The sequence below is a fragment of the Dicentrarchus labrax genome, unplaced genomic scaffold (assembly GCF_905237075.1).
Source record: "Dicentrarchus labrax unplaced genomic scaffold, dlabrax2021, whole genome shotgun sequence".
In the NCBI taxonomy this organism is placed as follows: domain Eukaryota; kingdom Metazoa; phylum Chordata; class Actinopteri; family Moronidae; genus Dicentrarchus; species Dicentrarchus labrax.
In genome coordinates this window covers 5,436,845-5,508,933 of record NW_026136719.1, presented here as the reverse complement: position 1 = coordinate 5,508,933, position 72,089 = coordinate 5,436,845, and the positions used below count along the sequence as shown (strand labels likewise).

General features: G+C 38.9%; 3 protein-coding genes, 1 long non-coding RNA gene and 1 pseudogene across 4 annotated transcripts; 2 read left to right on the top strand and 3 right to left on the bottom strand.

The window, feature by feature from the left end:
- The first annotated feature begins 12,174 nt into the window (after positions 1 to 12,174).
- LOC127352185 (myoblast determination protein 1 homolog) lies at positions 12,175 to 15,028 on the top strand. Its single transcript, XM_051380371.1, has 3 exons — positions 12,175 to 12,989; positions 13,834 to 13,906; positions 14,510 to 15,028. The coding sequence occupies exons 1-3, from the start codon at positions 12,441 to 12,443 to the stop codon at positions 14,701 to 14,703; spliced, it is 816 nt and encodes a 271-aa protein (XP_051236331.1). The 5' UTR covers positions 12,175 to 12,440; the 3' UTR covers positions 14,704 to 15,028.
- Positions 15,029 to 16,131: 1,103 nt separating this feature from the next.
- Positions 16,132 to 26,558, bottom strand: LOC127351434 (troponin T, fast skeletal muscle isoforms-like). The gene is made up of 12 exons (XM_051378964.1): positions 26,354 to 26,558; positions 21,612 to 21,629; positions 21,302 to 21,322; positions 20,658 to 20,676; positions 20,517 to 20,562; positions 19,538 to 19,654; positions 19,281 to 19,358; positions 18,949 to 19,062; positions 18,715 to 18,821; positions 17,488 to 17,578; positions 17,057 to 17,097; positions 16,132 to 16,384 (listed from the first exon to the last, which is right to left on the bottom strand). The coding sequence occupies exons 1-12, from the start codon at positions 26,556 to 26,558 to the stop codon at positions 16,348 to 16,350; spliced, it is 894 nt and encodes a 297-aa protein (XP_051234924.1). The 3' UTR covers positions 16,132 to 16,347.
- Positions 26,559 to 28,406: 1,848 nt separating this feature from the next.
- On the bottom strand, positions 28,407 to 33,775 carry LOC127352189 (uncharacterized). Its single transcript, XR_007881055.1, has 3 exons — positions 33,570 to 33,775; positions 28,538 to 28,577; positions 28,407 to 28,440 (listed from the first exon to the last, which is right to left on the bottom strand). It is a non-coding gene; the product is annotated as an uncharacterized LOC127352189 (long non-coding RNA).
- Positions 33,776 to 41,787: 8,012 nt separating this feature from the next.
- On the bottom strand, positions 41,788 to 71,739 carry LOC127352188 (non-muscle caldesmon-like; annotated as a pseudogene).
- On the top strand, positions 44,495 to 50,383 carry LOC127352180 (proline-rich protein 33-like). Its single transcript, XM_051380363.1, has 2 exons — positions 44,495 to 44,602; positions 47,635 to 50,383. Exons 1-2 carry the CDS (start codon positions 44,546 to 44,548, stop codon positions 48,406 to 48,408), a joined length of 831 nt encoding a protein of 276 aa, XP_051236323.1. The 5' UTR covers positions 44,495 to 44,545; the 3' UTR covers positions 48,409 to 50,383.
- Positions 71,740 to 72,089: the final 350 nt, after the last annotated feature.

Below are 72,089 nucleotides of genomic sequence, written 5' to 3'. Positions count from 1 at the left end.
TACAGTAATGTGATATACGGTCTACAGTGACTGAAATTCATCTGAATGAGGATTCCTGCAAAGGTGCTGATCACAGGGTTGCACGTGTCCTGTATCCAAGCTCCCGGGATTCTGACATGTGAAAGAAAACTCCACTGAATGTGACAGAGACAGAGCTGCTCTGAGTTCCTGGTAATATTATTGATTTACCATAGTGAATGTTTTATTATTGTTGCAGTGAGATTCTGCATTCATATACAAATATCTGTTTATGGAACAGGAGAAGCCACACAGCACACACCATGATTTGAAATCTCCCACAAACTAAAAATCCTGATAGACAGAGAGCTAGAGATTTATTTAATCAATCTGATTCAGTTGTTTCTTTCTGATTATTATTATTATTATTATTATTAACTGAATTAAAGGGTCCTGGTGAAGGTACCATGCCATAATAACTGATACAATTCAATTTATACAAATACATTTTAATTACAAAAGAATAAAGGAATAATCTTAATAATAATCTTTTTAATTTGTCTTTAACTTTGAAGTAATGTTAGTTTTTAGATTTTAATAATTGTTTTTTCATTATTTGTTTCCCCCGTGTTTGTTTTTACATTTATTGTTTTTATTGTATCGCTGCATGCCTGTATAATAGGTGCTATATAAATAAAGCTGAGCTGAAATGAAACCTGTGGTTTGAGATTTATTAAAGAGTCTCAATTTGGTTGATTTTCAGCTGACTTTGAAAAAAAATCCCATACTGAGATATTTCTGGCAGATGTAATCATAAAATAGTGTTTTGATGATTGATTCAGATAGAATCCAAGAGATGTGTATTAATGTGCCAAGTGGATCTGGTCTTATTTGAAAATATCGCCAACCAGAACCCTTTAGGGAATAAAGCATGAAGTACATCTGCTTCTGCTTGATCACATTTCTAGGAAGGTTTTATGTGGCGTTCAAGGAACAGGTGTTTATTCACTGTTTAAGTATTTTTTAAGCAATCGTTCTCTCAAACTCATTTTCCCTGTAACCCAGATTTTGACTTTGACATGATGATGAGTCCTTCCTGTTCAGGCCAGAATCTCATAAAACACGTCAACACCGCCACCACTTCAATCACGGGCCCTTTTGTCACTGTGTCTTTGAACCAGAGGGTAGCCTCGCTCTGATTTACATCCATGAGGAGGAGTGAGAAAACATCCCGATGTCAGAGGCAGCTGATGACAAGGCCAGACCCCGACCATTGGGTGATGTCCTGGGACACAGAGGGGAGAGAGAGAGAGAGAGAGAGAGAGAGAGCTGGACATTTGTCCCCTCTACAGGAAGTGACCTGATGGCTTTGTCACAGCAGGAGCAGATAGAGAGAGCAGGTTGAATTGATTTAACCTTTGGCCCCTGAGAAGAGTGAAGACAGTGGTGGACCTGATCTGTTCTCAAGACTGAAACACAGCGGAGGAACGTGGGGTCAGAATGATAGACGGTGCTGCTTTCTTAAACTGTAAATCAGTGTTTTCAAAAATGATTGTGATTGAGCATCGAGATCTTCTATTTTAAACCCATTCATTTTAGTAAAAGTACAGAAATATCAGCAACAAAATGTACTGAAAGTGTCAGCAGAATGGCATTGATGCTGTTTGATGTAAGGAGCATGTCAATGCTGTAGCTCATACGAACATGTTTCACAGTACATACAGCATTTACAGGGTCTTACATACATCAAATGAAATGTGTCCTCTGCATTTGACCCATCCTATATACATTACTATATACATTAGGAGCAGTGAGCAGCCGCAGGTACCCGGGGAGCAGTTAGTGGTTAGGTGCCTTGCTCAAGGACACCTCGGCACAAGAGGTGAAACTGGCACCACTTCAGCTGCCAGTCCACGCTCTTTACTGTGGTCCATGCTGGACTTGAACCGGTGACCCTCCGGTTCCCAAGCCAAGTCCCTAGATTCGTCCCCTGCACGTCCTTTAAAATGCATTTTGAAAACTAAACTAAAACTAAAACTAAAACTGACTGAAATCTGTGTTACTGCGTGAAGAAATACATTTCTGTGGTTTTCTCTCAGACGTGGTGATTCATGCCTGCTGTGTTATTTCATAACGGAGGGGAAAACCAAGACAGTTTTTGGGAACAATGACTGAAATTCAGTTTTCGTGAATTTCTTTTTTTCAGTGAGGAGTCACACGAGTAGTAAGAGAGTTCAGATCAGAGCGGGAAGCAGCTGCAGGAGTTCAAGTACTGTCACATACTGCATATATAGTACTTATAATGTGGTGACTATACAGCTACACCACCTATATTACTGTTACTGTAATGTTAATGTTATAATTAAAATATTAATACACTAAAATGCACTTAGAGATCACATGAACAACTTACTAACGTTGCATTTTTCACTGATGACACACACACATATATATACATACATAATATAGAATATTATAGACTACTTAACTGGCCAAACACACTAATGACATTCCCATCAGCCTCAGCTGTTCTTCATGTTTAGTGCTGATTAGCTAATTAGCCACTGTGCATAAGTAAAGCCAGAGAGACGCTAACATAGCTGCAGAATGTCTCCTTACTGTTTATTACAGACTCATTTATCCATATCTTACATATTGTAATGTAGTTTGGGTGAGTACATTTCATAAAACTCTACACAAACTTTGAGTCCTGCAGAAATGTTTGGTTAGGAAACAGATTCTTAATATTTCTAAGAAAAATGAATGTAAAGGGAATATAATGGGACAGTTAAAGACCTACACATAAAAAGAGATTTCTTTATATAAAATGATCAAAATGAGGGCTGCAGGGAGTGAAAGGCAGAGAGAACAGCATGATTACCAATCTGTGTGAGTGTGTGTGTGTGTGTGTGAGTGTCCCAGCAGGCCACTTACATCCTATTAGAGCAGTTAGTCATGGCCATCACACCGTATCCAGAGGTCAACCACCTCGCCGCGCAACAGGAAGTAGTAATTCACAGTCAGCCAGTGGCAGCGTCACTCCACAGAGTTGTACACCTGTCGAACTCCACCTCCACCTCCACCTCCGCTCTCTCCTCACTACGACACACAGTTGGATTTCTCCTTTAGTTTGGATTATTTCAGTGGCTCTGTTGTGCACGTGGATGCTTCAGAATGACTAAATTTTAATGTCTTTCTGTTTATGTTCAACCATTTCCCTGTGCTGAGAAAGAACTGTTTTGCATGCTTTAGGGTTGACTTACACTACAGAGTTCACTCATATCCTGTCTAAAACCTATGTGGGAACCAGTGATGGCATATTATAAGCAATTCTGAGTGAAAATGTGGGACATATTTGGGGTTTTGCAGTGAATACACCTTACAGTATCACCACAGTTTACAGTAAATGAGAACCTCTTGTTCCACTGAGAAGCTCAGAAGTCTAATTATGCGCCACAGCAAACCAAATGTTCAACCTGTTTTAGGCCAGATCTGAATGTTTGGACATCTTTTCACCTGCAAATCACCAGAGCTTCATTCCATATATTCAAAGATTCATTCAATATATTCAACGATTCATTCCATATATTCAACGATTCATTCAATATATTCAACGATTCATTCCATATATTCAAAGATTCATTCCATATATTCAAAGATTAATTTAATATATTCGGCATGCCATAAAAAATATATATATATATATATATATATATATATATATATATATAACTGAAAATGCATTCATTGTTGACATAACGTTCAATCAAACATGGAATTTAGTTAATTGTAGCTTTTAGAAACTCTGGTTGTGGTTCCATCTGCTGTGAAGACCAGAGGCCTGTATTTACTCTGCATTCACTGATAATGATTGGCGAGCAGTGGAGGCAGTAACTTATTACTAGTAATAATATTATAGTAATAATATTACTTTCTCCAGTAACTAATTACTGATATTACAGTTACCAGTTACAATTTTACTTTTGTTTGGTACCTCCCTACTGATATGAAATCCAACTTTATTTATATTGGAGGAAACCAGTTTGGAAAATGAAAACGCTGCTGCTGGACATATTCTCATTACTTTGATTTTAACTAAAGAAATTTTAATTTTAATGGTCGTAAGTCTGAATTTTAGGGCACAATTACCAATTCTGCGGAGAGTAGCAGAAAAGTAATATAATCAGTAGTGTAACTAATTACTGTTGGCAGTGAGTACAAATTTAAGTAATATTACTTCTACACTGAAAACAATGGGAGACGGAGTACAGCACTAAAAAGAGTGCTAAGAATCAGGAGGAGTGAAACAACTCATTAGCCAGACGACGGTCAGTTTGCTTTGACTGTTAACAGGAGTCATAAAACTGAGGAGGGGGTACAGTGTGTGTGTGTGTGTGTGTGTGTGTGTGTGTGTGTGTGTGTTTGGGGAGTCCTTCTGAGCTCTGATCCATCTGGAATCCACATCCAGGCTGGCACCCCATCCTGTTCTGCGTGTCCCAACTTGTCCGTTCACTGCACATCAGATCAGATTGAGGCTTCATGGTTTCCTCGTTTGAGCTTTGATGGTGACGTCGATGACAGCTGACGGGACCGAAGATTTACTGTTTGTTTGTCTTTGTTTGGAAGAGAAACAACAGCAGCACTTGACAAGGGCAGACTTTAACAAAACAGCTGAAACGATCAGTTAGTTAGTAGTTAGTCAGTTATCAACAGTTAGAGCTTCAACAATATAAAGATTTGGGTGCTTTATTCTGTTTCTGTCATTGTGTACTTTTTTTATTTTCTTTTGTTTTTGTTTGTTCAGTTCCTTTAACGTGGCTGCTGATTAAAAAAAGTTTGACTCTGGACAACTGCTAGGCACCAAAACTTAATGCTCTCAATGATTGATGGGTTTATCTAGAAACTGAGTAGAATAATCAATTGTGAAAATCAAAATCATCAGTTGCAGCTGTCATAATAATCAAGGACTCTAAGGATTCATATTCAAAGATTTAGGAATCCAAGCTTCAGTTTTATGAACAATAGGAACTTACAGATGACAATTTATCCCATAAAATCTATAACACACAGATCGAGTCCAACACGAGAAGAAGATGCTGCCTCCTTGAACAACACTCTCTCTCACACACACACACACACACACACACACACACACACACACACACACACACACACACACACACACACACCCTTTAACAGCCTAATAAAAATATTCTCGCCTGGTACCCAATATAAACTGATCTGGAATCAGCCCCTGGTGGGGTATTGAGGGTCCTTATGAAAGGTGAGACGTTCGCTGTAACACTAAACAGACGGAAGTGGGATTAAGAGCTTCAGTCGAACTCAGAAACAGAGAAAATCTGGATTGAGGACAGACAGTTGATAACGCAGCCAGCTGGGAAAACACTGTTGTTTCTGCAGAGCTACAGAATAAAGTATCCAGTTTCTCTCCGGTACTTTATAGTAAAATGTGATTTCCACTGTTTGAGAAAGTGATACGGGTAATAAATCTTTGGTTGACAATACTGTAGTGATATTTAATAGTAAATTTTCATCATTTTTGCTATTGACATTAGAATGAAAATACTGTCAAACCTCAGTTAAAAGCAGAGTCCGAATTAGATGCAGGACCCCTTTAAAAAAAATCTCTTAAAACCAAACGATCGCCAAATGTTTCAACTTTTGTCAATATGGATAAATTCTTCAGTTCATTTTACATAAACCATGAGCACCAACGTACCAAATATAAATCAATGATTCGTAATTGATATGTTATTCAATAGCCTCATTTTTATACAAGTTATATTCATTCTGGGTTAAATAAACAATCTGAGAATATTTCCTGTGTTTGCTGAGAGTTTTGTGCAAAAGGAATTAAAGGCCTGTACCATGTAGAGGTCTAATCCAAAAGTTTTACAGTAGTATTTGATTAAGGAAAGGTAATTAATAAATCATTTCTAAACATTTACCATAAGGCAGGTTTCCATCCAAATGTAGAACTAATTTTAATCAAACATTCAGAAAATCTGCAAATAAAAACTAGGGGGTATTTCCAGAATCCCCAAAGATTCTTATAACCATCTGGATGAAAAAGTGCCTCTGTTTCTGAATCAAAACAAAAGAGGCAAAATAGAGTCAGAAAAGCGTCATGTGTTTTTGCTACATGAAAGGTATAAAATATACAACAGTGGTGTGTCCAGAGAGGGCTGGGCTGGCATCAGACCCTGTTCACCGACCATCATGGGCAGCACAGTGCTGCGTGTGCTCCGGTTTCCTCCTTCAGTCCAAATGCAGATGAAAGGGTGAGCTGGAATAACCCATAGGTGTGAATGTGAGTGTGAATGTGGCTGTCAATGTGCTAGCTCTGCTTTTGGTTCTTGTACCGAGTCAACAATATGAGTATCTTAAACCAGAGATGGTTAAAGGTTGAATGGGAAATCCCCCTGTTATTCCTTCTTGGGATATTGGATATTGATATCAACACTTCAGCAGATGTTAGATCAGTGGTAGTTTAGCCCTAATATTACATTAACCAGGGTTGGGAGGGTTACTTTAAAAATGTTATCCAATACAGTTACTAGTTACTGTTAAAAAATCAGTAAAAGTCAGTAATCTAATCAAAGTATCACAATATTAAAGTAACGTAACTGTATTTTTAAAGAAAAACTGATGTATTTTAAAGTTGTAATTCTGCTAAATAATCCCCATTTTTACTAAATGTAACTATGATGGATTGCAGTTACCTTTTTTTTGGTATCCTTATAACATCAGATGTAATCCGTTACTTCCCGAGCAAGCCCTTTACTTAAAGTCTCGTTATATTATCATGTTTCACCAGTAGCTCCGGTGAAGTAATGTTAGCCAAGAATGGGAACAACTCACACTGCGAACACACCTGAGCTATCTGGAATATGACTGATATATTATACTTTATATATAATGTCACATTAGCTGCACAGTACGTGGTTCAGAAGGTTTCACCGTTAGACTTGACTCTCATAATAGAGCTTTGATTCTTTACCTGAACCCGATTGGACCCAACAGGACTTGCAAAACTGCTTCTGTGGTTGGGGCTCTTATATAAACTTTTTGGGACTTGGGTCGAGTCAGGCCTGAAACAAAACAAACATACACAAAAATCACATTTATACTGTAGATCGTCTCTCCAGCAATTTCTTATAGCTGTCATCATAATCTCACATTTTTGAGATTTTTGTAACATTTGTGCCTCCAGTGAAACTGTTTTAAAGTCTAAAGATAAACACGGTTGACTCTGAGTACGCTGGCTTGCATGCAGTCACTGAACCTCCCACAGATCTAACATGACAAAAAGTGTGTAATGGCTGAGGGAGAACAATGGCGTAAGAGGGGAAGGAGTGTGGAGGAGTGTTGTTTCCAGGCATCACACTCATATGTATAAGACTTTTGAAGAGTCGGGGAGGGTTGGTGAAGCTGTCAGCAAGACTGAAAAACAAAGAAATTCTCAACAGATCAGCAAAAGAACTGGATGAAGAGCGACTCACTCAGTATTTCTGTGTCACGACTTTTAAGTGATATAAACACTGGGACAGACTATAAGATTGAATTTACTCAATTGCCTTCTGCAAATTATGGCATTACCTGTCAAAACAGCTCACTAACGATGAAAACCATTAATAATTAGTTGATTAACAAAGTGTTATCCAATTAATTTTTTGTGAATCATCTAATCTGACACAGTTTTTTTTATGTGACAAACATCAAATCTTTACACCAAGCACAGAAAAAACTGTTCATTGTTAGTTTAGGTTTATTTAATGAGAATGCATCTATCAGTCTATACACAAGGTAAACTGACCATTTATTACTGTGACTGTTCACAAGTTTAATGGCTTCTGAATAAAACCAAACATCCTTCTATTTGTTTTAAACACAGGCAATATAAACCACATTCCTGATGGCAACAGCAAATGTGGACAATCTTTTTTTGGTTTTGACTCTAAAATGAACTGCTGCATCCAGGGACAATACAAAAGTTACTGTCTTTGTCCTTATTTTCCACATGCTACACTAGGACAAGATGCCACTAACCTTTTTTATCCAGTTTCACTGACAGTTTAACCTTTAAAAATGATTAAAGTGGGAATCCATTTAGTACATTATGCTGACTACATTTGGTTGTGTGTGTGTGTGTGTGTGTGGTCGTTAAAGAGAAAAACGAAGTAAAGCCTCAAATGAAGTTGGAATCATAAAGCCGGTGTGAATGCGCTCTGATATACATCTGTGTGTATGAAATTATATTACACATCTGACAGCTGCCAAACATTCAGAATATCTTCACTTCAACCTGTTTGGTTGCGGGACTAGAACTGGTCTCTGCTTGGTTCGTATCTGGCCTCTGATTGGCTACTTCTGCTTAGATGTCTTTACCACACTGAGTCCAAAGCCTTCGGGCAGTGTTCCAGCTGCAAAGAGTCGGGTCCAGCAACGGATCTTATGGTCGCCTCTGAGGTTTAATATCTCTGTAATGCAGGATTAGTACTGAGCAGAGTCTGCGGTCACACTGACGGAAGAAACTAAACTCTGCTTTCCACATTTTAAACTGAAACAAACCACTTTTAACTTTTACTTAAATTAAAGGATAGGTGATATTCTATTTTTCTCTCATAGTAAACAAAAATCTGAGGTGGCAAAGCATCCACATTCTTTACTTATGTAGAAGATATTTGTGTAAAAAAAGACTAAAAAGTACTGATTCTTCTTCTTCTTCAAGCTCTGAAAGTATAAAAGTACTCTGTAGTGACATTTTTCCTAGCTTGAAACTGAAACTTCGAATAGTATCTCCCTCTCTTGTCCCTTTTGTCTTATGTTATTATGTCTTTTATGTTTTTGGTGTTTTTGTTGCATTACATCTTTCATGCCTGATATGCACCAGCCTTGATGTTGGGAAGATGTGCAATAATGTAAAAAAAGAAACAAAAAGAATATGATAATAACAATCGATAATCATTCATTCCCCTGAAATGCATTAAAACTAAAGTAACAAGCCTGTTTTTAAAAATATATAGAGTAGAAAGTACAGATATTTGTGTAGAAACGTAGGATTTAAAAGTTAAAAGTTGTCAGAAAAAATAAATACTCAAGTAAAGTACAGATACCTGAAAAAACTATTTAAATAAATTAACGAAGTATTCCTACCTCTGAACAAATCCCATGAAAACACCAAAAGCAACAATTAACTGAAGTATTATCTGTGTGTCAAAGCCTTCTTCCTCCTTGTGACAATACTCACAAAAAGAACCAAATGTGGATTCATCCGCTGCTAAAAATAGTCCGCCACAAATGTATGTTTTCATTCTGTTTGAGTAACGTTTGCTAAAGCTGTGATATAAGCTTTAAAATGAAATGAAACGATATATTTAAGACTGACGTCTTCAGTAGGAACCAGTGGGCTTTCTATGTACTGCATATTTTGTTGCATAAAATACACCTGTGTCATTTCATGCCACATGTTGCAGAAAAAATGAGATTGGATTAATTATGACATAATTTAACAATTTTATATAAATGTGTAACACTATTAAAAATGTTTTTAAGTTTAAAATTGCCCCTGCCAGGATTATTAAACACAACATTTAATTTATCTGCTTTTTGGCACAAAATACACTTTACTTGTTGTTTTGTACATCTATGTATATAACAGAGCTGGAAAGACTCAAAATTATGCCAAGACTGACACGTTTAGTGCAGCATTTGATTCTGCTGCTATCAGGTTCGTGTTCCTTTGGTTGATTTGAATGTGTCCCAAGAAGAGGAGTGGCTGTGAGAGTCGTGGGGATATCCAGCCTCAGTTAAAAGGGCACTTGTCTTAGATTTCACGAGCGGCTATATTTAACGTACTGCCTTCCCATTAAGCTGTGAGGAGTCTGGGATGTGAGCTGCTCTGTGCCACCACCACTTTATATCTCTGAAGCTGTGAAGAATCTCCGAATTTTCAAGACAACAAATACATAAACGCTGTGAAACGTACCCTCTATTTGCAGGTGTTCCTTGGCTTTTGCTGTTCAACAAATAATACAAAGTCTTAATTTCATAATGTATGCAAAACAGTCTTTTGGAACAACTCTACAAATTTAGATTTTCATGTAATAATTCTTTTTTCTTTCAGTTTTTGGGGTTAAGGTTAGATTCACAGAAGAAATAAGTGACTTTAAGTTATTTGTAGTGTCACATAAGAAACCTTCAATTCTTCTTATTTATGTTCACCAAAATATGCCATTTTTCTCCCCAAGATCAGGTTTGGTAAAAGACACTTATAATAAAGGCTACAGTCCATTGATATGGGTCCATTGTGAGTTTACTGTATTGACTTAAAAAAAGATAAAAACAACTGACTACTTAAATAAAGAAACAAAAATTTACTGATGGCTGAAATTTCTTTTTGGTCAAGCAAAGTTGGCAGTTTATTAAGTAGTAAAGACAAAATGGATATAACCATTATATATCCACTACAGTGGACAGAGGTGTGATGTTTATTAGTTTTTAAGAACCTTGTAAAGAATATTAATAATAATATTAAAATGGCGAATTTGGATGCTTTTGTGAATGTGTGGGATTATGAAGAAAAGCTGGGGAAATCACTTCTGCAGACGGGTTGCTTTAATCTAATTTAATTTAATGATTATTTATTCTGATTTATATTTGGTTTTGTATTGTAGTCAGAGATTGTCTTTGTTGTAAATTATTGAAATATTGTAAATGTAGATTTATTTTTATCTAAATAAATGATCTCTCTCTCTCTCTCTCTCTCTCTCACTCTCACTCACTCACTCACTCACTCACACTCACACACACACACACACACACACACACACACACACACACACACACACACACACACACTCACACTTTGAGGGGGCTGGTCGTCTTCAGATCAGAGACCGGACACCTGTGTGACATTATGACCTCCTCAGCAGGACGTCAGACTGAAGCTCTCAGCAGTCACATCTCTGTGATATCACATCTAAACCTCTCCACTGTCGCTGGTACATTGACTTTACTTTAATGTGAACGGTGTAACTGCTGCAGAGCTAAAGCCTCACTTTCTCAACCAGAGACATCTGACTTTTTCACAGAGTACAACTACATTTACACTTGTCTGAATAATTAACATAAAAATCTTGTAAATGTTTTATTAATTAGATTTTCTTGTGTTTCAGTCTCTTTAATCTCATGCTGTAATTAGAAATGCATAATTTGTGTCTAAAACGCTCAAATATATTTATTGGTGATATATTGTGCTAAAACCACCAACATAAATACAATTAAATAGACAAATCAAATCTATCTAATAGATTACTATCTAATAGAATTACATAGTAAATAAACACTAATAAGTAAATCTTAGTTGTGGGATTTCAAACACAAAGAACTCCAAAATATCCCAAATAAGTGTTTTTTTGTGCTTCAACTTCCTTTTATTGTTGCTACTCTGTCACATCTATAATATTATTATTAATTGCAACAATTAGTTTGTGTAAATAGATAGAATAAATAGAAGTTGAGTCTCTAAAAAGTTTTTTCATTACTTACCTTTCACATTCCCTTTTGGAAAACATCTTTATATAAATAAGTGCTCCCTGATATTTAAAAGATATTAAGTGCAACTAAACTTTGTTGTCAGTTATGTGAACTGTTATCACTGCAAAATGTTTGTCTCAAAAGAAATTTCATGTAGTCAAATGATTCTTTTTCTAGTTACTCTTAAGTGACACAATGTAAACACTAAAATGCCTGGAAGAGTCATTTAATTCTGAGCCTGAGATTGATTTTGAGGTGAAACAAAATGATGGTGCTTCAGTGGAGACAGTTTTCGGATTTCCAGATATTTTTGGAAAAAAACTTAATTCAGGATTTTATAACCTAATAAGAAAACATAAGAAACAGTCCAAGTTATTGTATGTCCTTATATATTTGTGATATATCATTTAAAGGTTCCCTGTGGAGTTTTTTAACCTCTAGTAGCGCTATGGAGCTGGTTTTCTGTGATTAAGATGGACTCAATTGCTTTTTTATTGCTTCCTTTTTGTTGCTTAGTTTCACCTCAGTGACCCCTCCTCCTCCTCCTCCTCTCTCCACACACACACATATACTCACACACACCACACCCCTCAGACCATTGGTCACTTACACCACAGCCCCGCCCACACACTGACTCCTTTATAAAGACAGACCCAGCCCAGGGAGCTGAAGTTACACAGACTGGCCCTTTAAACACTGATCTCCTCTGCAGACACAAAACTACTTTCTTAAAAGGGTCAGCTGACTTTGACAGGAGACATTTAAGAGAAACTTTCATCTATATCTTCCTGTCTTTTACTCTCTTTGTAGCAAATAGACGACACTTTGTGGAGACTTTCTTTTTCAGTCATCAGAGGAACCTTTCAGGGGACTTCTTCCTCTTTGCACTCTTGTCACTCTTAGGGAATCTTCTACAGAGCCCGATGGATCTGTCCGACCTTCCCTTCCCTCTCTCTTCTGCTGATGACCTCTACGATGACCCCTGCTTCAGCACCAGCGACATGAACTTTTTTGACGACCTGGACGCCCGGCTGATGCACGCCGGCCTGCTGAAGTCAGAGGACCATCTTCATCACCATCACCACCACCACGTCCCCATCGCAGAGGAGGAGGACGAGCATGTGAGGGCTCCCGGGGGCCTCCACCAGGCAGGGCACTGCCTTCTTTGGGCTTGCAAGGCCTGCAAGAGGAAAACGACCCATGAAGATCGGAGGAAAGCCGCAACGATGAGGGAAAGGCGAAGGCTTAGTAAAGTCAACGACGCCTTTGAGACCCTGAAACGCTGCACGGCGTCCAATCCAAACCAGCGGCTGCCCAAAGTGGACATCCTCCGCAACGCAATCAGCTACATCGAGTCCCTGCAGGCGCTGCTGAGGACTGGCCGGGACGACGGCTTCTACTCGTCAATGGAACACTACAGCGGGGATTCGGACGCCTCCAGCAGCCCCCGCTCCAACTGCTCCGATGGCATGGTGAGTCCAAGAACAGCTGAACAGTTCATGTGCTGCCGCATGAAATGTTTGGAATGTGTTTGGGATATTTATTTTTGGCTACAGTGCTTCAATATATTTTCAATGAAGGGGAACTTTAAAATCACATTTAAAGTCACATTTTAGGAGAAAATTGACTCTGAACCATTGATATGTGCACTTCTTTCACTCTGGCAACTGTCAGTTCAAGTTTCTAATGCCTAAATCTATGTTGAAATTGACTTACAGCACATTTGTGACTGTTTAGAAAGGGATTTTAAACCAATTTGCAATTTATTTGGAAATAATTTGGCAATAAATGCATCATCAAATTAGCCAAAATACAAAATATCCTACATTTAATTTAATGTCAAATAATTCTGTCCTGTGTTCTTGATGTCTCTGTGTTGCACAGAAAAGTTATGCTTTAACAAATAACAGATCAACAATTAAACAATTAAAAAAGTCCCATATTTTTACCTAACATATTGATCCTTTTGACCTAAGATATGCTTATTACATGCTAAAATGTAGAATGAATGATGTCGCACTGATGTGATAAAACTGATTGTTTTCCAGACTAAAACATCTCTTGTGTCTTAACATGTTCAAATCCCAACAGAGGGGAACAAACTCTGGAGAACAAAACATTAAAAACATGATTAAGTGCATAAGTACGTCATAATAAAACACAGAAAATAAAGCTGCTTTTAAACATAAATCATGTGGAAATCTCAGCAGTCACATATCAACTGTGCATCATTCCTCTCTGCAAACACTGTGTCAACTTATTGATCATTGATGTTTAGTTCCTTGACTGAAATTGTCTTGATTGATTTGTTTCCAGATGGACTTCATCTCTCCATGTTCGACCAGAAGTGAAAACAGTGACGGCTCCTACTGCAGCCAGACAGCAGACGGTCAGTTTCACACAGTCACTCCTTTTAAGATAATTTGTTTCTACTTCATAAGCAGTTTCTTCTCTTTTCATTCAACCAGTTTTAATTTCAGTTTTATAATGACTTGTTTTTGATAGTTTGTATTTTCTCTTTCTATGTAACTAGCTTCTTCATTACAACCAATCTGTCTTCTAAATGGACTATATTATTCTTAAATATGACTTGTTTCTTTATTAATATAACAGATTTATCTCTTAATATGACCACACTTTATTTCAATGCTCTCATTTAAAAAGTCCACCTTGAGATTATGCTTAATCTGACCTGTTTTCTCCCTAAATAAATTAGCTTTTTCTTTTAATGTATACTCCATTTCCAACTTGATTCTCCTTTAAAATCATCATCTTTACTCAAAGTAACATGACAGATTTGTCATTTAATATAATGTGCCTCTGGTTTGATTTGAAAAGTAAAAGTTTACTCTTTCAATATGACCTTTACAATGACCTTCTTGTTCTTCAATATGACTGACTCCTCCTAATATGACATAATTCTCATAAAAACATAAAAAACTGAACATTTTTAGCAAACTAAAAATACATTTTTCCTGTTTCTCTATTACAGATTCCAGCAACAACAAGCGGTCGCTCATTTCCAGTTTGGACTGTTTGTCCAGCATCGTAGAGCGGATCAGCACAGATCCAGCTGTGGCCCCACTGGGCGACAGCGTGGTCCCCCGGGGCCCCGGATCGCCTCAGACCAGCCCTGCAAGCTCCAGTCCCTCTGCTGAAGCCAACACCCTCAACGAGCCGCTCTGAACCCGACGGAGCCGAGGACTCGAACTTTAAAAGACTTTATTTTCCTGAAGTTTGAGTCCAGTTTCTCCAGACTGCTGTTGTGTTCCATTAATGTCAGCAGAATGAAAGCAGAGGACATTTTCCTCACGGATTCTGCTGCAGATACAATAACTGAGGACCATTTTGTACATCTGTAAATAAGAGCTGTTTGTTCACACTACACACACACACACACACACACACACGCAAACACAGACACAAGGGATGCTGGGATTGTTGTGTCATATGTCTATATATATTATTTATGAGTGAATGGCATTTTAATAAAGAAATATTTATATTCTGATTCCTCTGCTAAGCAAATTTTTTCAATAACTTGAATCTGCTCTAATATTATAATAATACATCTTTTATTAAGTCTGTAATAGGACTAGTGGGTAGAATTTTGAGGCATCTAGCGTTGAAGTTGCAGATTCCAACTAAATTAGTCGGAGAAACTACGGTGGCTGTGAAATTTGAGAAAAACGTGAAAGGCCCTATGTAGAGCCAGTATTTGGTTTGTCCGTTTTGGGCTACTGTAGAATGGTGATTTCTGAGAGTGTCTCTGTGGAGAGAGTTGAACCAAACCAGTAAAGTTGCAGAAACAGCCAAAACAATGAGCTGAAAGATGCTAAAATGCTTCATCCTCTGTGGGTTCGTCATTATTACCCGCCTCTTTCACATTCACTTTTGACCCACAGCAGCTTTAAGTATCACAACTTAAATTGTAGTGGTGATTCAACGATGTCAAATTGTATGGAGATGTGTGTAAAATGATTCACAAAACTTAAATATTAGAATGTGATTATGCAGCCATGAATTATATTAATATCTCAGTAAGTTTGAATATTTTATTCGTCGTATAGGACCCATTGCTTCAAAGTGTTGGATTAAACCAGAATATACAACACAATTTGTTGAAGAAGTTAAAGTAGGTCCAAAGATTGTTTGTGTCTTTCAACAGGGATCTTTGAACACTAACAACAAACATTACTTTGTACTGTAAAGAAGAGTAAACTCCATGATAAAGGCTGTGAGATGCAGTTGAAAGCAAGTCAGTGGACAAGTTAATCTTTTGTTTATGAAATAATTTTTACACTTCCGAAAAACAAGTGGTGATTGAATGGAGATCTCAATTTAAAATACAGGCTATCTGAGTTATTTTGCTCTAATTTACTGCAAAAAAATATTATATATTATCTAAAATATTATGATAAAATTAAAAAATGATATATCATATGTATATAATATACCGAAAGTCAGTTAAAAATGAATTTAATCAATTAAGTCTTTACCTTAAATGTTTTGTGTTGGAGTTTTACTGCATGAAACTGTTACTCGCACAAAGCTTATCAATCAGGACAATCAAATAGATCGATAGGTATACATTTAGACATTCAGACTGGAGGATTAATGATTTTGCCATTTTATTCTCTGAATCTTTTTCCTTACACGAACACAGTGAGTTCAAATTTCTTTATTGGAGCTAAATTCATCCAGATAAACGTTTCACTCAAGCAGACACAGGCGGTAAGAGCTGCCAGTTGTTGCCTTTTGTTCCGGAGCTGCGGGTGTCTACGGGGTCGCTGTCGTAGCCGAGGGGACGGGCCGTTACTCAGGGGCGGCTCACTTCCTGCGGCGCGAAGCGGCTCCCTTCTTGCTGCTGCAAAGCGCAAAGAGCAAAAACAAAGTCATATCTGCACAATAATCCTTTATGATGACTTTATTTATTATTGATTGATATATATATATTGTAGAGAATTACTACTGAACCAACTTAGATATTATTTTAACTTAAAGCTACATCGTCATCTAGTGTCCAAACACAGGCCCACTAGTTAAAATCATTAACCTACAGTGGGCTATTATTTACATTAACATGATCAATAACCTATAAATACTATATTTGTTTTATTACTAGGTCAATTTATCTAAAGTCTAGAGAAGAGTACTTTTTTAAATCTTTGTTCCCTCAAGTATATTTAATGTTAATACTTTTGCACTTTTATTTGAGTAAAACTTTGAATGCAGGGTTGTACAGAATATTTTCAAATTGTAGAATTGCTACTCTGAATACTTATTAAGTAATACTATTACATTATAATATAGCCTACAGTGGACCACATGCATATCTATCATGTATCTATGATTTATTAGTTTATATGTTAGTTTTTATTAAATCTTTAAATTTAAATAAGTGTGTGAGTTTGGAGTTTGATTGTATTGTCACTTTTCCAACGTGAACAAACTGTACATGCACTCAAAGATAATAGATATCAATATCTTTTCTTTGTTGTTTTCACCACGTTGTTTATGCTGTAAACAAGCTACTTACTGTTTCTGCAGCTCATCAATGCGGTTTCTGAGAGAGATCACCTGAAAGACAAACAGCTGTGTTTGAAGCAGATCTCACCTGTCAGAGTCTCTGTTTACAGCTTTTAATACATTATATTTATTTAAATTTAATACATTCAAATGCCACAATGTATTCAGTATTTCAGGCTCAAATCTCCTGTTGCCCTTAAACTGGGTGTGACCTGTCCCGGATTATTTAACCGCAGGAGAATGTGGATGTGAACAGGGAGGAGCACGAGGAGTAAAAGAGAACTGACGCAGGCGGATGTGTCACTGCTGATCAACCTCAACAGGAAATACTCTAAATATGTCATAATAAAAGTATTCACAGAATTAATATGGGAAAGAAGAGTTGATAATTCCATATCTAAACTTGACATGTTGCACAGATTACAACATTTCCCCACTGACCTCGTATCTCTGTCTCTTGAGCGCCTCGCAGTGGTCGTATTTAATTGCCTCCAGGTTGTGCAGCCACTCCCACAGCTCCTTCGCCTTTTCCCTGAAACAAACCAGACACCAAACAGTCAATAAAAAAATCATCTAAACCTGAAAAATAACATGTTGCTTCTGGAGCAAATAAAAAAACCCCCACCATATTTTAACCCGTAACTGTGTTTTTATCTTTATCCTTATTTCAACTGCTGTTTTTCTTTTCTGTCAAAGTAAGATCAGAGGATTGTGACGTTTTGAATATGAGACCACTCAATTTGCATGCAAGTTATTTGATGTTTTAGGACAGGTTTTATAAAAAAAAGTTTTGTATTTTGTCTCTATGTCCACAGTTTTTTGCACATTCCTGCAAACTGTACAGCTCTTTACTCATTCATTTATTTAAATAACAGTTGTATTTTACATATTGTCTCTCTTTTTATCTATTTCTATTTTTATCTTTATTTCTATTCTCTGTGTTTACTGTAATGCTCCAGTTTACAAAGGCAAATTCCTTGTATGTGAAAGCCTACATGGCTATAAACCTGATTCTGATTCTGGGCTGTCATCGGTCCAGAGATATAAGAACTGTGTTGATGGGACATTCTGAGCATGAGTGATGTCAAAATATATAAAGTGATAGTGAAACATGAAAATATACTGTATATATTAATGGATTTTGTCAGCCTATTATTCATTGTCTTATTTCTATTTGGGGGATAATCATGTGCTATGTTTTGCGACTACAGTTCCCATAATGCTTTGAAGGATGTAAACAGGAAGTATAATGTCAACAGGGATGCACTTCGCTGTAGGCTACAGCATTTATTCACATTTTGGCAAATTAGCTTGTAGTTCTTGTTAGCAACAAGCTCATGGATGTGCCATCACTGGATTACTGTCACACTAATGTCAAACTGTTTGTATTATTGTTTCAGCTGTCCTGGGACTGGGGATGAAAATGAGCTTTTATATCTGTAAAATGCATCAGATTTTAAGTATTGCAATTTATGTTTATTATACTCAGTCCCTATAAAAACAAAATATTCAAAATGAATGAATGAAAAGAAATAAACTGAAGGAAACTCAGGAATGTGATGATTCTCAGGGAATTTGAGTTTGCCTTCACACATTTAAAATTATGTTTGTAACCCAGAACAGAACAATGAATGCTCTCAGTGACTCTTGTTCCCTCCTGTGCGTTACCTCAACTTATCCTCCCCAAAGTTCTCGATGTTCAGGGGCTTGCATCTTTCTGCCATGATCTTCTTCTTCTTTTCTCTTTCAGTCTGCCTCTTGCCTCTCTTCTGGTCCTGGAAAAGTCCAACTAGTTAGGAGTCCATGTCTTCTCAAACATACAACATGTTACTGCTTGCTTCGTATGAGGCTGAAACAGAAATCGGAAATCACAACAACAACGAAAAGAAACAACAGGAATACCCTCTGCAGGATGCCGCTGTAGCCTGATCCCATGTTGCTCAGCGTTAACTTCTTCTTGGCTTCATCCTCAGCCTTCCTGTTGGCGTCGGCCTCCTCCCTTTTCTGCCGCTCAGCCTGTAAAATACATTTTAAAATATCCCAAATGGACAGCATGAAACTGCTTTTACTTTTTCTCTTTGCAAATGAACACTTATGGGTATTTGTAAATGTGAATTTCTTTCTATAAGTTAATCTTTTAAAAACAGGCCACTGCTGTTGAAAGAATGAAGTGACAGACTGAGTTGTGCTGTGAACGGCACTGTGACGGATCAGTGGAAGCAGAAGCTGCGTACCTCCCGCCTGGCCTGTCGCTCTTTATCCTTCTCAGCACGAATCCTCTGCTGCTCGGCTCGCTCAGCACGACGCTTCTCCTGCAAATCAAAACACAGTGCTTCAACCCTTCATGCCACCTACAGAAATTAATGCTAATGCTTTAGTTGTTTGATTTATTTCTGCATATCTGGGACTGTGGTGATTTTTAAACAAAGCCTAATCACTAACGTACATATAGAAACACCAGTTATGTTTTCTATTTGGTTAAAATCCTCACAATTCTTTCTTTGAGACCGATGAGCTCCTCTTCCTCCTTCTTCCTGCACTCGAAGTGGGCATCGATCAGCGACTGCAGCTCAACCAGGTCTTTGTTTTGACGTTTCTTCTGGATGTCCTGCAGGAGGTAGACAGGAGACGGCAGTTACTAACTAATAAGTCTTTCAGCAGAGGAATTTTGGTTAATTATTATTACTATAATTCTTGTAGTAAATAGAAACAAAAGCACCAATAAGAAAAACATACATTGTAGAATAATTCACCCATTCACACACACCGATGAGCTGCCGGGACCATTGGGAGCAATTTGGGGTTCAGTGCTTTGCTCAAAGGCTGGTGGACAGGAGTTGCTGGGGATCGAACCACCAACCCTGTGATTAGCGCCGACGTGCTCGACCTCCTGACTGTCGCTCAGGAGGTTGAGAACATGAGAACGTTGTATGTTTGTGTTGAGGAGTCACATGAGACTGAGGGGAGTGCAACCACAGCTAACAGATAGTATTGTGTGATCAAGTTTGTCTCATACATCAGTGAGGAATTTTATCTCTACACTTTTCTTGCTATTAGTTTGCAGGAATAGTTGAAGGAATTAGCTGTCATGTGCAAATGATTTTCTTGTCTGTGGGAGTACGGAATGAAAATGAAAATGACTGTATAACATTGACTGGAATTTGGAAATCAGAAAATCTGTTTTGGTTACCTTAGAATGAGATGTTTTTATCTACAGAAGGAGCGGGCCCACCATGTTGAACCACCATGTTTCTACAGTAGCCCGAATGATCAAACTAAACACTGACTGTAGATGGGGCCCTTCTGTTTCTTTTGTGGCCCCCACAGTTTCTTCTACATGCTTAAAAGGCAAGCAGATGTCACTAAATCCTACACACTGGTCCATTAAGTGGTATAAATGTGCACCAAATTTTTAGGCAATGTGTTTCCGGATTCCTTTCCTGGATAAATATCAGTCAACAAAAACTTACATCAAAGTCCACTTTCTCGCCATCAGGCATCTTTGGAGCAGAGGGTCTGTTCAAGGAGATAAAATTCCAATTATAACAACAAGTAGCCTAAAGGTGCCATCAATGTGAAAACATAACGGATGAGATAATAAAGGTACTCACTTGAACTTTGGCTTCTCTTCTGGAATTTCAGCATCAGAACAGCAACAGGGAGAGAAGACAGAGATAAAACTGTTAGAAACCCGAATATGGAGAGAGACAGAGACTAAAAGACTGCTGGTTAATCGGGGAGGGGGAGATCCATGTTGACAAGCTGAGTTACATCTGAGGGCTGCAAGTTGTTTCACACCTCCAATAGATCAAAGTCATTTGAGTGAGTCAATGTAGCAACACTTTCCATGATCAGTGGCCCAATTCCTGTGTGTTAGCCTCTGTTTTCAGTGCTGTAAGTACACGGTGTTTTCTATTTCACAGTGTTAATTTATTGTGCATTAGTGTGTGAATCAAACCAATATAATCTCTGACATTTGACGAATCAGGATCAGTATACTGTGTGCAATAAATCACCACATAAACTTAATTTAATAGTGTAATTTTTCAAACATACTTCATTATACACTTTTCACAACAGGGAGTTTGACAGTGTAATTACTGTTAATTGATGTGCATGGGGGATTTTAACAGAAACAAATGACTATGTTTGTGATTAGCTTTTTACTTTTTTATGGGGACCTAAAAAAAAGACAGACAACACGGGAGGAAAACGCAGGCAAAGCGACAGCGACTCAGCAGGAAATACAAACTACCATCTTGATCTCCCTCGTCCACTGGCAGGACACATAAATGCAAAAAAGAGAAGAAGCAGAGATGAGCAGTGGGGCCTGTAATCAGGACTCTGCATTTCTGAATCCATCACCCTGTTTCACCACGTCACCTCTGTCGGCTGACGAAGAGACTAAAGCGAACGGATAAATTCTGCCTTTCACTCAGAGCAGATCAGTGAGACAAACAAATGCACGCAGTTTGAATTATTCATGTGTGAAAGAGTCCCTGGCCAACAGCGAAACAGAAATAATATCCAATCAGAAGAACAGAGAAGAATACAAATCAACGTACCTTCCTCTTCATAGGCCTCTGCATGCAGCAAGCGTCCAAAGCAAGAGCAGAACAGAAATCATTAGTGGTCGGACTGGCCAGCCTGCTCATGTCCTCTTTATGGTGCAGCTTATGAAACACATTTACCAAATTGGGGTGATTGTATTCTTAATGTGTAGGCACTGGCAGTCGCTGCAGAAGTCCCATCATGCATTAATCCTCCTGGCAGCTTTTACTTAACTAACAATCCTGAGATTTTATTTTGAGAAGAAACTGTGTGTTCCTTCTGACTGAATATTGATATTAAATTTAAAACAATTTAAAAATATCAATCTTTATTTCCTAAATAAGATCCTCATTTGACGGATCATCTTTACTGGTTATATTACAAATGCACAGTTATTTTCTTGAGTTAATTTTACTAAAAAAATTGTTAAAACTGATTACATTGAACATTTTGAGTCAAATTTTGAAGTTTAAAAAAAAACATTCCCGATCGAGTAGCTTTAGTAATTGTGACACTGACTTAATTTTGTACTTTTTATTTGTACCGTGGAAACAAAATATCTAAAAATACTTGACAAGTCCTTTGTGGTTGTGACTCTTGTGACTCTTGTGAGTAGCTACTGTCCAGTTTAAGCGGCAAAGAAGGAAGTACTGTCACGTTGTCATGTTGACTTTGACTCTGGAGACTGTGGTTTATTTTTCTGATGAAGGTTATCTCTCCCAAATCCTAACCAAACATAACCCGACCTTAACGATAGTGTTGGAGGATGAGAAAACACTCTTTTGAGTTACAGTCATATGAGTCCTTTGGAATTTACTGTACAGGCCTTACAATTTACCATTTGACGAGAACAATAAATACACAGTTTCAGTGCTAAATTATAGCCATTATAACCTGGTAAGTCTGTGGTTTCATTTGGTTTGTTTTGTGGTCTTTCTGCACCATAGTGTATGGAAGATTTACAATGACTAAATGAAAACTAATCAAAAAAGCAAAACAGTGAACACATTGTAATCTGTTTTTTCTTTTTATGTATGCGTTTACTGTGTCATAATTAAATAACAAACATGTTAAAAGTACAATCAATTAGCCATTTGCCTTAATTGAATGAAGTATTTTCGTTATTTACATGGCAAAGATAGTAGTACTGTCACATTGTTGCACCTCCTCATAAAAACTAATCACAGTGCTTCTCATTTCAAACTGGCAGGTCTCTGCTGCTCTCTGCTGGACAACACTGAAATGCAATACACCTCTTCACTTTATTTTCTGTGTTGTGATTTGATTTTAATGTGGCATGTCTCAATGAAAAACATTTTTAATTGTCAATTACCATGTTTTTATTGAATTATGACAAAGTAAATGCATATTTAAAAATGATATACTACAATGTGTACTTTTTTAAACCTTTTTTTTCCCATGTTTGATTTGTTGTTTGCATCATAAAGCTTTCATACAAGTGCTCAGCAATTTCTACACTGATTATCATCAGTCAGTCAACTGTTCCTTCATGAAACAGAGCAAAACACAATTTTTCTAAACCGAAGCAGCGGAATCAAAGCATTAGTTCAGCAAGCGTAGAGTAAAGCCTGGGACTTCTGCAGTGACTCCATCTGTGTGAAACACTTTGCACACACCGTACAAGCATTTAAATAAACTTGAATAGAGACGATGAGTGCTTTGCATAACAACACTTCAGTGTATATGCTTTAGAGCAGTTTGCCAGTCTCACTCTTCATCTACACACAGAAAGAAAGAAGCTAAACATAGACTAAAGGGAGTCAAACAAAACAGCTTTTACATGACTGAAATTACCCATCATCCTTTCTGCAACAGCCTTCCAGATAGTTGCCAAAATGCAAGTCATTAACAACAAAATGAGAGAAAAATAGATAGAAGGTGATGGATGAGACAGGGTAATTGATTCATGTAAAGGCAGCAGATTTTCTTTTTCTCCCTTTAAACATTTACAGCTCATATTCAACAACACACGTCTGACACTGAGCAATAATGCTGGAAACAGGACAAAATGTTTGGTTTTGATTGCGTGTCAGCTAACACTGATTGTGATGTGATATTTGTGTTTTAAAGCAAAGCCCAAATGTTTGCCGCAGTGCACTCTAAAAAACAGGGGTTCTTCGAGGAGCCCGAAGACACCAAAAGGCACTTTAGTGTTCTTCATTAGAACAAGACTAAAGTGCAACACACATTGGCCTTGTCATGCCACACCGATCGAATGTAATAAAACAAGAGCTGACGCACGTTGACGCTGATGAAAACAATGGGTACAAGTGTGTGGACGTGTTATACACTGCTGGTGTGTGTTACCCCACTAGTGGCTGTAATGGTCATGACACTGGAATGAAGGAATAAATTGATGATTTTGCTATTTTTAGCATCTTCAGAAATGGGGCTGTGAATGTAAAATTAGTTTTGAGCGTGGCGCAAGAGGAAAGCCAGTGGAGTTATTGAAATACGAAAAGAGGCATGAATGTGTAGCAAATAACTCATGGCAATATCTAGATAAAGAGGTATAAAGTTTATATTTTCAGGTCATTCAAGGTCATGGAGTGTCCAAAATGGAGAGGGCTCAACCTCTGGGGAACATGAATGTGCTCAATTCATTTTTAATGGCAACCTACCAAAATTTTGATGGTGGCTTAATGGTCCATGATATAATAGAGAAGGCCTGGGATCAACAAAAATATTGGGATTCGTTTTCTGTTTTCATGTTTTTGGACCAAAAGTGTGGGACAGATGGACGGACAGACGGACCATCTGGCATCTCCATCCATAAATAATGTTACTAGTGGGACAATCGGGAAAAAAAAGGGTCTCTAAAAGGCTGTTTGAAAAGCCTCACTTGGAAAAATGTTTGAGAGACCCTCAGTGTTGGGCTTCTTCAAGGAACCCTTGTGTTTAGTATCTGAAGAACACCTGTGGAATAACTTTTTAGAGTGTGCTTTTCTGATGATCCTAGTGTGGTGACATTGAAGGTGGGAGAGGCAATGGATCAACAGATGATTATGGAAAGAGACAGTTTCTTCTGTATCTAGGAATATATATATATATATATATAATAGTATTGTTTTTATCACTAACAAATACATGTAAGAGCATTTTAATGCTGTAGGACCAAATTTTATACATACAACTGGGTAGATTAATAGTACAGTACTCCATCTATCATACCGTTTAAGCATATCATGTTTTTTTAAATGTAAAAAGTAACAAAGTCATACGTTAAATAAGTGTCAAATATATTGAGTGGATTAAAAAGTACAATATTTTCCTCTAAAATGTAGTGGAGCAGAAGTATAAAATGGAAATTGTATGTACAGTACTTGACTAAATGTACTTTCCACCACAGCGGTTAATGTAACTTGTGAACAGTGAATTTTAATCCAAAATTTGTTGGAGATGTGCAGCTGTGATTTAGCTACGCTGCAGCTAAATAAAATAACATGTGGCTTTTGTGAATGTTAATTATAGTAATAGAAACCATCTCCACTGCTTGGAATGCATCCTGACACAATTTGTTAACTCACTCTGCAAGTTCAGAACTTTTGTGGGCAGTTATGAAGAGGAGGTAACTCCAGTGGGAAGGGCTAAATGGAAGCTAGAGGGGAGCTAGATTAGTGAACTGCAAAAATATCAAACCTAACAAGACAACTGACTCTTGAGTCTTCAAACTTTCTTTTATGTAGAATGAGTGGAATAGAAATCTGCCAGTAGAGTGTGATGAAGCAGCACTATAATGCAGAGACTCAACAGATCACTCCACCAGAGAACTGGTAATACGACTCTAAACTGGAGACACTCGATTTTTATCTCTGTGTCAATGAACATATTATTTTCAGCAGCAGTTTTAGTGTGAATAGAGTTTCTGCTCTTTCCTAGCATCAGTTTATTGCAAATGGTCCACCATTTGGGTTGGGGATTATTAATGGGGGAATGTAATCTTTCAATATGAAATATATTTACAAGGACATTTTTGCTCTTATTTAGAAAGTCGTTTTCTAATTAAGATCAAAAATGTCTGCTGCTGTACTGCTTTTATTATCACATGGTTCCAATAAGTTGTAAATAATGTAATTTCAGCAGTGTTTCAGTCAACACTGACTGTTTTCAATAGTTTATGTGTGTTATTGTTACCTACTGTATCAGACCTTTCCTAGCAACATTACGGCTTTACAAAACTACAGCTTCAAAGTTTTAAGCCATAGGACTACATTCACAATGACGCATCTTGCAGCTGTTGTACTACAAAGTGACAACATGACGGCACACCCATTCAAAGTCTATTTATTCTTTTCTATGGACTGTAGGTGGAGTTCTGAGAAAGGGACTAACAAATGCATAAGAAGGCATCCCTCAAATTTATTTTGGAGAAGAGAATATGGAAATCATTAAAGTGCATAAAAGTGCTTCAAGGCAAGGACTAACCTTTACTGACTGAATCAGAAAAGTCCAGTTATTTATTGGTATTGTAATGACTTTACTTGACCCCGGCAATGGTAATGTGATTAGAAAATGTTGATCTGTTATAAAATATATTTTAAGGTAAAAACAGACTTAACACAGGAGGGACGTAAAAACTCTAATTACAATAATTGTCCTTTAAGACTCAATAGTTTGACTTGTCAGGCAGGATATGTTTTGCAGCGTGTTGATGTTGACAGGACTGTCTATGCTACGGAGCACAGTGCTGTATGTCCTGCAGGAGAAGGGTGAACGGACTGCCCATGCCACGTACCTTCCTCCTCATGAACCACCTCCTGTGGCTCTGGCTCTGGTTCTGGTTCAGGCTCTACCTCTGGCTCTGCTTCTACCTGGGCCTCCGCCTCAGGGGCTACTTCTACTTCTACTACCTCCTCCTGGGCTACGGGCACGCAGCATGCACCAAACCGCCGGGAAGAGGGAGGGTGTCGGAGAAGGCCGTTAATGAAGACCACAGACATGACAGAGCCATTAGAAACCAAAAGTGAGACATTACTTTAGTAACAGAGAGGATGGATGGGTGAGCGAGGGACAGAGCTGCTGGAGAGAGAGAAACACATGATGATGAGAGAAAGACAGTTGACCTTTCACACAGAAGCCATATTGAACTGTTAAAGTGGAAAACTACCTGAAGAGCAGACAGTTTTGTACAAGGGATCATACAAAAGTTTCATTTAAGTATGGAAGCCTAGAGCAGCTATGGAGGCTAATCAAACTTTTCTCCCATTTTCTCAAGATCATTGTGATCTTAGTTAAACAAGCGTTATTCTCAGAATTATGTCATGTATTTTAATAAAACTTAAGGTAAGGGTCAAAATAAATAAAACTGAAAAACATTATTCATACTGAGGAATAACATTTAAATATTAGCTGGATTGATTTGTTCACAGGCCTAACTCAAAAGTGAATCGTCAGTCAGCGTATGGCAAATTCTTTATGAACATCTACTGCTATTAAGATGTAGTTTTTTTTTAATGCTAACAACATCAGCTTCTTTGTAAATCACAAAGGCTTAAAAAGTTATATTACTAACTAACAGGAAGTAGATGCTAATTCATTTTAGAATATGGATAGTAAACCCAGAAGACGTTTTGCTTGTAAGGTAAACAGACCAATGATAGAAGCACAGGATAAAAGATTTAACTGAGTTACAAGATAATGGAACAGCAGCTAGACTGCTACCCTAACCTCTTGTTTAATGTATTGTGATGTGACTGGATCAGTAACATTTTATGAGTTAAGTTAGATGAGTTTAATGAGTCTTCCAGGTAGTTTTCCACCTCCACTGTTACAAATATGGCCGTTGTGTGAACGAGGTCAATTTGCACTGATGTGGCATCAACAGATGACAGTGTACACATGCCAAGAAAAATAAATGTAGAGAGCCGAGAAGCTCAATCACATTTTTTTCTCAACCATGTGATTCAAAACATCACTCAGTCAGAAAAAGTCACCCTTAACCTGGAAGTGTTTGACTGACAGCTTGGTGTTAGTTAGCTTCCTCCCTACACGAGAATACACAGCCTGTACTTTTGTGCTGACAGTTAAATATTGTACAAGAAATAGACCGGTAAAAGACATTCAATGATACTGTAAAACAATATAAAGCTATTTTTACTCCGTCTGAGGGTAAATAAAGCAACGGGGCTGAGGTATATAACAGAGAGTCTGATCTGTTTCACAGTTCCACTTTGGATTAAGGGATTCCTGCTACGTCTCATATGAAACCTGTGCAGATGTTAGTGTGTCCTGTATGAAGAGCAGGTGTCAGTGTCAAACACTTCAAATTAAGGGTGAAATCAGGCAGCTGACAAATTAGTACAGTGGAGAAAAGTCTGAAATGTCGAATCGATTCAGTCGTCTTTACCTTCCTCGTCTTCAGTTTTGGAACAAAAGAAGGCATAAAATGGGACAACAGAAACAAACATGGTGTCATTTCATAATTACTATTACATAATCAAAAAGCTACTAACATTTACAACATGTGGTTTCAAATTCACATAAATATATTACGAAACATTTATTAACAGGTATTTGCAGTGAATTTGTGGCATATTTGCAATCTTTTTTGAGAATTCTTTTCATAGTCTTATTATAGAAGGATAAAACTTCAGAAACAGACTGTTAGTTCACCTCCAAGACTGTGTGTGACACAAAGCCTATCAAAGTCAGTAACATTAAAAAATAACTATATAAAAACACTTTTTTTAAGTATTATTTTTTAAGCATAGTCATAGCTTGCCTATTTTGTTGTTATATGTTATATGTTTGTTTGTTATATATAGTCTAACTTACAAACATATAATAAATAAAAGTGGTTGTCACTTACCCTCGAGCTGATCCCTGAAATATGAAAGAAAAGACATTCAGGAATCAATCAAACATGAACTCCCAGCTGTTAAAAGTGAGTGTTGTTATTGACAGTGTGGGATTCACTTACACTTCCTCAGTGTCAGACATGGTGACAGCAGACTTCACACCTGAGGGAAAAGACAAAGAGCCCGATGAGCTGACAGGGTGGAAACAGAGAGACTGTGTGGATATTTAAAGGTTAAGAGTTTGATCCCCACAGAGACATCCGTCCGGCTGCAGGAATACCAAACTCCTCCTGCTTCAGTTTACTCTTTTTTTATTTATTAAACTGGAGATAAAAAGATACAAAATACTGAAAAACCCCTAAAAGAAATGGGTTTGTTAAAGCAACAAAATCTGCCTCTGAGCACCTCTAAAGCTCACTAAGTAACATGTTATATCTCATTAGATTTTTCCATACAAAAACTGAAAACAAAAGGCTATGGTTTTATGGGGAGTTATTTGCTGTCTCTGCTGGTTGCCTGGCAACGCCAAGGTGACCGCAAGGCTCCAGGAACAAATAGTCAATAATCACAGCACACAAGGTGTTAATTAATGAGCTTTAGTGGTGCTGGTGGTCAGATTTTTTAAACTGTTGCCAGAGCCAGGCTGGTTGTGTCTCCATTTCCAGTCTCTGTGTAAAGCTAAGCTAATTGCCCTTTTGGCTGTAACTTCATATTTACTCAGGGCTGCAAACTTTTCCGTTTAGTTAGGAGCGACATTCAGTATCGTTGAAGTCGGTGCATTTTATGAGTAAGCTAGGCCTTATTTTAAAAGCATTTGTAGATTAAAGCTCAATAATGATGGTCAATGATGAATAAATATGGCTTTCCAACCTCCAGATACATTTTCAATGGTTGCAGTTTGGTAACAGGCCTGTGTGTTATGGCCCATGTGTAATTTAGTTCATTGTTGTGACGATAATTTTATTCTACGACAGGATAATGGTTATGAGATTATTACCAGAATAAAGAGCTGTCTGTCCTTATAGTTGGTAGTATTATATTGAAGGCGTTCCTTTACACTGGTGACTCTCTCTTTTATCCATCTGAAGACAGCAGGTATCTTTTCCAACTGGAGTGATGTTGCACACTGTGAGCAGCAGCTAATTATGTCACAGGTTTAAATATCCTCGATCATATGGATCAAATTGTTTAATAATAATATTTCTGCACAAGTTTCAGCTATTTATCTTCAACAGTAATATGCAAGCATACTTAAGATTTCACACACACACAAAGGTATCCAGGGAAGTTATTGGCTATAGATTCTCTGCGTGAGAAAATGGAGCGTGGCGTGAAAAGTGTCAATTGCGTGCCAATGTGTGAGAGTTGGCAGCTCTGTTAACTGTACAGACATGACAGTGGTATTGATCTTCTCTTCTAACTCTCGGGAAGAAAGCAAATGAGCATATTTCTCAAAATGTCAACTATTCCTTTAAAAAGAATAAGTTTACAAGGACGCACTTTGTTAAGAAACATCCAACCAGAGCTTAAAAGTCTGCTGAGTGCACCGCTAAGATCAAACAGAAGATTATTTCAGAGGGAAATATTATACTTTTTACTATTTATCTAACAGCTATACTGCCTAGTCTCTATATCTAAAACATATAATCAGTGTATAAACTATACATTGTTATAGATTGCACTACCCAGCAGCATAGAAAGTTGTTAAAATTAGCTCTCCGTTGACATTAAACCTAAACATTATTTTGCATGCAGTATTTCTTTCATTGCAGTACTTTTACTGAAGGAAAAGCTCTGAGTACTTCTTCCATCACTGGGCTGCGGCCACTTAAGGTCACTGAGCTGCAGCATATTGAATCTGTCGCCACTGAAGCATTTTCACACTTGGCCCAAACACCTTGTCCAGAACTGTTTACTCAGCTGGTTGGGGGGGTGTTATCTTCTTCGCAGATTTGTTTTCACATGAGAATCCAATCCAGTTCATAGGACACCACACATCATCGCCACTTATGTCATAGGAGCCATTTTTAGCTTAAAGAATATATCATGCTTCTTTCTCATCCATTTGGTGCTGTTACTTTTTTTTTTTTAGTAGATATTTGGTGTTACCTGCAGATCAAATCTCAGCTGTTATGACTCATATTGAACACTTACCCAAATACTTAGGTCTAGTAGTTTTAGTCTTGCCCAGTTTTTGAGACATTTGTCAGTTTTTCTGCTTGAAGTTCTCACAGGACTGAAAAATGAATTCAACCTCAACCCTGGATAATCCACCGACATCACTGTTAATAGTTTTCTTTGCTAGAAAGTAGTTGAGAAAAAAATGTGTTCACTTGTAATGTTACCCACGCTGTGTCCAAAATCCCTCCCATGGTCAGTCATTCACTACTCCCTTTAAGTAAGAATTTATTAATCCCAAGGGAAATTGTTGTGCAGCAGCTGCAGTACAAAGTAAGAGAGAGGGCAAATATAAAAGATAAAGTATATAAGTATAAGTATAAATAGTTAATTCAGTAGTACGCAGTAAATTGAGATTTTGGAGCCCAAGCACAACTGCAATTTTTGCATCTATATGATACAATAAATGCATTGTGGGATTAAAAGCAGAAAGTACTTTATATGTTCCATTGTGGGAATTTTTAAAGGGATCACATTCAGGATTCAGACACTCAAATAAAAAAGGTTAAGGGAAATACAAATATAAATAAAATGCATTATAAAGTTAATTGGGATGATTTCGGACACAGCCCAGTTTTTCCAAATGAAATTCCATTCACCTCCATTGTGCTGGAGTGGAGTTAGAAATGCGTGTGTGGGTTTTGGAGCCCAGCCCTTTAATATGGCAGCTAAATTGCACTATTCCTAGTGTCAAAGACCCCGAACAATAGATGTACATTAGCCCACAAACCCCCAGTGTGGGAGGATTTTGTCTTCAAGAAGATAAAAGTCTCAGTCAATGATCAAACTGGGATCACTATAAATTACAATCACTCAAAACAACTAACCCTGTTTCTTCCCTTGTTGTTCCAACTTACCAAAAATTTGATAAAAGTTTAAATATTATATTCCTCCTTTTGCTTGAGATCCCCTACAACTCACTCAAGGACCCATGTTGACCCACGGACACCAATCTGAAAACCACTGCACTATTAAACCTTACGTATACTGTACAGAGCAAATGTATTTCACAGTCCACCAAAACCCACAAGATTTCAGTTGAACTTTGACTGCTTTCCTGGAATAAACAACAGCTTTCACAGTTCATACAATACTATGCCAAACTCCAGTTATATAGTACAACTCTAATCAGCTCAAAATGTCCCTACAGGCCCTGTGAAGCTCAGCTGGCGAGGAACAGCTCTGTTGGAGCAAATGTAGGAGCATTTGTGCTCACTGTATATTCTATATATCATATTTGATATATTTATATATAAATTGTCTTTGGATGACTCCTTCACACTTAGCGGTGGGCACAGCTGCAGAGGACTTGGAGGATTAGTTTTGGATCATATTTCTACCCATCAGCTGAGGAACGGTGTCCAAATAGCTGCTTTAATCCCCCGGCTCGGTCCAGCGGGAGGATCCTCTGCACTCAAACAGCCAATCAGCATCCCCCTCCAACAAATGAGCTCTTTGATCGACTTACAGCTGACAGCGGCCTCACCTCTGTGAGTCCAGCATTCACTCAGTACATGCCGACACTTCAGCGCTCTGTATATTTAGTGGATGGTCACTTCATTTCTTAAGTATGAGAAGACTGAGTGCTGAGAAGTGTTTCTGTCTGAGTCTTTCTAAAACTAAAACTCGGCGCTGAAACAGAGAGACTGATCAAACAGGTGAGACCGCAGAGGACAGTCACCTCCTGAGCCAATCGAGAGCAGATTTAGACTGAGACGAACTTATAGACCCACTACATCCGTCTGGCCCAGACAGAAGAGGGAAACTATAGCTGGATGAAGGGTGTGTATTTTGCTTCTGACAGCAAAAGCATCATCGCTATCTCAAAACCTCATATCTCTAAAATGTCGGCCTGGTTGTCAGGTCGACCAACATGGCTATGTGGGTGTATCAGTTTAAAGTACAACATAGTGACAAGAGGTTACAGGAGGTTTCTGTATGTGTATAGTGAAAATGTAGAAAAGAGATGGAGGTCCTTCTGAAGGAGACGCCAAAAAATGATGATGCTAAATCTGTAAATCTGTGAGCATGCATGTGTCTCGTGCAAATATTCACACATGTTAATGTACAATGGGGGCCAGAATCTCATGTACAAAAATAGACTATGCAGGAACAAAGACAAAATGTGTTTCAGGCTTTGGCGGTCAAAGAATCAGCATTTCTTTGCAACATGAAACTGCAGATCGTGGTAGGGTCTACTTCGCCTGCCTTTGTGAGCCTCTCCAGACTAGCAGCACATCATCCCCAGGGATTACATTCATGTTGGACAATTCAGCAGCAGGTCACATCCACTGCCAAACTTCAGTGCCAATGCAGCAAGTACGCTATTTGTAACCGGACTTAAAACTATTTAAAGATAATGCAAGTGTGTGCAGTTAAAATGGTCAGAAGCTAAAAGAAAGAGATAAAAACATAATGAGTAAAATCCCTTTATAGTTGTAATTTACAGCTTTCCTTAAGTTTTGGAAAGTATGTGCCGAAAACTTGAACTTCACATAAAGTGTCAGCTTTTCTAATTTCACAGAAGTATTTATATGCATTCATCGTTCCCTCCAGACCTCTCAAGTTTTACAAATGATAATCTATGCTCTTAAAAGCTACTTGTAAAAGTATATGTGAAAATATAAGTTACATTTTGATCAACCAGTGAAATCAATCTGGTCTCAGGAAACTGGAGCCCGACTGTTAACCACCCCTAACATAAACTACACATGTTTGACATGCAGCAGAACATGTTTACGTCTGTTCCAAGCGTGCCCTCCTGAAGTTACAGCCCGCAGTGTTGGAGGACAGACAATGATCTGTGTTTTCTCCCAGTTGTCCACCGCCAGAGGCTTTTTTTCTCCTGATGCACAGAAACGCAACAAAAACAAAATCTGCAACCCGCAGGTTTTGCTTTAAAAGGAGCAACAAATAGTCAGAAATTTGTAGTTTAGTACTGAGAAGTGATTTCAAGGCCCTCTGTGGTTGTCTTACCTCAGAGAGGAAGAGAAGCTCCTTCGATCAAGAAGATGAACGTCTGTAAGAATCTGCCGGGTCCGCTCAGAGAATAAGTCCTTGTGTTATAGTGATACTTGAGCTCATCAGGCCCTTATTGGCTGTGGGATGAGAGTGAGGTGTGTGTGTAGTATGTATGTTTATGTGTGGAAAAGGTGGGGAGAGGAGGATGTGTGTGTGGGGGGGCAGTCATGACCCTGGAGAAGGAGATGGATGAAATACTGTGGATGGAAGAGGAGGGCTCAGGTTTTGGAAAGGAGCAGCTGAGAAGCTTCTGTTGCTAAATTTACAGTGATAGAAGGCTGAGAGGGGGGGTTACACATCAGCCTGGCATCCAGACAATGGAGGGAAAGGTGTGTGTGTGTGTGTGTGTGTGTGTGTGTGTGTGTGTGTGTGTGTGTGTGTGTGTGTGTGTGTGTGTGTGTGTGTGTGAGTGTGTGTGTCAGCCACTTCATCAACCAGTCAGTCAATCAGTCAGAGAGTCAGTACAGAGTAACAGAGTGACAGAATAATAATAGAACTGGACTAAAAACAGAATGATCACTACAAAGCAGTCTGTTTTAATGTGAAATAGACAATAACAAATTTAACATATACCGGTTTTTCAGAGAAACCCGTGCTAGCTTGTAGATTGTGGCTTCAATGACAACAAGCCCGATTATATATTGAAAAAAACCTTCAAACCTGGCCTGTCTGCGAGTGGTGTGGACCTTCAGGTTTCCTGGAGTTCATCCTACCTGATGGGTCTCAAATTTAGCAGTACCAGTTGGGTTAGATCAAGAATGTTCATAATTTGAGACTGTGGGCCTCCCCTCAGACAAAGCTTGGAAAAAGCCCCCACCCCACCCCTTTAGTTTACTGGCTTAGTTTCGCTCAATTCCTGGATGCCTATGGGATCATGATTATGTTATTTGATCCCATTGATGCTCAACAATTGAGCCAAGATAGCTTAATACTGCTGTTTGACATAACTTTAGACTAAACCGAATATATAAAAAAGCTATTTATTAGTTTCTGACTGTGGGAAAGTGGGGAAATCAAGGGTGACCCTATTGTGAGGCAACCCATTGGTGTGTTAAGAACCGTTTTGAAGCCTTGAGTTTGCCGTTATGATCCTCATCGCTGTGACAGTTTGTCGGAGCCAGCAGAGGTGACGTACTGCGAGCTGAGCAGCTCTCATTGGCTGCGCAGTTTCCACTCATCTGTAGCAGGAAACAAAGGCAGCTTGCCTGGTCACACACAATCTCATATTACAGCTAAACAGTACACTAAAATATGTTTGTGAAATGATTTTAGGAGAGAAATAGTCAACGCATCAGAATTTTGCTCTAAATGAAATGAACATCATGCTGTATGGAAGAAGACTAGAAACTAGAGACCAACTCGTTAGGAATCTGCGGTCATTTCAACATAAGACTGCATGGTATCGGCATGTTATTGCAGCCAATGGAGCTGCCCCCTGCTGGTGCTGGATTGTGTGCTGAGCGAACCCACGGTAGTTGTAGTAGAGAGACTTGCTACAGTCACTATGTTGAAAATAGCAGGGTATAGTAGGGAAAATAGCATCTTGTATCAACACTAAGACGACATTGTATTGAACTGTGTCTGTTTGATCAGTTAATGAGAAACACGGGATTGTGCTTTAATGAGGTTAATCATTCTTGGTGGCAGGCAGGCAACTGCAGTCATCAAACTGAAGTCATGGCAGTTAACTATTGCATTAAAAATAGGAATACTGAATATAAAATGTGGTTTATCAAACTTATATTTACATTTTTATTGAACTTATATAATTATTTTAGGAATAATGCATGATATATATCAAGTATAAAAGTTAAACCACATTTGAGGAACACTGTACTAGGTGACAGCCCAGTCATATTTGCAAAACTTGGCAGGAATACTGGAACTTTTGTGACACTGGAAGACATCTTTATGGTACACTCAAACATGTAGGTACTGGTGGATTACAGAGCAGGAGCCCAAAGGAGAATAGGCCACACTGGATTAAACCACACTCCATATCATAGGCAAGCACCCTAGTGGGCTATGCACTTATTGGAATAAACCATAAACCGTCAAACATGTATTGATAGACTGCAGCAAATATGATCAAGAAAGGAGGGAATTGTATTATAGAATTATTATATTGTATTGTATTACATTTTTATAACTGTATTGAATAGTATTGTATTATATTGTAAGTACAGAGAGGGACTGATAAAGACCCAACAGACTTGTTAAGAGGGCTAGATCTGTCCTGGACTGCCCTCTTGACTCGATAGAGGAGGTGGGTGAGAAGAGGGTGTTAGCCAAGCTGACGTCAATCATGCACAGCCCCTCTCACCCCCTGCATGAGACTGTGGGGTCCCTGATCAGCTCCTTCAACAACAGACTGCTGCACCCACAGTGCCAGTAGGAGCGCAACCGCAGGTCCTTTATCCCAACAGCTGTAAGACACTTTAACTCAGCGACAGAAGAATGTGGCACTGTTTGTCTCTGTAACATCTGCCGACACTTATCACAGTCATTTAATACCGGTACTGTACAGTTTTACACAATGCACTATTACAATTACAATTACACCATGCCACTACCACCTGCTGTGCCCTGTGCAATGTTCCTTATCAATCACATCTGTATATTAAAAAGCTGTATATGATGTCAAAAAACTCTTATTCTACTTTTTTTCTATTTTCATTATATCTATATCTTTCTCTTGTGTTTGCATTTGTCTTTTCTTAACTGTTGTGTTGTATCTGGAGCTGCTGTAGTGAGTGAATTTCCTAAGTATGGGAATAATAAAGTCTGTCTTATCTTTTTATACAATATTGCATTGGAGAATCTACTTGAAAAGAAATCATGGAAAGTATATAATTTTTTTATTAATTATTTAACAATAAGAGGAATAATAGAGAGACTTTAGTTACTTAGTTATTTTCTTTATTTTTATTTTTTCTTCAACTACTAATCCACTGCTCCACACCCGGTAAGTGGTGGTAATGCCCATTTAAAGCTGTTTTTCCAACTGCTGAAGACAGCAAGAAGACAGTCCAGTCTACTGAAAACTAGTGAACAACACAACTCAACAAGACAACTCTGGTAACATGTAAACCAACACAAACATTTCTGGAAAGAAATTGGTTATCAACAAGAGTCAGCACAAAGCTAAGACACAATGGGAACTGCAGTGTTGTTGACTGCACAGACCAGCACAAAGTCAGTGCACCAGCAGAGTCAGGTCAGGTTACAATGGCCATGCTGTCCATCTGAATGAATATGATTGGCTGTCACCAGGTAGCTGGTAGCCATGTAGTAGTAGCAGTGATGAATAAGTCATTGATGGTGGAACATGAATGGAGCAGCTAGTGATGCAAGCCAGACTTCAGTGCCACTAAGACCAAACCAGAGCTAAAAGAAGAGTGAATATTGCACACACGACCCCTAATGAATGCTAATGTTGCTAATAGTTTGCTAATATGCTATATCCTGTAACAACTTTGGAAGCTGGTGGCAGGGTGGTGGTTGTTTCTCCAACTCATGTTAGAGGCTAAAAGATACTGAACCATTTCTTTGATTAACATTCAAACAAATTATTATTATATTTCATTGCAAATAAACTGTTAATTAAGCGAGAACCTATTTTAGTTAGTAGTACTAGGGAAGGTTTAAAAGCTGAATGCCACGGCTGCACAATTAATTGAATATTACTTGCAATTGTGATTTTGGCATCCAACAATTAAATGAATGTGATCATCTATGATATTTACATTTAAAATAAATGCTTGGTACAAAGAAATCAAGCGCTTCCTAAACTAGCAGCCAGCCACCAGTGGTGGTCAAGATATTATGGTTTCACTTTTGGGGAGCTGTCCTGTCGCTGCACACACACCCTGCAGCTGCAGCCTCGATTTTATTCATGGAAAAAATGCTGTATTTAGATACTGCTAACAAAAAGCAAACGTCGCCTACTGCTGCAGCTTCATATTAAAAGTGTTTAACTGGCAAAACACGAGTTGACTTTGATCTCTAATTGTGAAATAGTTTTGATCTCAATATTGATCAAAATAATCGGGATTATCATTTTGGCCATAACTTTCCGAGTTTGTTGCTAATTTATGGTCATTCTGTAGCTGAGACATCACCTTGTTCACAGACAACTAGCTACCCTGTCAACAGTTTAGGGCAGTGGTTCCCAACCTGGGGGTCACAAGCCTTCTTGATTTTAAGGGGTGCAAGAAGACTTAATAATTTAATTTAGTTTTATTCTCAGAAATGAATGAAATGCTGACATACAGGCCCATTGTATATTTTTATTTTCAAAGTTTAGATTATTTTTCAAGATTTTTTGAAGAACTGAACACATGCTATATTCACAGAGCCTTCGCTCTCTGCTGAACGGCCTCGTCCTGCATTTGAAAAGAACACTGTTAAAACAACTAAAGAGAACAAATGCCAAACATCAGATAGAAGAAAACACTGAATTCGTCGAAAAAATAAAATAAAATAAACATAATATGGACAGAGAATGGTATTAAAAGTTTGTGAAAATATCAGCAAAACTCTGATTCAATATTTACAGGAAATAATCTGCTCAGAATGAATCCAAATTGCTTGTTTTTACCAGTAATATAATAGTTATTGTGTTCACTATTTGGGTTAATAGAACAGTTTGTCAGTCGTTCTGTATATTGATATGAACTGAATTTAATATGAAATGTTCATAAAATATGTAAGCAGGGGTCAGCAGTTTACTCAGTGATTGAAAAGCGCTCCCTTTCACTGAGATTCACTGGTTAAGAGGAGGGGTGTTCAGGAGAGAGACCCCTCCCTAGACACGGTCAAAAAATAATCCAAGGTGCATAAATTCTTCCTTGTTCACTCACTGCTGCACAGTACTAGTGGTCGGAAGCTTTAGTGCAACAACACTGACAGTCACTGATCACCAAACAACATGCAGAGTTTTATTCAAATAAAAGTTACAAAATACACAAAACTATGCTACACAGTTACATATTATTTAAATACTCCTTTCTATTGCATCTAGAAGCTGAGACTTCAAAGCAGAAAGCATTTAGTACCAGGCCCACTTCCTGATTGTGCCTCACAGAGATAAATTCCACTAGAGGAAGTAAAGTTTTATGATGTAAAGTGACACTTGGTTTGCAGAACTGCACTGCATGGGCACACGTGTTAATAGCAGCAGTGACAGAAGCTGTAACTGTAGACAACAACACTACTGAAAAAAAGACAGTTGCAAATCAGGCTTTCTGTTAGGTCTATAAGGGCTATTTACCCAGACTTCATCTGTACTGGAAGCAAAAGTGGAAGTTAGTCATACCTGAGGGAGAAGAAAAGGCTTTTTGTCTGTTTTGGTAGAACCTTAAACGTACAGTATGTCATTTCTACTGCTAGTGGGTCTCTCTCATCAAGACAATAACATAAGACAAGTTTGATAATAATTGGTATAATGTAAATACAAAACTCAACAAAATATATAACATAGACATTTTAATGTGGAAATTTTACATATTATATCTTTAATAGACTTTGAAAGTAGAGCCTTTGAAGGCCTGAACAAGCTGTTAAACTGCAAGGTTAAAAGTGTTAAAAAGTTACAATTTCCCCCAAAGCAAAGGTGTGATTGAAGTTGTGATGGTTAACAACACAAGGACAGGCTCCCTGTCCTTGTTGATGTCAGGTAAAGGCCTCATGTCCTACATACATACTGGATTTATTCCTGCTGGTCTGCTGAGCTTACAAAAATGACCACCTTCCCTCAGGTGGAGGTGTCTGCTGACCGCCTGTAGGGGCTGCACCTCAGCCATCTCAGGTGGCCTGGAAACCCCCATCTGCCCCTGCAACATACACTGAAGGCAACAGTTTTATTTTTGGAGTGGCCACGGGCACTGTGGCTCACTCCCTAAGGCGTCAGTTCACTTCAGGATGAGTCGGCCATGTGGCACCCTGAGCCGGGATTAACAAGCAGAGAGCAGTTTGTCCCGACAGCCGCTCGCCGAAGGTAAACCAGTCAAACTCAGTGTCTGTTGATTGACAAGCTGGGGGTACTGCAGTGCGGTCCTGACCCGTCGACCAGGTGCTAACCTGCAAACGGTGCATAGGATTTGATAGGAGCACGTGCACGATTTGAAATCTTAAACGCATGATGCATATCAGACATTTTATCAGTGAGAGGAAGAGCTTGCAATGTCAGTGTTTACCATGTTTCTCGACACAGTTTCTGCCATAATAGATGTAAGCATGAGTCAGCCATTTACAAAACATGCACAGCAGCACATTGATTATACTTTTATCCTTTTTCTTGGCCTTTGTATCCTTTTCAAATAAATGAAGTGTCTCTGTACCTTCCTTCTTACACCAAACTGTTGTTTGTGTTGCAGCCTGTCCAGCAAAACACAAGCAACACCTATTTCCACATCAGGTAAGTGTTGCTCATATACATAATATAGCAACATGGTAATTAATTAAGAGCTTGCCCTCCAGTTTAATTATGTTCTTCAAAGCTAGATAGATTGAGGTCATGGCACATTTTTATCGCAAAGCTAATCTTATACTTTCCTCTTTTGAGCTGCTCCAGTGGAAGCCTCCCAGATCCAACCCCAGAGCCTTAAAAGGGGGACTTCTCATGTGTCAGCTGGCCTCCTTGTCACTGTGACTGCAGGAGTCACAGTGACAGGGATTCATGTTAACCATTTGCTCAAAACCAGCCAAACATCTAATATTGATTACATTTCAAGCATCATCTCACAGCAGGTTTTCTGCAGCTTCTAACTTAAAATATTCAAAAGAGAAATTGTCAAACAGAAAATATCCTGTTGGGTATAATTCTCCTAAATTCTGAGACCAAACTGGTGCTAACATGACATTCATGAAAATCTAAGATAATCATCGCCCCCGAAACACAAGGCTAAGCTCACAGTCGGAGCAGCTCTGAGAGGATTTGGGTCTCGGATCGATTTACAGCAGACTGGGACTGTTTGTGTGAGTGCAGGACGGCAGGCAGCAGGTGCTGGGTGTCAGAATGTTTGCTCTTATTTCCCTCAGTCTAAAATTAGACCGTGGACCTTTTCTAGTGTCACCCAAAGATACTCCAGTATTCAGACAGAAAGCAAACAATTCAGCTCATGTTGCCACTCGAAACAACCAAGTTGACATATAGTATATAGTAAACATAACCAATGATTCATAAAAAAAATCAGTCAAATTTGAATATTAATTATTGTGATATTGTGTAAGCATTCGAAATTCCCTCTGCGGATTCAGTTTATTCCATTTCCCTTCTAAATACATTTTGTCTCACATAATCCTGGGTGCAGAGGAATGTATGTCACAATTATTATCAGTTAATTATGCTTCTGACCTTTGACATTCTTCTTATTGTTTGCTTGTAATGTCAGTGGCCGAGGAATTTGGACCCATTTTACTGCTGCTCACGTTTTAAGTTTCTACAGTTCCAAACATTAGCTAAATGCTACCACCCCTCCTCCCTGCATGGACCTGGTCACCCTCCTGTATGTGTCAATCACCTTCCTTTGGATTTACTTTTATTTCCTGCAGAGGTCATTTTTAAATCCGACAGTCTCCTTGAGAGACTATTTCTATAAGTAGTTTGTCATCATTTCAAAGTAGCCTCGCCATAAGCAACAGCTTTACATGCCTTTCTATTTCCAAGAGTGACGCTTCTTGTAGCCATGCAGCATCTTCAGGACCCAATTAAGAGTTTTGAAACCTGCTAATGAGCCTGATGTCATGAGAGCTCATAGTTTTCTAAAGCCGGCTGCAGACTTGTCTCAGAGCCATTAGCATGGTTTAAATCAGTGCAGTTGGAAAGCAGCTGAATTCACTATACTGGGAAAGACGATGAGCTCACCTACACAGTAAATGACAAAGGAAACAAAGACACAAGGTTTTTATCAAGTATTAAGGAAACAAACATCATAAAGTATTAAGGAAACAAACATCAGAAATCGGTTTAATTGAAGTTATTTAATTGTATTAAAAGATGTACTACTGTTTATGTACGGCCTATCTTGAGATTTTTATTCAGTATAAACAGAAAAAAGACTCACTATTAGCTTCACTACCTTTTGCAAAATTATACCAAAGTGTCACAGGAAATTGTTTAAACATTTACATTTCCAACCTAAAGCTTAAAATACAGAGAATGATGAAGTGATAGTGGCTATAGTTTGTGCAGTATCAAAGATTTTTCTTCATAATCCAAAAGTCCAGCATTTGTTTCACAAATCTTCGTAGAACTGTCCAGCTGAAAAAGAAGAAAAACAGCTCAGCATTTATACATGTCATACTAACAGATTTAATGACCTCAATCTAATATCTATTCATAATTAATAAAAAACAAACTCTGTTATTATTTGGCCAGCTGCTGAGATGTCTGGCATTAAATATGTACTTTCTAGCCCGACTCTGTATTGGGAGAAAAACTCCTCAACATTTCCAGCTGCTTAGGGATTGAGAACATCACACCATGCAACCAGCACCTCATCAAAGTCCTGCTCTGACGTCTTAATAATCTAGTTGGCTTTTAAGTCATAAAAACTAATGCCAAAACAGTGTCATTATCAACGTCTTTAGCCAGATGATGTGTAACCTCTTCATGAGACAAAATTTAATTAATATTAACTACAAATGATGTTAGAAGCATTTGTTATCAAGCAAATATGCCTATTATGATGAATAACTTTTGCTTAGTATTTCTGGCTAAAGATAAACAAACTGATGTGTCTCATCTGTCTTACAGGAGTGTGAAATGCTGATGGAAGTAAGCTACAGTAACGGGCTGGATCCTGACCTTTCCCAGCAGTATCCTCCACCCTTACTGCCAAAACCAGGCAAAGACAACGCAAGGCTCCAGAAACTCAAGAAGAAGCGTGCCAAGAAAAAAGGCAGCCTCTCTCAGACACCCGTCCCCTTTCGCTCCTGCTTGTCGCCTGTCAATGAAGCCAGCACAGACCTCGAGCACAGTGACCAGTCCAGCCCACCAAGGACACCAGATTCAGTCTACATTGCAGACTCTTCACTGTCCGGTTTCCCCTTTGGCTCCCTCTATGATAACTCTGCATCTGCATTCCCTCATCCTTGGAGCAGCACCTATAGCCAAACTGCCAGCTTCTCCCCTCAATCCTACATAGCTCAGATCAGTGAAGAGCAGGTGGCTCCGTTGTATGAGTGCTCCTCTTTTTTATTCGATGACGTTACTCCCTTCATGATGCCACCTTCAGGTTCAACACCCTCATCACTACCTGAGCAGGTTCCAGCACCACCTCTTCCTCCTGTTTTCAATTTAAATATGACACCAAATTCCCATGGGTCAGTCACAACAGTCCCTGCAGTCGCTGTGTCGCAGTCCAGCACTAAAATATCAACTCATAGCTTGACCCTATCCCCAGCCGCCCCCAACTGTGGCCCAGGCCAGGCACCTTCTCAAGTTGCATACCTACCTCCTGTTCCATTGCTGCTATCAGTTTCAAACACTCAGACACAGCCTTTTATTTCCAGCCAGAGGGAGACAAACGCCAGTTTAAAGGACAACCCTCAGAGCCAGGCATCGTCTTGGACTGCCCGACCTACCAGTAATGGCAACTTTGTTCCAAGCCAGATGTCCCCTGAGATAACCGCCTCAAAAATATCACTTGTTGAAGCTGCGAAAGAGACAAGGCCTGACACTGCACAAACCAGGATTTATACATCGAAGGCAACTTTTTATGAGATCTCTAAACCTCCCTCCATGCAGGACCTCACAGTAAATAACCAAGCCAATCAGGGAGCATCGGTATCGGCTGTATACAGGGAGAAAGCAGCTGTGTCAGTGGTGAAAACAGATCAGAAACTGTCTGTGTCCAAGTCCCAATGTGGAAGACCTAAAACTCCCTCTTGCACACCAGCTCGAGTATCCACACCCTTTTATGAAATATCCAAACCGAACCCACTTTTATTTGCTGCAAGTCCTGCTTTCAATTCCCCCCAAGGTTTACAAACTCTTGCAATTCCCAACGAGGCTCCGAGACACAAATCAGCGATTCAAACTGACAGCATAAGTAAACCTGCAGCTCCCACAGAAGAACTGAAGTTGACTGATGTTAATCACATTACTTCAATCAAACAAGCCAACAATTACAAAGAGATAGAGATTCAAAATGCACAAAGGAGTACAATAAATACTGAGCTGTACCCCAGTGAGAAGGTGGCATCAAGTATGACTGCACCTGATTCTGCTCTGGTTAAACCTACAGTAATAGAACCAGTCATCCCAAAACTACAAACAGAAAACCAAGTTTCTGAAAGAGAAGTTTCATATTTGCCAAAGGTTCCATCATTCTTCTCCACTGTACCAAATACTTCAAATCTCAACCCTCTGTCAGTGATATCCATGCAAGCCCCAACAAGTCCAAGTCCCCTGCTGTCCATCTATCATCCTCCTGTGGTCGAGGCACGCAAGTCTTTGACGTCACTATTGGAGAGTCAAATGTCATTAGCAACCTCAAAGCCCAAATCACGATCAATGTATTATGGGCTTACTCCAGCTGAGTATGTTGCCTATGGTGGGATTAGGACTATTACATCACATCACAGTCCTGTACCCCCTGGGGTTAAGGAAAGCTCTTCAAACAAAACACAGTCAGATGTAGCTGTAGAAGAATTACACGTCTCAAAGTCTGATGCAACCAAACAACTTAACGGACAGCAAGATCTTCCCTCGTCCATGGAGGTTTCTGCTGCTCACAGTTTGCAACCTCTGTCAATTCCAAGGGATTCTGAACGGATTGTCTCACATAGCAAAGATCTGTTTGAGGAAAGTCAGTCTGAAGCTCACAGTACTGGAATACAATCACTTAAAACATCTAGCATGGACACAATAGAACCTGAGCTTCCCCTTGGCTTGGCACAGAAAACAATGCAACAATCTACAAGTGATGTATCCACACCAAAAGCCTCGTACTCTGAGGCTCCAATACCAATACCTAAAGCAGGTGAGGTACACACACAAAGTGCAGAACTATTTTCTATAGGGGCAGCTTTAAATACAACTCCATACCTGACTGATAGCAGTGGCCTGTTGAGTTCTTCCTCACCTTTAGTGAAAGTCGATTCAAATGCAGAAATACAGCATAGTGTAAAAGGGATAGATATCATAGAGAAAGGTGAAAATGAGAAAAAGCCTATAAAAGGAGAATCCGAAGTTGTAAATGCAACACAACAGTCAGGACAAATAGAGTTAGCACCCGTTCAGTCTTACCAAACTGCTGGTGGAGTTAGTCTGTCAACAGCCAATGGTGTCAATGTTCAGCTCACTGCCAAGCCTGTCAAACACCTTGCTGATTGTAAAAACCTGGTTATTCAGTCTCCTGTCACAGAGTTAGAGGCCAAATTATCAGGGAGTGCCATCATAAATGGTGCATTCATCTTAGGAAAACAACAAGCCCCCAAACTGATTTCAGAAACACCACTGCCTGGAATAGTGGCTACTGAAGCTGTTTTACACAAACAGAGGGAAGAGGTTAATCAGCATATCAAAGCAAGCAGCGGACTTACTCTACCCAATAAAACAAACATGGGGAACACCTTCCCTTCTGTGACTGCTAATATAGAAGGAATCTTTGACAAAATAAAAACTGAACCCCAAGTCTCAAATATATTCTCTAAAGAATCAATTATTGCTACCACAGGATCCATTTTGCCACATGAGCCTGTCACAGCATCTGTATGTTCTGCAAAGTACAATATCTGCACAGTATCTGCAGCCATCCAAGGCACAAAAATCCCACAACAGCCCAGCATAGAAATTCAAAATCACATGGATAGCAAAATATTAGAAAATAAGATCCATTCACCTGGAGATGGTCTCTCTTTGAAATCTTCTCAAGCACCAAGTATACCAAACACACCGACTTTTAATACTAACTGGGGAAAACCTACCACAGGAACCAGACAACCAGACCTATCTGTCACTGCACCCAAATCACCCAACCTTTTAGATATTAAATTCTCTTTAGATATGACCTCCAATATGCCCACAAAAGAGCCCCCAAAGTATACCAGAACTACTGAAAACGTACCTCTGATGACACAGTATAGCATTGGGTCCAGTGCCCAAGATAAAGTTGTTCAAGGAGCAAGTTTCTATACAAATTCAAGCAGAGCTATACTAGAGGCCACACAAGCAACTGAAACCAGTCTCAACATCCTTGCGAAAAACACAATATTGTCGAGCCTAGTTAATGTAGAGCCCAGACTCCCCAGTTACCCTTCCCAAGTACTCACAGAATTGCATCCACAACCCACCAATAGAAGAGTAGCTTTATTGACTGGAAAAACACCAACGGAGCATCTTCCCACTATACCTATTAGAGAAGAAAACATTCAAACAAAATGTGTTATTGAAACGAGACCAGAATCTAATCTTTCACAAGGAAACAAAGTACCTAACACTGAAACCAAACTGTCCAACAAACCATCTGCAGGATTGCTAACTGTCAGCAAGTCTTCGGCAGACGTGGTCTCACCTGGACAACCAGGAGGTGTAGTGGCTATTCAACACAGCAGACCTGTTGCAACTGCACAGTCAAACAGATCCAATTTGGGCAACAATGTCAGTATTCCTGCTGTTGACACCAAAGTTCCCCACAAGCTTCATAATGAAGTTATTTTGCCTGTGGTGACAGACCCAGCATCCCAAACATCTTTCAATACTGTGCAGGTTAGTAAAGCTACAGTGCCATCTAGCCCTACTATGAGGCACGTCACACCAAAAAGCCCTAAGCTGAGATCAGACAGACCTGCAACAATGCCAACCATTGATGCAAAACCTGTTTCTGGGTCTGTTGCTCAAACAAAAGTCTACGCAAATTCAAAAGCACCAACTGCCAACCTTCTTGCTGAGCAATCTGCAACACATATTACTAATAAAACCACCACCATAACAGAGCTATCCCCTTTCATTCAGCCAATTATAGTCAATAAATCTGTACCTAGTCCCCCTACAAGAACAAAAAATTCAACAACTTCCTCTTCTTCTGGTTATGCCATGGCTAACATATATAGTGTTAGTGTAGATCAGCAAACCATTGCAAAGCCAAATCAAATCGTATCTGGAGACAATGCTCATCCCTTTGTGAATTCAATGAACTATCAGACTGGAGTGAAACAGATTAAGCAATCTGTCACTGAGACGAAGAGATCTATAGAAACTAACATTCACACTGTAAAAGCTCAAACAGCCTCACACACTGATTTAAATAACCCCAGTGCTATAAATATTCAGCCCCTTGCTGAAACCACCAGAACTAAAGCCCCACTTAGCCCTGCTACAGTAACTAAACCTTGGACTGCAACAAGAGCTTCCCCTCTACCAGAGCAAAGAGTGGGTAATACACCTATTCGAACGTATACTCCAACCGTACCCCAGTCCCCTCAAACTTCTGTGTCTTTAAATCATACTACCGAAACAAAACCCCCGTCAGTCATTATAAAAGACCACACAAAATCTCCCATTATGCCTCTTAGAAATAATACACCTACTAGCACTGTTCAGCCCTCTGCTAAGTCAATCAAAGAGAATATCTCTAAAGCAGAAATAAAATCACCCACCACTAAGGACACTTCGGTTCTGGCTAAGAGTGCTGAGGTAAAAGTACATTCCGAAAAGCACAAGATAAAAACTAACCTAGCAACAAATTCCAGTAAGGAAGGAAAACTCTCCTCACTGAACACTGAAACTAGCACTCCCATTCATTCTGCTGATCCCGTTTTAACCAGCCAACCTACTCTAAAAGCACAACCTCCCACTAAACAGGTAGTTCCAAGACCTTCCTCTGCCACTGTAGAAACAAAACCTCCCCCCAATCCGGTCCAGATTAGCTCACACATCAGTAATGTTCAGCCTTCGACAGAGCTACCAGTAGAGAACATTTCCCCCGCAAAGCCTGCAACAGATACTGTCATGAAACCGTCCGTAGTTAAAGCCGCTGTGATTGACTCTGCCACTCCTGCCTCTCTGCCTCAGGCCTCAGTCTCAGTCAAAGCTCCATCCCCAAACAGAGGAACGTCACCGCCATCTCAGCAAAAAACTGGATTCAAAGACAGGACCAAAACTACAGCTGCACCGAAGGAAGCCCAAGCAGTCGAACCCTCCACGAAGTCAGCGACATCAACTGCATCTTCAACTGACAAGAAAGCCATTAAAACAGAGACATCCCCTTCATCCGCTGAGCCCAAAGCAGCCCCGAAGCTAAAAGGCCTAAAGGGTAAGCTCAGCGGATGGTCAAGGCTCAAGAAACACATGGTTGTTGAGCCAGAGGAACCTGAGTTTCCACAGCTGGAGCCCAAATCTCAGGTCGATTCCAGTGGCAGCAACGAGAAAACAGATCAAGGTGATGATGATAAATCGTCAGCAGACCAATGTGCCAATCAGGAGGTGGTTACGAACAAAGAAGGTCCCAAAGCGTTGAAGATGTGGGACGCCCTCCTCTTTCAAATGTTCTCTACCAAAGACCGAATCATGCACCAGATCAACACCAGCAAGAAAGATTCAGAAGACAAAAAGGCCCCTAAAGAATATCAAGGAGAGGTTCCCTCTTTTGTCAATCGCCTGCCAATTTTGTTGTACAGCCCCCGTTTTGATGCCAGGAAGCTTAAAGAGGCAGCGGAAAAACCACTCACAAAAATAGCAGCAGTGTTTGAAAAGGGGCTGATAAAACGCAAAGGCCAGGAAGATGAACAAAAGGACTTCAATAGGAAAGCCAGAGGATTCGGCTCGACGAAGAAAACAGATATGTAACTTGATAAGCAATGTGTGCAAATATTGTGTTATTCAGCACAAAATAGAGAGGTGCAATCTCAGGTAGGTGAGGGAGCCTCTGAGAAAATGAATAATACGAGAGAATTTGGAAGTAAATAGACATCCACATTTGTGGATTTCTGCAGAATAGCTGAAGTCAATTTTAAAAGTCAAGGCTGCTGTGAAGAGGTAGATTATTCTTGAGGGGAAAACAGATTTAAAGTGTCATTGATTACTGCTTAATCACCATCTACCTGACCCAATACTGGAGTTAGAACTTAGAGCTTAGAATGCAAAGAAAGTTTTACTAAAAGAAAATTCATCCCAATGTCAAGTAAGTACTAATATTGACATATAATGACATTTTCATCAGTTGTGGTTATTTAAGATGTATGATACAGTATAGTGTATAATTTAGCTGTTAAAGGTCTATAATAGTTTAACGGTAAAATAGGTGTGGCATCTTTGCACTTTTAATAAATCATACTAGGATGTGAGTTGACAAGAAAGGAAAAATATAGGGCAAAGAAAGAAAGGAGCCTTATATACTTTGCAACTCTACTTGATTAGATTTTTCTTTTTTCATGACAGCCTATATGTAGTGTTGAATGCATGCACTGTAGATAATTTGATAGATAAAAGATTGTTTCATTTGTCACGCTGTACTTTTTTCTATTTTTCTAAACAAAGGCTTTTAGTGTACACCGCTGATAGGCAGTGTTTAACCTCTGTGATAAATAGGGCTTTTACATTCCTGGAACAATGGAACAGATGGAATTTGAAAGAAGGAAAACAGAGATGGATGAAGGATGAAGGTCTGGTCAAAACAGATTTAGGTTTCTGCAAGTCAGGTATGGATGGAAATAAAGTGCCGGATGTCTGGACTTTCGATCAGGGCAGGAAACTACAACCATGCAGGTTGGTACGTCCTGGGGCTGCGCAATGTAGAAGAATATAGGTTTATAGATGCTTAGGTGATTTTTGTTTGTTTCTTGTGGCTCTTGGGATGGCAATGTTGGATCTGTTGATCACTTTGTTCTTCCCTGTAATATCTCAACAACTATTGAATGGATTGCCAATATATTTTGTACAGACATTAATGGTCCCTAGAGGACGAATCCTGCTGACTTTCCTTGTCTGTACTTTGTGTTTGGTGCTAATTAGCAAATGTCACCATGCTAACACAATAGACTAAGATAGTGAACATGTAAACTTTATACCTGTGTAACAACAGCATGTTAGCATTGTAACAGTGAGTTAACATGCTGATGTAAGCATTTAGCTAAAAGCACTGTTGTGTCTTAGTACAGCCTCAAAAAGCCCATTAGACCACACAGTGATGGGAAGTCAGACTGTAATCTCAAGTGGTAGAAAACTAACATTATATTTGCTTTTTGGTGTTATTTGAGACCATCATGTCATGCATTGCCCAGTCCCACGTCCCAGAATCAAATTCCTGTTTTGTAATTTCACAGGATTTTGTCAGAACTCACTGCTTTTATAATTTGAATGATGTTAAGGACTGATGATAAAGGGCCATACAAATATTTCCAGGCAGAAAGCGTAGCGACCATGTTGGTGGATACTAATTTCCTGCTTTGTAGTGTAATGTCCAGGACTTCATTACTCAGTTATTACAATTTTACTGAGTTTTGGATGTAACTAGTATGTAGAAGTGAAGACCAATGAATGGAAATGAAGTGATAGCTGGAGACGGACAGATATCAGATGATGAGTGTGATGTTTCACAGGTTTGGAGGATTCTGCTGTTGTAGCAGATATTAGCACGTTGTTGTTTTGTCCCTATATTGGATTTAAAAGATGACCACCAAGATGTGGAATTTATTTTAGATGAGGGGGGGCTTTACCCCTATGAACTAACCACTGCCCCATTTAGTACACTGATGCTTAAACTATAACATATTTTGTTTACTGTGTGATTCTCAAAAATGCATAAAGTTGAATGTGGAACTCTTGTCTTGTATATCTCTCCTTATTTCTCTCTTTATTAACCACAATGCTTTGGTTTATACCTAAAATACCGTAAAACTTCCAATAAAAGCAGGGTCCCTAATAGACGCAGGTCTCTTTTAAAAGCCTGGTGTGGCTACACGTTTTGACAAATAAACACAGGTCTCCAATAGAGGCCTGGTGTGGATTTTATAGAAATTATCTCGATGTATAAAACCTCTTAAAACCCGCCGGGTCGCCCGCTTGAGCGAGGTTTAAGATGTTTCAATCTCCTACACAAATAGAAAGGTTTAAACTTCTGTTAATATGTACATAATGCTCTTTGTGCAGATCAGTTAGATTCTCCACAATTCAATCTTTCACTATATTTTACGAAAACTATCAACAAAAAAGTATAACGTTAATTTACTTACCAGTAACATGGTAAACAAGAGAGACGGAAAAAAACATAATATATCATTATAATCATGTTAGTTGTCAAATTTGCTGAACAAAACTCAAGAGAAGCAGCAGTTAGTTTAGTTTTCTGCTAAAGGAATTAAATGCCTGTCCCCAAATAGAGGCCTGTCCCAAATAAAGGCAGGGGGAGTTCAGTGATTTAAGCAAATAAACACCCTGGCTAATATTAGAAGTTTTACGGTATAGCAAATTAAATAAAAATAAAATAAAAAAATATAGCAAAAAAAAAAGTTCAGAACTGTTATTACAGCTGATAAGTCCTTGTTAAAGGATAAGGCTTCTGTTATTCTACATTTTGTTCTTGTCAAATCCCATGAAAAGACCAAAACCAACAATGTGTTTATACATCTCTCAGTACTTTCTGACTCTATAGTTTCATTTTTAAAACTGGCTAAATAATATCTTGGAACAGCTGGCCACTGTAGTTTTAGCAAACAAGAAGAAATAGTGCATTTATCGGGTACTATTTTGTGACGGATGGTAGAGCGTCTTACCTGACTGGCAGTTTGTATCTTCACTGCAGCTATTGTCAACAGAAACCTTCTCATACTTGCCGTGACCCGTCACCACAAACCTATGTCTTTTACCACTGGAGCTCTCCTGAAAGTAATTTGATAAAACAGTATTGATCAGAGACAGATTCACTGCAGCGTGTCCTCATTCATCCAATCAGGTCATGTAATTACAATTAAAAACTTTTCTCAATATTTTCCCCTTATCTCTGTGGTAAATCTTTCTTATTTTGTTCCTTAAATTACAACCATTTCTCAATAAATAAAAGAACATCAGTTTAAAGTTACTGTGTAGAAATCTTTGATTTAAATTTTTTTGAAAAATCTAGAAAAGCTTTTGTTTTGTCTGTTTGTGTGACTGGTTTATTTGTTTGACTCCCTTATATCAGCTCCCATGGTGTCCCTGAATGCACCTTTGTATGACAAAATATGAACAGAACTCCTCTCAAAACATATTTTCAGACTAAATAAATGTTAAAGGAATGGAAAATGAAGTGCAAAAACTAAAATCAGTTTGCTGTTATCTGTCAAAAAGAAGCATTGTGTATTTGTGACTCCTTATCGCAGGTTACAACTTTAGTGCAAACATGAAGAGGTGATAGTATCCAATATTTTAGAATATAAAAAGAAATAAAAATAATAATAATAATATATATAATAGATTTTGAGATAAATAAAGTAAAATAATTTTAACAAATAATAATTTTGTGTGAATTTTTTCCTTGTCCCCTCAATCCTGTAGTAACCCCTCAGATTAATTTTGGGACTGGAAGTAAAACTGTTTTTTTTGGTTGAACTGATCATGATTTTCATCCACACTAAGCTCATAGACTGTGACAGTGGGCTCACAAATAAACATAAAGCATTAGTTTGTCATTTTTGCCTGAATGATCTCCATGTGAAAGATTTGAGCGATGCCGCTGCAGCCACAAGGGGGCAGACTTTCCTTAACTACTCTGTTAAACTGAGCTGAGATGATTTACATTTACACCAGATGAAAAAGAGACTGGGGCGTGGTTGCACTCAGCAGAAAAGACCGAAAAGAGTTTCATGCCTTAAGTGAACCCAAATGAAGTAAAGCAGCTAAATACGTTATCAGACAGGGAGTTGAGGAGACAACTGAGAAGAAAGAAAAGTTTACAGAATTTATAAATAAAATCTTATCCCACAGAACTGTAACTTCAAATGTACAGTGATACAGCAAAGAAAGAGAGAGACACGTTTCACACGATCACAGGTACAATTCGGACTTACTGCTGATTTGAAAGGTGAGCTGCACCGGCTTCCATTTTCACTTCCTTTCACCCACTGATTAATGAGATCAGCCACACCTACTTTTAACCCGTCTGCATCCTGAGACAGAAAAGAAGAAATGTTGGTTGATGCTTGTAAATGAAGAAGAGGAGTAATTCATCAGTCGTGCTGTAAAAGTATATACATATATGATTAAGTTAATCAACTTCATCGTTAACCTTAGATGGTGTGACTGAGACCACGTTTTGGTTCCAGGCTTCTCCAGCCTCAAACAGGTTCTTCTTGGAGGAGACGGGTTCAGTGGGACTCGTCAGGTCCGTCAGCACCTGATTGCCTGATCTGCCTTCCTTTGAGGAGACCTGTGCAAAATACAGTAAGATTCAGAACTGTGTTTGGTTTACAGGAAAAGGAACTAAGTTAGACTTAATCATTGACATATATAAAGATGGACGACGTGACAGCTCTCCAGAAGTGAAGCCAAAAAATCTTGATTGCCCCCTGGTGGCTAACTGGAAAGATGCTAGCGGCTGTATCCTGGATATTTTGGCTTCATTTTTGTACAGTGGGAGAAAGTGGAGACGCGGCATCCATCTTTTATATGTCGATAGTCCTAAGTCTGGCAACATATTCCTTTACTTTTTTACTTTTGTTGACTACTTTGAAGTAGAATAAGTCTCCTCTCTGCTCATGGTTAATGGCTGCTTACCCATTATGGTTTCTTTTAAGACCCAAAGAAAACAACCAAACAAGACTTGCTCATATTGCAGTTGCCAGTTTGTGGAAGTACTGTTAGAGTTTACCTACTCATTGATTAAGTCATTAAAAAAAAAAAAAAAAACACTAAAAAATAGAAGGTAACTGATTAGGGTTTTACCTCGAGAGCATGTGTATACTGCTCCAGTTTCTTGTCAATCTTGGAAACGGCAACTGGTGGCTGTGTCTTTTTTACGTTGCTGGTGCTTTAAAAGAATGGATACATGATTTATAACAGAAGTATACTTTCATCATGACTGACCTGAACAAAGTACAGATGCAACTGTTTTAACAGTAACATACAGACGGGTAATAAAAAAAAGGAAAAACTGAATAAATGAGTGGAGAAATGCTGTAGCCTACGCGGTTGAAAGATTTCATCCTGACTGAACACCAATGGGCATTTTAGGAGAGACCATCGCCATCATCAACACACCAAATGAGGGAATATCCTTTGGAAAATGTATGTTCATCCCTCCAGTAGAGGTCAGAGACTTAAAGAAAGGGACACAGTAAGTCTGAGTCAGAGTTGCGGGTGCTGAGAAAAAAATCAGTCTACATAATAACGTCATACAAAATGCCAAATGCATGACATTCATTGTTTTGGCATTAATTTGAATAGCCAGGATAATGTATAATCTATTCAATAGTTATTAACATCATTTTGCACAAATGTTAAAACGTTTTAGCAGATAAAACTGATAAAACACAAGGCAAAACCTCTGCCATAAATACCAGTGTACACATGTAAACCCCAGTAAAAAAGGAGAAAGTCATAAGTTTAAACATTTTTATGAACTAATGGTTTTTATCATGCCAGGTCCCTCGCAGCGCCCCTGTGCTTGAAGCTGTTCTGGAGGCTCGTGATGTTCCAATACTAAAACACTTCATGTTGGCTTTTCCTTTCATTTGTCCCCCATCTGTATGTTACATGAGCTAAACACACCCGAAACTTTGGAAATAGCAAGTTATGTTTGACTGTATTTAAGCACTGTGTCTGTTAAGGAGGAATCAAACTTTCTTCTGAACTCTGTTACACAACTAAATTAGATTTTTATCCCGAGGAATATTTCCAAGAGATGGTGTGGCGCTGAAGACAGACGTCAAACCCAAAGAAGAACAGTTTCCTGCAGCTCTGATGTACTGTAGCAGTCAGTGAGGCTAATTGTTGCATTATTATAACGCTCAGTCAGTCTCACAACACATAAACACAGACTCACCTTTTCCTCAGAGACTCAGTTCTCTCTATGATCTGAGAAAAGAGTTAAGACAATCGATGGTTAGAACTCACACTGTGGAAATGACCTACAGTATCACTTTTTATTGAAGCAGGCTGCAGTTCAGACCTACAACTGCCACAAAACTGTAATTTGTACCTATTAAAACCTGACTTGTTTTCACAGATCAAGACAGAAACTCATGTTCCTTTACTGGTGTGTTTCTGAAGGGTAGGAGTTAGAGAGAAGCCCTTAAATCTGGAACATGGACTAGACTGAAACGAGCAGTTCAAGACTTCACTCAATTCAGTTTTCCAGGTAGTTCAGTAATCCTGGTTGAAGAGACAGGGTCTAATTTTATCACATTAGGAGAAATTTGCTATATTTGCCCAAAGATTGGCTGAAGAGACTCTGTGTCTGTTTACTTGATGGGGTTTTGAAAGACATAAGGTTGACAAAATAATAATGATAATGACAATAATAAAATAGATAAATAAATTGGCAGCTGTCGACCTTTGAGCTTTGACCCTTGACCCTGACACTCGTCTACAGCAGCACTCACCTTGCATTTACCGTCTGTTGAGATTCTGCTGTTTGCTTCATCCTGTAAAGGGACACACAGTGTGCTGAGATAGAGTTCACTGCAGGCTCCAGCAGCTAAATGACAATGTGTACAACTCTGACATGCAGAAAGTTGCTCCTGTTTCACTTAGAGTGTGAAATCAGTCCAGCACAGTGTGACACAAATGAACCCCTCACACTAGGGAGGCAAGATATATGTTGATATGCAGATTGACAATGCCGATATAAGCACATATTATTTAACATCTAACTGCGGAGGACATAAAGTCTCTCCTGTGGTGAACTTATTATTATGTCTATACTCTTATTGTGATGCTGACAGGTTTCTCTTTGCTCTTCGTAAATTCATCTCAATGATTTGGAGGATGGCTCTTAAGAAGGGCAATTTAATTTATAATGCTGAAGGAATGTGAATTGGCTCCTCCTTGCATGACAAACACTGAGCAATCATTGCAGATAGCAACTTTGTTTGCTGTCCATTTTAGACACTTTAAAAAGCCGAACCACAGCTATACATGGTGCACCTGCTTAGGCAACTGTTTGCGTACGCATAATTAAAGAGTCATCTTATCGGCCCGTCATATCGGCAGAAATGTTCATTTCGGAACAATATTATATTTCATTTGAAAGCTTTTATTGGCTGATACAGATGAAGTGCAGATGACTTACTGGATAAAACTGAATGAGGAGTTTCTGGTGGAGCAGCAGGGAACATGAAAGAGACAAAACATTTTAGCGTGGTTAACATCACACACATCATTTTACCATCAGTGATTCGACATTAATATAGAGACATTAGTGACACCATCACTTCGATGACTGACAGCCTCCGAAGTGAACCTTCTGTAGACCTTGGACCAACACATTGGTCAAATTCTGCACAATTTAATAGAGAAAATGAAAAGAAGGTGCAATTCTCCCAGAGCAGAGCAACATAATCCTCCAGAAACAAACAGGTTTACGGGAAATGCCTGCAGATGAGAATAAACTTTATGAAAACCACTGCATCCCTCTAACCTTCTGTTTGTTTGCTGTCCCACACGCACACAAGCATCCAGGCTGTGCACTTCTCTCTTTCTTCTTTCTCTCTCTTCCTAGTTTCTCCTCCTTCTCTCTTTTCGCTCAGGCCTCTCTGTGTTCAGGCGTCCTGGGACCTCTCTCTGCTGGCTGTCGCTGCCTCATTCCAGATGTTTGTATCTGGATCTTCGTCCTTCAGGAGATTCATCCTGTCCTCTTGTCTCTCTCTCTCTCTCTGTGTGTTTGTTTCTTTTCTCCTCTCTGTGTGAATGGCGTGCTTGAGCTTGTGTGTTTGTGTCGTTTTCAGGTCTCCATGGTTTAGATGAGGTTGTCTGGCTCAGGTCTGTTTGGCAACAGTTGCTCATTGTCCTTTCCGGATCAATATTCTTCACATATGTTTACAATCTGTAATTTTACTATGTTGGTCTATTCTGTCCACACGACATCTATTGCATGTCTGTCCATCCTGAGCAACAGAGGAGGAATCCCCCATTTTTTGTCCTCATCTGAATTAAGAGTCTAATACTGCATTCACATGAATTTAGGCAGACAGTAAACAGAAGACCGGATGACATGTTAGTGGATCAGAGCAGGGTGGTAAATTTAGGTGAGGCCAAAGTTAAAATATTACAATATGTGAATGCAGCATAAGGGTAGAGGGTGCCATATGTTAAACAGATTGTAAAGGCCCTTGAAATCCTAAATTTGTGATTTTTGATATTGGGCTATATAAATAAAACTGACTTAACTTTTTTAGAGGAAAACATCCTAAATTTCCAACTTGAAAATACTGAAATACAAGCTGTTAATACAGATATCTTATCAGGACTTACTTCATGTGTATCTACGTCTGGGTTCAGATTTCAGCTGCTGAACTGTGCTGTATGTGGAGAGATTTACTACTTATTAAGAGTGACTGTCTCTGTCCAACTGTCGAACTGCCAGAGACTGCCAGTCATTTCCACCACAGACACTTTTATATACCATATGTTGATGCTGGTGTTAAAAAATGAAACATATCGGACATTTCAATGCCCTTTAAATCTGGTCAATGTTATTGCACGACCAACTTTGGTTTGATGAGATACCTTGAACGTCGGGCTCATGGGACCATAGCAGTTGAGCGACTCCTCGCCTTCGCTGCTGCTGCAAAGAGATGCTGCAGAATTCCTGTTCACTTCCTCACTCCTTCTGTCCTCCATCGGCCTCTAGGACAATACATAAGGTACTATTTAATAAGTCTGATCAAACATGATCAATAGTAAAAAAAACATTGTGTTAAAAGTATAATCTGAAGGGCAGTTTGCCTGCTATCAGTTCATTATCCCTCCTCTTTTTCTAAAATAAAGGAAAAACTTGTTCACACTGTTCACCCATACTGTGTTATTTGGTGGCAAAAGACTAATGAAACACTGGCAACCCACTGGTGGTAAAAGTAGGAATTTGTTTCAACATCTTACATCATTGCTGCTTTCGTCAGACTGAATGCTTCATTTCTACACCCTGCGAGCCAAAGCAGCATTCTTCCACTTTATTGTTTTCAGATTTGAAGCCAAATTCTATGAACTGTGAGTTCTAATAAGCATGCATGTGTTTGATTAAATGTTTTATGAAACACTGGGAGAAATGTTTGGTGTTATTTCAGCACACTACTGCTTAGTAGTACAAGTATTGTATGAATAATAAGTGTAAAAGTGTAAACTCCTACTGGAGGCCCTTAAATAACACCCCACAGTGTGAAAGAGTTCAACATAACTAACAACATATACGTTTTAGAAATTCAGTCATGGAAGTAAAAATTTAAAGTTTGTCCTGATGGTGGCACCTTGGAGATGACGTGGACCCTGTGGAGTTTGGGACCACTAGTGCTGTCTTGAAGCAATGTTTTTAAGAGTTGGTCCCTGTTTAGTTTGTTCTTGTCCACATGCACATACATCTGCACACGGGTGATGTGAAACACATTCCTGGATATAGTTTCAGACTGTTCCTCTGATCTACAGGTGGGGTCATGTGCCAAGAAACACAGCAATGCACCAGAAAAGGTAGGGAAGAGCCGACTGAATACTAGTAAATATGGGTAACAAAACAGGTTTTAAACTTCAGAAAAAAAGAAAAATCAGCTTTGCAAATATTTTATGAGGAAGGAAATGGATTCAACATGTTGTTTGATTGGTGAGTAACACTGAACGTAAATAGAAACTTTGTTTACAAGAAAAAAGTTGATCTGCTTTGGAATTAAACAAAAGCATCAGATGGTTGGATGTCGCCCTTCGAATATCTGTTTGGAAAAGGGCAGGCACTTTCAATGAACCATCTGTCTATCACCATCATGGGCTAACTCCAACCAATCAGATCAACCAACAGTAAGCCAGTCGAGAGAAGAGTGAAAACATCTCTTCCACCAAGAAAAGTCTTCAGTGCCGTTCTTTGCTCTTCCTTAATTCAAGAAATACTCTCAGTTCTGACATAACTGATGCTAGCAGCATCTCCGCTAACCTCTTTAGCTGCTGCCATTGTGGTTTTGAATGAAAAGTCGCTTCTCACTGCGTCACACTGCCAGTAGCTCCTTTGAATGTTCTATAACTGTGTTCATAGTGCAAAGCTTGAGGCCCAGCAAGATGAATTCTCGTGTGATCTCTCAAGGGAGCACAGATATACTAAATAGATTCTATGGAGATTTAACCATTAGATTTTGTTCTGTTCAGTGCATAAATAGAATTTGTGGTGTAATTATTGTGCTAGACGAAAGGTTGTGTAGTAAACAAAAACATTTGGCTTCATCCTCTGGGGACCCTGAATATCCACAGTCAAATTCATGAAAATCAGATTACTTTTCAAGATACATTACCAAGTGTTGGTCGAGAAGGAATTTTGTGTTTCGTCATCAATCTGGATTGTGGTTTCCAACATATTTAGATGTGGAAAGATGATGGAAAGACCAACTGACAAACATCATCTTCTCCTCACTGGGGCAAATAAAATAAAGATACTCGTAATAGTCGTGGTAGAGGTATGTAGTAGTAGTAAGAAAGCCAACCTTGTCTGACATTTTGTGCTCTTCCTCCTTTTCCTCCTCCTCCTTGTGTCTCTCCTCCTTCCTGAGGTGGAGTTCTTCTTTCTCATCATGTGTGAAGTTCAGTTCTTCTTCCTCCTGATCATCTTCATCTCTGGGGCTCTGCTGGGTTTCTGCTGACCTCCATTCTGCCTGCAGAGCAGTTTGCACCTCCTCCTCTTCCTTCTGCTCCTCCTGCTCTACCTCCCCATCCACCCTGCAGGCCCCTCCTCTGCTGACGAGATGATTTAGTTGGTTACTGTAATGAAGTGGAAAATCAGCATGATCACATCACAGGATACAAACACACTATACACTGAACCAAGAAAAGAACTATTTATGAGATCACATTTGGGGTTATGAAAACGTGTCATGGGAGATAAAACCAGACGATGACACACCGTGGCTTCATCGTCCCGGCAACCAGGTAGGACGTCCGGTCTGCCGGTTGGCCCATGGCGTGCTGCAGCCTGGCGTCCTGTGGCAGGAAAACCGTTGAGCTGTATGACGTCCTGACCTCCTTACTGTTGCTGGACATCTAAAATGAACCAAAAGCAAGCCAGATTATGTGTTACTCTACAGTTATGATAATATGCAGTGGTGGAGGAAAGAAAGAAATATTTAGATACTTGAGTAAATGTACTTAGTTACATTCCAACACTGATATCTGAAAGTATAGGAATTTACCAGAAGCCTACAGAAATGATGAAGAATGCGGCAGACTGTCTTTTGTTTCCAACAGTAAATATTGAGCTTGCAAAGTAATCTTCAGATGTGCTGCTACATCTTCATGGAATAATATATATGAGAGTCTGAAGCTTGATATTTCCTCTCTGAGTAGTTTCAGATAGCTAATTAAGGACATGTTTAGCCGCACATGTTTTACTGATGACACTCTTCATCAAAAGATTGATGCTTTTGATTAACACATGCTCAGTTCACGAGTTTGTTCTTATGGTAACAATTATTATCTATTAGTATAATTTGAGTTATTTTGTTTTTTATACTGAGCACACTTGCAAAACTGGGCTCTTGTTCTTGCTCTCTTTAACATCTCCTGTGTTCTTTCTACAAAATTTCATGATCATCAAAATCATCAAATAGTTAGATATAAATTGCTCAGTGTGGACTAAAGCAGACCAACATTCCCATCCTTAAAACCATGAGGTGTGGATGTATGTATAAATAGCCAGCTGAGATGGTGTTGGACTGATGGTTTAGTCCAGTAAACCTGCAATGAGGAGCTCTCATTTTCCACCAGAAAGCTGCAGTATTGACTGTTTCGATCTGTTAGGCGGTGTACCTTCTCTGAAGGTCTTGTAGAAGCTTTCTGGGACCGACTGCTTCGTTCAGGCTCGAATCCCTCCTCCTTTCTCCTCATCCACTTGCTTTTTCCTCTCTTCAGAATCCGGTTTCCACTGTGGTGTTGAAGGTCTCTGCACCCGGGCCCTGCAGTCATCTGGCACCTCCTGCTCATTACGGTTCTCCAGCCTGTGACTCCAGTCGCTGAAGCCCTCGTCCTCCTCCAGAACCAGGCAGCAGCTCGGCTTCAGCTCCTCGTCCAACCTGAGGACCAAGCAGAGAACCGTTACTTTTTAGAGAGCTGGCTGATTGAGTTGGAGTACGTTTTATTTTGAAGGAATGCAGATGTGATACAACCATGTGGTTTAAAGCAATGGCTGTCAACCTTGGGGTCGGGAACCCCACTAGAGGTTGCCAAAGCTTCATTGGGGGTTGCAAGGCCTTCTTGATTTTAATGCACGTAGGAAAACTTTAAAAATACACACAGTAGGCCTACATCTCAGTATTTGGTTCACTTCTGTGAAGAAAAGTAAATGTAAAGTAAACTGTCTCATAGAACAATGGAGACAAGATGTGCTAAATAAATACTTGGAACAAACATTTTATCTAAGTATGATTAACAGATTCCACTTTTAATTCACAATTGATTGATTCACAGATATTAAATGTTTTGATTGTCTTTCTCTGGATTTAATATGTGTTGAAGTATTTCCCATTTTTCATTCTTTCTTTTTCTTGTGTTGTAGGCATCAAATTCTGACCCATAATTTGCACTTTTGTTGTTTGCGAGTAATATTTCTATATTGCAGTTTATATGATAATTGTTTTTTATGTATTAGATTTAATATGTTCCTGTATAATATTTGTCAGAATGTCTTTGTGTCTATATCTTATGTGTCTTGCTTGGGGATGGTTATTTGCCTCTAGTAGATCAAAACGTTAAAATTAAATCTGCTGTAAGCTGTCAGTACAGTTTGGTCTGACTCGCACTGCCATTGTTTGCCCATCTCCTCCATCTTGTTTGCCCAAATGTGCTAAATGCCAAAGGAGCTAAAAGAGACTCTTTTTGCTTGAGAAGGTTTAAAACAGCAGAATCTCAATATGGTGACAGTTGTGAGGGTTTGTCTCCTGTTGTTGCTAATGTTTTTTTCACCCCCTGGTGACCGGGTATCTGATGTCCCCCAAAGGTTTCTAACAGGGCAGAGTGTTTAGCCAGGTGGCAGATGGCAGACAGGACCTGCAGCTTCAGGCTCCATGGAAACAGAGACGGTATCCGTGGAAACATTAAACAATGAGGCATCCTGTCCTCCTCCTGTACGCTTCAGTGTCAACCTGGTGCAGGAACCAATGACTGACCCAGTGAACAGTGGGGTTTTTCATGAGTGAAGTATATTTTTACTTCACAGGGCAATAAATGAGTCAGCAGCTCACAGTCTTAGGTGATGAGGATATTTCCATTATCATCTCTGAGCGATCAAACAGAAACTGATGGTAGAGCAGCTTTCTCAGCTCATTCACCTGCAGCATCACTGAACTGTGTAACTGGATTGGACCTATTGATTACACACACAGAGAAGTCCTTTCCCCTGTAATCAGCACTGCAGGTACTGCAGACTCAGCTGTAAACATCAAGCACAGTTTAACATCCAAGCTGCGATGTAAACACAAACAAACGGATTGCACCACCTCCAAAAATCAAAACACAGGACTCTAGATAACTAAAAAGACACATCCAAAGGGATTATGAACAACTTGGCAGTGAAAGGTTACAAAAGTCTTATAACCAGTGTTGGGCAAGTTACTTCCAAAATGTAATATCTTACATATTACTCCTATTTTTCATTTGAAATTTGAGTTATTTTACAATATAAATGTCTTTGTAGAATATGCATTACAAAATAAATAATACAAAATCTGCACTACAAAATAATTGCAGAAGAACGACTAGGCATTATAAAGTGTAAGACAGTAATGTTGTTTCATAGTGGGTTATCAGCACAGAAGCTCAAATCCAGTGGTATTGTATGGCCTAATGAAGGCTCTCAATGATCATATGCAGTGGTTACTACTTTGTATTAAAATCGCCCGCTTAAATCATCTATTCTCAAAATGACTCAAAATGTCATATAATTCCTTTACAGCATTAACAGTTTATTTATTATTATTTTAGGTGAGAATAAAAACATTTATTTTGTGATGTTAACAAGTTCCAGTTATTATTATTGAAAACTGTACATAAAGGGAAATGAAGATCTACTTAAATAAAATAAATAAGTTTTTTGTAAATATGCCTGTACAGAAGAGTAAAGTGCTGTCTAACAGTCGTACTCACTCTGTGTTGTGTGCGAGGTCGTTGTGTTGGGGGGGCTCTGGCCAAGAAGAGCTCCCCTCCCCTCTCTCCTTCTCCCTGCTTCTCCTCCTTCGCTCCCGCTCCACCTCCTCAGCATCCTCCTGGCTCCGCTGGGCCGTCACCCTAAGAAAAAAAAAAAAAAACAGCTTCTCACCACACTCCTACACCCCCACAACAGTCCACTATGGGTTCATTTAAGAGCCTACAGCCTCCACACTGTCTGACAGCACAGTATATATCGTGTTACCACTTGTTCCAGCTATTTAGCTATATGATGTTTAGACTGGGTAAAAACTATAAACTGAAGTTCAAAACTCATATTTTTTTAGGGCTGCACGACTGAATCAAATGAAAAATTCTAAGATGGCTGCAAAGTGTTGGATCAGTGGAACCAGATTGCATGGCCAAGGGTGAAAAGTACTGGTTTGAGATAAGGCACCGGCTCCGAACCAGCCTTCAAGCTGCCTTGGTGGAAAAGGGGTGTGTTTGATGCTACTTGATAACTTGATCCTGAGTATGTTGGTGATGATACAGTTGGTTTTCTGTCCCCAGTTGCCCCAAATCCTTCAATCCCCAGTCGCCAAAAGGCTCCAGATACACTACATGGCTAAAAGTAGTTATGTGGACTCAACATTACACCCATATGTGATTGTTGAACATGTCATTCCAAAATCATGAGCATTAATATTTCATTGTAGCAACTTCCACTCTTCTGGTTTCAGGCTTTCCACCAGATGTTGAACCTGGCTGCAGGGATTTGCTCCCATTCAGCCACAAGAGCAGTAGGTCCAGCACCGATGTTGGGTGATCAGGTCTGGCTCACAGTCAGTGTTCCAGTTTATCCCAAAGGTTTTGGATGGGGTTGAGGTCAGGTCTCTGTGCAGGCCAGTCGAGTTCTTCCACACCAAACTGGGAAAACTATTTCTTTATGGAGCTTAACCTAAACTGTTGCCACAAAGTTGGAAGAACATTATTGTCTCAAATGTCATGCTGTAACATTCAGATTTATTTTAATTGGAGCAGAGACCTAAACCATGAAAATGGCTCAAAAGTACACAAAAGTTTGTGGACAGAGAGGTATAAAACACAGATGGATGTAGTGACAAAATACGTTCGAGGAATGACAATTTAAACCACTTTGGCATCAAACTGAACATGATTCACATTTTCTATTTGTTATTTGCCTGCTACAGCAGTGAAAGGTATCTATGGAAAAGTGTAGGACTTTCTCAGGTAAGTGGATTTAAAAATCATCGGTATTCTGTTTCATAGAAAGCTCATTCAGTACTTGTGCCTGATGGGTTTTAGTTTCCAGAGGGCGGGACTTGATAACAATAACTCTTTTTATTGTCCAAGCACATCTGGTGGAGCTCGAGCCAGCTGCTGTGCTGTTTCACTTAATTTCAATCTCTGGAGAGAAACAAAGAGAGCGAGAGGGAGGAGGTGAGGAGACGGAGGAGGAGCAGAACGGATGATGGAGGGAGACTTTAATCCTGCAGAACTCCATCTTGTCATACTTATGGAGGTCTGGAGAAAATCGGAAAAAATTGGAAACAAGAACTTTGGAAATATTCAGTAAGCCGTTTGATTGGTTTGAAATCTCTGGAGAGCACCTGTTGTTGGACTTTCTTTGGGTACAAACAAGATTTCCGAAGCGTGATGTCATTGGTTTTTAAAGGATAATTACGGTTTACAACTTGGATCATATTTTCAGAGATTTGGCCGTGATAATGTTGTTCTCACCAAAGTAATTGCTGAGATCTCAAAGAAGAATGTGGGGGAAGAAACATGACAGCGATACATGTCTTAAACCTTTTTTTTTATTAGAACCTAAATGAAAGAGACAACAAAGGCTGGTAAAATTATTACCCAAGCTGTCTGTTGTAAACATCCATCACAGGCTGTTACACATACTGTAGTTACAGTTTTCCTGTCAAATGATGGATTATTATGGACACTTTAGATACTTCACGTTTAGTTTTACCTCCAAACAAAGGGCTCTTTTGTCAGAAATGTCTGAATGACCAAGTTCCTGAGCTTGTTGAATTTTATTTTATGTATTACTTATACAAGTTTTCGGATGTACTCCACAGTCCTTAATCTGTATTCCAAAGTTTACATAAAGTTAATATGAGGTTTTAGTAGACTGCTGTGGTCTGCTAAAAGCCCCTACAAGCAGGGGCAAATCTAGAGAAATATACACGGGGTGACAAAGGGATAGCAGAATTAAATGCTGATTTAATTGCAGATAATCAAATCTATCAATATTTGCATGGAAAAGCTCTCAAATGAAGATACTTTAACTCAACAATATTTCATGATTGTGTTATATTAGCAAAGCATTGAAAATAAATATCTAAAGGTGGCAGTAAAAAGCAATAAATTGTGTTATTTCCAAATACATACATACATTTTTTAATTTAACTTAATCCTATCGCTTATTCTAAAATGTGGCCGTAACAGATCATTAAATTATGTACTTTTTAAACATGTTGTTTTTTAAATGAATCTAAATGAATGTGTTAAATTTGACCAAACTGGGGTGGCTAGGTATTTTTTAGGTATGGCAGCTTCCACACTATGCCACTGCTCTAGAGCCGCTCCTGCCTACAAGGAACTTTCCTTCTGTGTTGATTCTGGCGGCCCCAGTGAAAAAAAGCGGTACTGCTTCCACCACTTTCTTTATTTGAAGGTGAATTTAACCAAATCTGACCCGGTGGCAGGTATTAGAAATAACTACAAAAAAATCCTCTTGCTGATGGTCTTGTCTGATTATGTAGATCATATGGAGGCATCAATATTAAACTGAGACTGTTTCATGACCAGTTAAAAACTTTTTGTAGTACGTTTAAGATACATTTTACAATGCATCTTGCACAGAGCGAGGATTGGTAAAATCCGCAGATTTGGAATTTAGTCACAAAACTGCAGCAGCATCATGGGCAAAAAACAGGCCAAAGCCTTGAGCTTGTTGGTTCTCATTAACAAAATACATAAAACATGGCGACCATTTGCATTTGTACTGGCCAACTCAATGATCCCAAAAATATGATTCATTATCCCAACATGTCAACCCCTCAGTTCATCAAACATTTGGCTGAATGAAATCATAATAAAAAAAATCGTGTCATTGTCATTGGCTGTTGGTGAGGACACTGGCCATGAATGGTTGTGAGTCAAACATGCTGCGGTCATTATTATGTGGGAAAGTGACCTACATAAGATCAGACTGAATAGAGATGTAGTTGGAGCCATATTGGCAAAAGCCATTTGCTGTAAATCGATTTGATCTGTGATAGGGCTGTTTTGGCTTCTCAGTCAGCCCATTTTGGGTCGACTGGGGATGAGGTTTGAATGTCTGGACCTCATCATTGCTGCCTGAAACGGAACAAGAGTAAGGAGTATGAAATCCTCAAAGGACCATATCGGTGGTGTTGCAGATTTGAAAAGTTTTAGCCAGTATCTACAAATCAAATACAGTTTACTCTGAAAAGAATCTGCACAGCATATATCTAATATCTTGTTTGCACAAGCTATGATCTTAAAAAGGGATAACTTGTGTGCACAAGTCAGTATCTTATTTCAACGCTGGCTCCTAGAAATGACATAATTTGCAAGCATACGTCTGAAAACAGATTGTTTTCTATTAACATAATGAGGAAGTGTCTTTAATGGACATATCTTGGAAGTCGTACAAATGTCAATACTGAACGTATCAGTAAAATTGCATATTTTTTCACCTTGTCTTGTGATCACAGACCATATCTGCTCATAGGTTATGTTTAGCTACTCACAGCACTTAGTTGAGGTTAGGAAAAAGGTGTGGTCTGCATGGGTGTGTCCAGACTTTATTTACTGGGATGGCACAAGTGTGGCACAGACATCTTCAGCTTTCAAGTCATTCCCAATTTATGCAATTCCAATATATGTATTATTATTATTATTACCCCAATCTGCACTTATATTCAAATACACTAAGTGAAAATAACACATTTATACCATATGCAAAAAACTGTATTGTTTTTGCCCAAAACTGCATGGGATTAGCATAAGGTGGGCATGTCTGCAAAGGGGAGACTTGTGGGTACCCGCCAAGTTTTTCTATCGCCAAAATTTAGCCTAACTTTGGAGTATTATTTAGCCCCCTTCCTAAAATGATAGCATGATATGGGGTGGCACTTGGGGTGGCCAACCAGATTTCAGAGGTGGGCAGTGCCACTCCATGACCCCCACCCTCTGGACGTGGTGGTCTGGTTTAATACAGAAAAGGTCATCAGTGCCTTGAGAGACAATGGGTTTATTAACAAAACCATGATCTTTCCCCAACCCTTAACCAAAGTGCTTTTGTTGCTTGAAACTAACCACAGGCAGGATTCTGACTGCGAACTCCAGACTCTGGTGTTAAAGTTCTGAACTTTGTCCATGTGCCCAGTTGTGGTAGATAATTGTAGCTTTTCATTCTCTCAAATAAAAAAAATCTCTAAACATAATCCAAGCAGAAAATATGTTTGACACCACAACATCATTGAGGAAACTATTCAGTAATTAATATAAGGACTTTATAGGGAACAAGGTTGCTTGTGCACACAAGATTAAAAAAAAAACTTTCAGGACTTCAGGGACTGTAAATATCTCAGTGATGACGTATGTCATGTCAAACCCACAGCTGAAAGCAACAAGTTACTGCTCAATATCAAAGGCATTATGAGAAGTCTAGGAAAGCAATAACTCAGTGGTTCCCAACCTGGGGGTCAACAAAAAGCTTATCGGGGAGTCATGAGGCCTTCTTGATTTTAAGGGGTGCAAGAAAACTTTAAAAATATACAGTTTGCCTATTTCAATTCAATTCAATTTTATTTGTATAGCGCCAATTCATGACAGAAGTTATCTCAGGACACTTTTCAAATAGAGCAGGTCTAGACCGAACTCCTTATAACATTATTTACAGAGACCCAACAGTACCACCATGAGCAAGCACTTGGCGACAAGGGCAAGGAAACACTGCCTGTTAAAAGGCAGAAACCTAGGACAGATCCTCCGGCTCTAGGTGGGTGGTCGTCTGTCTCGACCAGTTGGGGTAGAGAGAGAGAGAGAGAGAGAGAGAGAGAGAGAGAGAGAGAGAGAGAGAGAGAGAGAAACAGACAGACAGACAGACAGACAGACAGACAGACAGACAGGTGCATAGCAACAACAGTAGCAACAACTACACTAATAGTAGTGACTGATGATGACAACAGCAACAATTATTTCTCAGCTTTCCGTTCATTTCTATTCATTTAAGATCTAAACTGGAGTGTCGGGGGATGGTTTGGCTGTGATGCGTGGCCCCCGGGGGGGTATATGTGTTCATATGTATAGTACTGTGTGGCCTGTGCTGTATGCCTCGTTCTGCATTAGAAAAGTACGCAGTTAAAACAGCCAAAGAGATGGTCCAGCATCACAAAAGAAGAAAACACTGAATTTGTCAAAAAAGAAGATGACTTCCTGTTTGTTATTATTAATAATAAATAGTTATTACATTCAGTGTTTGGGTTAATTGTACAGCGTTGTACATTGTTCAGTAGTTCTGTACTGTTATTGTTCTGTATTGAATATACTATGAAATATCCATTATAATATGTCACTAATCCAGGGGTTGGCAGTTTATTAAATGACAGGGACTTAAGGAAAAAGGGATCCACTGCACTAACTGACGTGGATGTAGATGAGGTATGTCTGCTCTGCTTTATTCACACACAGTAACCGCTGTGTATTGTCTCTGTAGGGCAGTCTGCACTTCCAGGTATCTTCAGAGTCTGCTGGGAGATTAGACACAATTCTGTGGAGCATAAATGTGAAACGGGCAAATTATGGAGGAAATCTGTCTGATACGCATCACTTTTTCCACCATTTACACAATGAGGCAATGGAGGCCTGGGGAACGGCATTTTCTTTGTGTGTGTGTGTGTGTGTGTGTATGTGTGTGTGTGTGTGTGTGTGTGTGTGTGTGTGTAGTTGAGCAGGAGGGGGTTCAGGAGTCAGCCAGATGATGTCATGGCCATTAAGGAAGTTGCAGCTATAAAAGAAGCCATTGAACTCAGAACTCAGTGTCATTTTCAGTGAGGTCACACAGCAATGTTCCACCGATCACTGAGGAAACAAGAACCTCACTGACAATGAGGAACGGTAGTTAGGACGGGGACGCAAATACAGAAAACAACACAAGAAATTAGGCTCCTGGGCCTGTTAGAGGAGATAAATCAGAATAGGCTAAGTGGACAGACTAGTGAAAAACTAATGATATTAGGTCTTTATACTGTTTGATACGGTATATATATCTGTAAATACATATATTTTACACTTTCTTTGGCAATATAAATGTTTCCCATGCCAATAAAGCCCCCTTGAATGAATTATAATGATAATAATAAAATACTTTTATACAGCACTTTTCAAAGTAAAGTTAGTTAAAATAAAGTGCCTTACATGGCCAGAACCAGGATTAAAACCATTTCAGGATGGCTGAGGCAAAATAAAAACAGACAATTAAATCAATAGGTAGAAAAAAGAATACAAAATGTGATACTAACAATAAAACAGATAAAACATATTCCAAACTTAACTGCACTGGGGCAAATAATTTTAAACAATTAATATGATACAAAATTGTGAAAATACCGTTCGCTAATATATGATAAAAACAATGATAATAAAATAGATGAGACATGATGGAAATTAAATGTGTGCTAGAAAGAATAAAAAGCTTTTAAAGATGTGTTTCGAGAAGTGATTTAAAAGATGCCTTTCAATTTAATGTAACTGATATTACATCCGGTGGATCAATGGAAAAACTACCAGCCAATTAGCTTTGTTTACTTTGTTAATAAACCCCAAACAGCCGTGTTTCATTAGAGGTGTGAGTGGAGCTCTGCAAACCAAATGACTTGGGAGAAACAAATTAATTTTGTGAAAACAAATGTTTTCAGTATTCTTTGCAAGCTTAGTCATACCTGCTAATAATAACCCAGTAATGATAAACAGCTGACTGCCGATGGAGAGGGTTACCCTATGTTAGCAGTTCTTAAACTCGGTTATGCATTCACTGCAGTCAACTCTTCACCTCTGACGACAGGCTTTTGAAATGGTCTGAACCAGGTCATAGACCACAATCTGGTCTTCTGTATCTTTAGTCTTTGCTCATCTTTTGTCTGGTGTTCCACATGGTTTGATTATAGTCCCCTTATTGTTCTCTGAGAACCCTTGTTAGGTTACATCTTTTGAGAACACATTATACAGTTTTTAATTTAGCAACAACCACATGCAAATGCTTGACCACTACACCAGTCTGTATTAAAAGGAATGGGAATACAGTATCAATACATTGTGTTTTGCTCTCAGAAGCTAATTTTAGTTTTACAATGTGTGTCATGAAATTTAGGGACTGAAATAGAGGTTCTGTAATGTCAGTAAGCTTTGGTGCACATTTGCTTGATTGACCTGTCTCAGGCTATGAAGGTTGCTGTCTTGTAACCCTACCCTAACGTTTTTCCCAGTTCAGATTTTCTTGTTTCAGTGATTTACAAAGTTTGTACGAAGCAACAAATTTGGTTGACAGCAGACTTCTGTCATGTTTTCTGCAGTCTGAGATCGCTCTACCACTATGTATATCATGCAGATTTAAAGTCTCTCAAACCTTTCAGTGCTCACGATTGCACTTGCAGATAATACTGGTGGGTGTCTGGTGATGGGTCAGTGTACCTTGCAGCCAATGGATTTTCATTTGGAAATGAGAAAAAACAAGCAGCTCGGAAAACAAGCAGTTTTTATATTTAAAAAAATATTTTTTAATTTAGAAATTAAATAGAAACAGCTTATTTCCTGATTTTGGTTTTCTCATTTCAAAATGAAAATCCATTGGCTGCAAAGTCCACCGACCGTGATGATTAGTTTGGATGATGATGGCTGGATGCACTCCAGGTTTTATGTTATTCTTTCACCAATGTACATTCATTGTTTTATATGAGTTGTGTGGTGTTTTTTATGTTTATTTTGTATGTTTTTATGCTTAACATATAAATGTGACATGTATTTGTTTTGTGATCATGTTTGAGTGTGAGGGAGAATAAAGCCAAAGCTGAAGTTTAAGTGCAGATAAAAGCAAGCAGTCCTTCTTATCTGCAGTTTTAGGAAAGAACACACAAGAGTTGATGCCCAAAAAGAGTGAATATGAGTCTGGAATTTGGATTTACACTTTGCTGGAGAGCAAAACATTCTAAATTTACCTGGTTTACCCCTCCACAATTTACATATTTACGTTTCTGCTTTATTCCAGTCATGGAATATTTCTATCAATAGATTATATTATTACAATATTAGTATTCAGTCAGATGCTTCAGTTAAGGTATAAATAGTACCCTTAAGTAAAATATTCCTAAATTATCAAAAGAAAAAGTACTTATCATGCAGGCAGAGTGGCTCCTGTCAGAATTACATTAATTATTAATGACTGTGTTTCTTTATTTACATATAGACATTTTAGCATCAATCTGGTCAAGGAGGACTTCAGTATATATCGATATACTGCTGGGTGTACTGTAAAAGTTTTGTAAACAAAGTAAACAGTAACTCTAACGGTAAATTGCTAAGTACTTTCTATATTATGTAATGACGACAGCAAGAAAGCAAATAATAATTTAAATCACAAAGCTATGAAAAAACGTTTTTCTCTCACCTAATGAGGTTCTGCAGGAGCTGTCTGCTGGAGTTTTTTCTTCTGATGGACTCTGACATGGTGGACTTGGCTGCTCCCGGTCTGTGGTCCTGATTCTGGTTCTGGTTGTCGTGGAGCCTCTGAGTCCTGGATCTGATCTTGGTTCTGGAGGATTAGATCTTCCCTATAGCTGCTCTCTTGTTCTTCTTCGTCTGTCTCTGTGGCTCATGCTGGCCTTTCTCTCTCTCTCTCTCTCTCTCTCTCTCTCTCTCTCTCTCTCTCTCTCTCTCTCTCTCTCTCTGTTTAGGCGCAGCTCTCTCCTCCCTCCATGTGGTTTTCATTGAAGCGCTTTGACCCCCCCCCTCTCTCACCCTAACAGGGGTCATGTGACTCTCCCAGGGGGGAAAGTAAGATGATATCATAACAGTGGATCAGTGATAATATTATATGCATGTGTATTGTGCATATTCATATTGTGAGGGGAGTGTTACAGTGAGAGGCTGCGAGTGTGATTATAAACTAA

Bases quoted from the DNA above. Each gene is read 5' to 3' on its own strand.
- LOC127352185 (XM_051380371.1), top strand. From the start codon at position 12,441: ATGGATCTGTCCGACCTTCCCTTCCCTCTCTCTTCTGCTGATGACCTC. The intron at 12,990-13,833 runs GTGAGTCCAAGA...ATTTGTTTCCAG, and splicing joins CCAACTGCTCCGATGGCATG to ATGGACTTCATCTCTCCATG. The intron at 13,907-14,509 runs GTCAGTTTCACA...TCTCTATTACAG, and splicing joins CTGCAGCCAGACAGCAGACG to ATTCCAGCAACAACAAGCGG.
- LOC127352180 (XM_051380363.1), top strand. From the start codon at position 44,546: ATGTATCCACACCAAAAGCCTCGTACTCTGAGGCTCCAATACCAATAC. The intron at 44,603-47,634 runs GTGAGGTACACA...TCTCTGCCTCAG, and splicing joins AATACCAATACCTAAAGCAG to GCCTCAGTCTCAGTCAAAGC.
- LOC127351434 (XM_051378964.1), bottom strand. From the start codon at position 26,558: ATGTCTGTGGTCTTCATTAACGGCCTTCTCCGACACCCTCCCTCTTCC. The intron at 19,063-19,280 runs GTACGCAGCTTC...TGTATTTTACAG, and splicing joins AGCGACAGGCCAGGCGGGAG to GCTGAGCGGCAGAAAAGGGA. The intron at 16,385-17,056 runs GTAAGTAGCTTG...TGCGCTTTGCAG, and splicing joins ATTGATGAGCTGCAGAAACA to CAGCAAGAAGGGAGCCGCTT.